The sequence below is a fragment of the Ovis canadensis genome, chromosome 5 (assembly GCF_042477335.2).
Source record: "Ovis canadensis isolate MfBH-ARS-UI-01 breed Bighorn chromosome 5, ARS-UI_OviCan_v2, whole genome shotgun sequence".
NCBI classification, from domain to species: Eukaryota; Metazoa; Chordata; class Mammalia; order Artiodactyla; family Bovidae; genus Ovis; species Ovis canadensis.
In genome coordinates, this window is record NC_091249.1 from 99,220,541 (window position 1) to 99,292,629 (window position 72,089).

A 72,089-nucleotide genomic window follows, 5' to 3' on the forward strand; every position below is an offset into this window, starting at 1 on the left:
GCTGTTTTGTAGATACATAGATTCATTGTGCCACATTTTAAATTCCATGTATAAGTGATATCATACAGTATTTGTCCTTCTCTTCCTGACCTACTTCATTTAGAATGATAATCTCAATGTCCATCCGTGGTGCTACAAATGGCACTATTTCATTCCTTCTGTGGCTGAGCAACATTCCATTGCGATATGTATCACATCTTCTTCATCCATTCATCCAGGGGACATTTAGGTTGTTTCCATGTCATGGCCATTGTGGATAGTGCTGTTATGAGCATAATGATGCATGTATCTTTTTGAATTGTAGTTTTGTCCAGACACATACCTAAGAGTAGGATTCCTAGATCACATAGTAATCAAAGGGTAATTACCTTTTTAGTTTTCTGAGGAAACTCCATACCGTTTTCCCTAGTGGCTGCACCAACTTATATTCTCACCAACCATGTACAAAGGTTCCTTTTTCTCCCATCCTGTCCAGCATTTGCTACTTGTGGACTTTTGAATAGTGGCCATTGTTAATGGTGTGAAGTGATACCTCACTATAGTTTTGATCTGAAACTTGCAAACTTTGGCACAGCAAATGAAGCCATTAAAAAACAAAAAGAAAAAGACAGCCTACAGAATGAGAGAAAATATTTGCTAATGATGTGACTGACAAGGGCTTAATCTCTAAAATATACAAACAGCTCATACAACTCAACAACGAAAAAACAAGCAACCCAACTGAAAAATGGGCAGAAGACCTTAACAGACACTTCTCCAAAGAAGACATACACATGGCCAGTAGGCATATGAGAAGATGTTTGACATTACTAATTATTAGAAAGATGAAAATCAAAATTATAACCTCACTTTTTACCTGAGAGAGATGAACTCAAACATAGCATCGTAAACCACAAGGCCTCACGGAGGAAGCTTCATCTTACAGAAACATCTTGAACTTTACTTCCGAAATGATTGACACCACCATTATACATTACCATATAAAGCTAACATTGCTAAGTCTTCATATTTCCAGTGGTACTTAAAAAATAATATACATTGTTAATTTGATAATGTTCATGTTTTTTAACTTCCTCTGCAAGAAGCTAAACTTTATAGAGTGATGTCTTGGTGGATAGATCATTTGTGTGAGATTTGGGGCACCTCATCTATAAGGCAGGACCAAGGGCAGGACCAAAGCCACTACCAAATAAGATAACTTTCCTGGTTAGTTGTTTGTCAGAAGTCATTATGCGCACTCTCCCACCCAGATTACTGAGAGCATGGGTCCTAAGGAATTTCTTCCTTGTTCTCGGTAACCTTAACCATAGTAATCAGTGTTAAATGTATAAAGCTGCACTGGAGCTTTATTACTGAATCCATCAGTTAAATTACAGTGATCATTAAAGCTTCTAGTTAGCAACAAAATATTTTGACTATCAAATTCAGAGATATTAATCATTGTTTTAAATATGCTCTGCCGGCAATCTGATCCTTTTTTCTGGTCCAGAATATCACTTGGTACAGCTTCTGCTGCTTCTACTTTGCAGGCTGGGAATTAAATGAAGGACAAGTGGATAGGATTAACCTTTTTGGGAAATTTTTAAAATAAGTTAATGAACCATGAGAAGCTGAAGATGGGTCATTAAAGCTAGTGATATTTATAATCAGTATTTGCAAAGAACACTAGATAATTGGTTAGAACAGAACAGAGGTAAAGGCATTTCAGACTGAGACACATTTCCAAGGGTAGCAAGTTCTGCCACCAAAGCATCTTTGACATCTTACTCAAAAAAAAAAAAAATAAAGGAATTTTCAAAATGTGATAAAGCGATGAAAGTTAGAAGATGTTTGATAAGTTGAATAAGTAAGAAAATATTGACTCAGAGTACAGGTTTTGTTATAAAATTGACAGGGCCCTCAAGATAGGTTTGACAGTGATTGAATTGGGTTACATAAATTGACACATCTTGCTGCCTTGCTTCTTTTGTCTGATCAAAATTGAGACTTACTAAATTATATCATTTTTACTTGCTTCTTCCCTATCTCTCACCACTGTCATAAAATCTGTGATGCTTGCTTTAATTTTCTGAAGCATTACCAAGATTTATTTTTAAAACATAAAGAATTATATCAAGTGACTACTCAAACACTTGCTAGAGTTATAAAAATACTATTTCTTTAAAAGAAAAAAAATATCTCTTCAATTTTCAGCAACAGAACCTGACCCCTATGGTGAACTAATTTGTATAAAGCAAGGACAAGTGTGTACATTAGTTTTACCCTTTCTGAAGTCAAAGCCTACCCTAAATAGTAACTGTCAAAATGACAAATTTTCTTTAATTGTCTCCTGCCTACCTCCAATAAGACAAGTGATATGTTTAATAAAAATGATGTCTTAGCTATTTATATGTCATTTCAAAGAAATTTTAATGAGGTCAGTAAACTTATACAAAGATGTGAAAGTGAAAGTGTTAGTCGCTCAGTCATGTCCGAACTCTTTGTGACCCCGTGGACTGTAGCCCGTCAGGTTCCTCTGTCCAAGGGATTTTCCAGGCAAGAATACTGGAGTGGGTTGCCCTGCTCTCCTCCAGGGGATCTTCCTAACTTGCAGGCAAACTTTTTACTATCTGAGCCACTAGGGAAGCCCATACAACGATAGAATTTAAAATCTGAATTCATTGCTGTAATTCACCTGCTTTGATTTTAGAAGTCAGAAGGTTAAAGATTTCCAACAAATGGTTGGAAATCTTAGATCTAGTGACATCAGACAGAAAGGCAAAATTGGAGTTCTGATTCACTACTTAGTAGGATTTCCCACATGTGAGATCGATGCAGGCTGTCCTTTTTGACACACTCCAGCTGTTTCCTGCAGGGTCTTTGTATTTTTTTTTTAAGACTTATTTATGTATTTATTTTTGGCTGCACTGGATCTTTGCTGTGCGGGCTCTCTCTAGTCGTAGCAAGTGGGGGCTACTCTTCATTGCTCCATGCAGGCTTCTCCTTGCAGTGGCTTCTCTTGTTGCAGAGCACAGGCCCTAGGTGCAAGGATTTCAGTAGTTGTGGCACGTGGGCTCTGGAGTACTGGCTCAGTAGCTATGGCACATAGGCCCAGCTGCTCTGCTGCTTGTAGGATCTTCCTGGACCAGGGATCAACCCTGTGTCCCTTGCATTGGCAGGCAGGCTCTCAAACACTAGACCACCAGGGAAGCCCCCCTGCAGTGTCTCGAGTGTTCTCTTTCCTATCTGTAGCTGTAACCAGTGTGGCTACATCTTCCCATTCTCATCCTTTAGTGTTTGCCTGGGTGCAACTCTATGTATGACCCTTAGGATATTTTGGAGGTACCGGGGCATCAATCATATAACATTCACCTACTTTTCTTTCTTTCCTTCTGCTTCCAACCCAGTTTTGTGCAACAAGCAAAGGAAAGAATTCCCATTTACTTTATGCCTCCTGTGAACTGGTACTGGACTTGATACTTACATATGTGACTTCATTTCATTTTTTCCACTCCAATGCTAGTGCTAGTATTCCTACAGATTTTTTGCAGATTTTACAGATGAGGAAATCCAGATTTATAGAGGGTAAGACATTTTCTCAAGGTCACAGAGTAAGAAAATGGGGAAGTTGAACTGTTCAGTTCTTTCCACTCCATACACCCATCTCACCTGTACCTAAGAATTATTTGAGGTTTCGTAGAAATAGGGGCTTAATGGTGAAATTAAAATGTATGAAGATTACTGACTCACCAAGCTGTAACTGTTCTGGTATACAAGAACAAACTTTCTATAATGGAAAGTTAGGAAGTCTAATATTTATTATAAGTATTTAGATCTATATTTGGCATGAAGACATTTTTATGGGTAGTAATTCTTTTACAGTGTGCAACCAATATACATTATAAATCACTTGAAGTTTTTGTAGGCCAATTATAAACTTTATATTCCATTTTCAGTATACTTGATGTGTATTTTAAAAGGCCTTTACAGAATATTTCTCTCCTTTAAAACATTCTGGTCAACTTTAAAGCTAGTTTTATCATCCTCATAAATATATTTTAAAACTTTCATATTAGCCCTTATTCTGTTGAGCATTTCACTGAAATTCTAACTTAAGCATTTCTTTGACTAGAAATTGTTATATGCTACACTTAGTAATGCATAATAACACCTCAAGTCAATATTTTATGTAATTACTCAGCATTTAGAAACTACAGCTATGCTGACTTAATTTTATTAGTTTTTCGCTAGTACACTCTGATGAGCTTTTGCATTCATTTGTTCACAAAACTCATCTACTAGAGAATTGTTCATTCAGTAATTTACTTAATCAGCAACACTTTTTGATATGAATACCTATTCTTTATAGAGGTATGCTCATCCTGCAAGACAATATTTCAATGTTGTTCTTGTCACTTATATTTAGGAATTTCTTTTTTATTTTTCAATTTATTATTTTTCACTGTTACCTTGAATCCATGGCAGAACAAGTAGTTTTTTGTTATTCCTGTGTATTCTATTTTGTTGGAGGTAACATTTGGGGGAAAGACTTCATAAAAGTTAAAATGATGAGTTAGAGTTCATCAAGAAAAATAGTTGGGAATCTAAACTATGAAAAATCCAGACAGCTGACACAAAGCTATCAATAAGACACAGCAAGAGCTAAGCCAATATCTTTCTTGTGTGTTGGGGAGATGGAGTGCATGCAGGTACAGGAGCTGAGGATATAGTGTCGAAGCCAACAGAAGCCCCAGTATTCCTCAGTTGCCTGAGACAGCCCTAGATCTAGAATACAAGCTCTGTGAGAGCAACCAGAACAATTCCTGACATAGAACAGTTTCTCTATAGAAAGTGATGCATAAATGTCCTAATGGTTTGGCGTAAGAACCGTCAAATGCTCAGACCCCTTCTGTTTTTCTGTTGGGGCACATCTATATTTTTTTCCTGTCCTCCTATTTCATGTCCGAAGAGGAAGGGGACTGAAATTGATGAGTGTGGGCTTAGGGACACTTTGGAGGCCAATATGATAAAGCTGCCCCTCTCAGTAGACATTCTTTCTATTTGACTCTTCTTTCCTTGTATTTTTCTTCTTCCTTGAGACTGATGTGGCGTAAGATAGACTTCAAAAGAGGCTCTACTTGGACAGGCAGTCTGAGAAGACCCTCAGCCTAAGGAAAAAACTTGTTATCATCCTGCTCTCTTTCTGTCTTTGTATTGTGTATCTTAAACCTCAGAGTATTTATGTAAGGGATGAGCATGGGGCAGGGTTCTAGCAACCCCAACATAGCCTCATGGTATAACCTTGCACTCTAGAGAATAAAATTTGGAACCAATTTTTTTTCCTCTGACCTTGATTCTCCACATGGATCTTATTACAGTAACTGGCTTCTTTTTTGTTTGTTTGTTTGGGTTTTTTGTTTTTTGTTTGTTTGTTTTTGTCTTTAATGAGAGTAACTGTTAACTGAAACCCTAGATTCAAACCAAATACCAGTTCCCAACCCCCATGATAGACTTGGTGAGAACAAACTATAGCAAAGTATTCTATGGCCTGAACTGAGAAGGGCATTTCCAATGATTGAGATGAGACAAACATGAACAAAGTTGAGATCAAATTCCAGAAGAAACTGGTTTAACTGTGTCAAACTAAAGAGGCAAGGAAAGAAAACAAATAATAAATAATGGTGGATAAGGGACCCATAGAACAGATGAAGGTTCAAATTAAGTCTTAAATCTCTAAGCATGCAAACATCTACTACATTTATGGGAAGTCTATACCTGCTGCCTAAATAAGGCTGGCTTCCAAAAGTTTGGGGCTTCCCTGGTGGCTCAGATGGTAAAGAATTTGCATGCAATGCAAGAGACCCGGGTTTGATCCCTGAGTTGAGAATATTCCCTAGAGCAGGGAGCAGCTACCCACTCCAGTATTCTGATCTGGAGAATTCTATGGACAGAGGAGCCTGGCAGGCTATAGTCCATGGGGTTTCAAAGAGTTGGACACAACTGAGCGAATTTCACTTTAATTCACTTTCAAAAATTTTAAGATTTTTAGATGAACATTCCTAGTTTACTTCCTCATTCTTTAGTGTTGAATATGTAAGTCAACACACCCTACCCTAGCCCCTCAGGAACACACACACAGAATAGAAAATTTATGAGTACTCTGTGCTAGTAATGGGGGAAAACAAACTTTTCAGGCTCTGAGCTATCTTTTAGCATAATAACATAATATTTTCTCTCTGCTTGTATATTTTACATGTATATTAATGCCTTCATATTAAGTACTAATAAATATGTGCTTTTTCATGCCTATGTTTTATTTAAATTTCCTCACAGTGAAATTTATAGTCCAGAAACATCAAATTACTTATAATCACTCCCAACACACATACACAGAACTGTAAACTCCTCAAGGTCAAAGACTGCATGACTTACTCATTTATGCATTCCCAGAGCCCATCATAGTATTCAGTACATGTTCAATAAAATAAATTTAATACTGTGAATTATTTAGGAAGTATAGACCATCAAGGATGCCAAATTCAGTTCCTTTGTCCCTACAAACCTGATAGAAAATGGCCCCAGTGACAGGTATGAGAGAGCTTTCCCCTGAGATTTTACAGTAAAAAAGTAAAGCTATTTGGGCGTCATCTCCATTTTTTTTTTATAATATTTTTTGAGGGTAAATAAACCTCATTGCAGCCTCTCCTGCTATCTACAGCATCATTATTTCTTTATCCTTCCCTCATGTGAGTTTTTCATCCCATTTATATTTTTGACTTGCTATTAAATATCCTCCCCCTGTTTCCTTAACATAAAATTTTCAGCACTTAAACCCACCCTGACTTCTACCAGAGCTGATTAGGATAGGAGGATTTCTGTTCAGCCATGGTTTGCGCTTGCTTTTGCACACCTCTCATTTGCTCCTTAAATAAATTCACGTTGCTGGTCACAATAGGTCTAGCCTCAGGTCCTCTCTAGGTATCTCTGCCTACACATTCTTATGCATATATTTAGAAATTATTTTTTCTTCTAATATAATTAGCTCACCTCCTCTATTTTCAACTGTGCTCTATTTATATGTACTTTCATTTTCAACTTGCCACTGTAATCTGAATTCTCATACTGCTGTTGCTATCATTCTCCTGACCACTCACTCAAATGGGTAGCCAAAGTACATTTAATGAATATGATTTCCATTTAACTACCCAGAACACTCATGTCATTATCAAGGGCTCTCACATGACCAGACTGTGCATATTTCTTTTCAATATATTTTGCACATATCTTATCAGAGGGCCAGCTGCTAAAAATAGTCAATATATTATTCCCAGTCAGAACCCACTATAATGAATTCTAAAGGAGTGTTCACACTTTTTCATTGTATTTGAATTTCATTACACTGTGTTCAGTGTGGCTAATATGAAGGAGTCACAAGTCCTATTTTCTCACGTTAATCAGCTGATTATTGTAATTTTCTATACATTGGGGTAAATGTGCTAAATCATAACTAGCCTCCTTTCTAAAGTTTAAAGACTCAGTTGACAGGTAGATTTGGGTTAAGGGTATCAGATTTAGCAGATTAAAAATAAATTTGAACAACTATCTTTTGTAGTATAAAAGTACCCCATGTAATATTGAAGAAATATATACTAAAATATTTATCTGCAATTCAAATTTAAGTTGCACTGACATTTTTAGTCTGCTTTAGGTTTTTAGTTTATTATATAGTTTAATTTAAATTTTCATAGATAAAGTAAAAATTATTTATTGTTTATGTGAAACAAGTTGAATCAGGAGTCATATTTTATCTGGCAGCTCTAACTTGGGTGCATTCTCAGATTTAACTTAGACATAAAATGATTTCTACTGTCTGGAAGGCATAATGAGAACCACAAAGAAACTTGTGAGAAAGAAACAAAACCTGAATTTTTTGAGAGTTTAAAAATAAGGATGGACATTCACTGATTTGGGATGTTAGATGCAATCTTGCTTCAGGAAAATAGAAGACTTCAAGTTTCTAAAACTTGACTTTACCACTTGCTTAGGTTGCGCATATGTATATATCCACCCCTCTTTAAATAATTGCTTATTTGCCTGAGCAACTTGTTATAAATATAGATCAGTTTCAGTTGGCATATGCTAAATAGCTACAATTACATTTTTCTTTTTCTATAAAGGGAATTTTCTAGGTTGTATACTTAAGTTCTGAAGGCAAAAAAAATGTTGTGAACTGTCTTTCTAGGGTCAAGCTGTTTGATGTGGCGTGACACCCTGTGACGTTTTTGGGTCGAACAGAAAAATCTGTATATGCTCCCTGAAAGACATTACTATATCCACTGTTCCAGGAGAAACTTATCATTTAGAACTTTAGCTTAGCTTCTAAAAAAGAGATAGAAATTTAATCCAGCCCCAAACAGGGGACATGGGAGCAGTTTATTTTTTCAAACTCACATAACGCATTGAAATCAACTCTCTACACTAATTTGGCCCAGAAATTTAAGAGCCACCTACCAGTTATTGGCCACAGAATCTTCTCTCTGGTTAGGTTTAGATAACATCTTCCAGTACATTCTTATTATAGAAAAGAAAATGTACTTAGATGAGGTATAGATGAGATGGAGTTAGATTATTCCTAGAAAATTAGAAGGGAGAGTGAAAGGAGAGAGAAATTCACTTGCTCAACAGACACAGATTTAATTCTTGGAACTTGTTTAGCAGAATTGGCTCTGGGTGAGAGATGCCAGAGGTTCCATTGATGTAGCAAATAATGTCATGAATCTTGATTAAAAAAACTACTCTGGAGCTCAAGGAGGTCAAGTCTGGTTGACCGGCATTTGCATCACTTCACTGGTGGAGTCACTGCTGAGAAGCTTAGCTCAGTTCAGATACTAATAGCAATAAAAGGATTTCATGGGGTCAGATTAGCAGGCAGTCCACAATAAATCATAGCTACAAAAACTCCAAATTTCATGTCTAGAGGAAAAAAAGAAGAAGATTTTTATGTGTAATCGGTTGATACTTATTGAATTATGTATTGTGTGCTTTCACAAAGTTATACTAACTCATTTAATGGTGACCATATAATTTATTGTCCAAACCATAAAACTTTTGTCCAGGACAAATGGTACAGCAGAGAGAATTTGTGGACAATAGGCATAAAATGGGACTGTTCTAGGCAAACCTTAAGGTATATGTACTGAGATCTGTATATATAATAATAACAAAAATTTTAAATCCATATAATAGATAAAAACACAAAGCAATTTGAATAGTCATAATGAATGTTTATTTGGTGGTTACTATGTCCCAACACTTATTTTATCCTGGCATCAACTTTAAGAGGTAAGAGGCCAGTTTAATAATTGGTAAATTATTACTCAGAGAGGCTAATAAATTTCATTAAATCACAAAGTTATATATTACAGAATAAGGATTTAAATCCATGCAGTTTATACACATAACTCATACACTAAATAACATATGCTAACCTAGAATTAGCTAAGGACATATTAAGTATACTACTATATTCAACCATATAATATAAGAAACTAGATAATAAGTATTCAAAATTTAAATACAGACTCCTTTTTAAAGATAATGATAATGCTGCCATCACAATACAAAGGTGGCAAGTCTGATTCCTGAGAACAAAATACTGAAGCTTTAATGCACTCACTGCCACACCCGAGTCACATGGGTACTTACTAAGACTCAAGATTCTTGAGCCCCACCTCAGACTTTATGAAGAATTCTACCTGGTTCTTACGCATAATGGTGTTTGAGAATATGTTTCCTAAAATACAGACCCAAGAGTAAATTTGTGACATTGGATTTATGTTGTTTCATTTTTGTCTTTGTAACCTGTTAACATACAATTTATCATAACTAAGGGAAAGCACTGATTAGAGTGACTATTTAAGAACACAAAAATCACTATGTTGACTTAATCTCGGTTAATTTAAAATATTAACTTCTACCCACTGGCTTCCTAGATAAAGTTTTCTTATAAAATATTTTTAAATTTAACATGAATAATGTATAATTTGGTATGAAAATTAGACACTTAGATAAGTCATTGTTATAAAAAAAACAATTACTGACAACAGAAGAAATTGTTCCGATTGTATCATCTGCATTAAAACAGCTAAAGTTATAGATAATGATTTTTAAATGCATCTAGAAAGGTCAAAATATCTTAGTTTTATTAATACTCAGAATTATTTATGAGATTTTTTAAGTGTTTATTGAGTGTTTTATTCTTTCAGTTAATTTGAGATTCTCACAAGTTAGGATACTGAAACATAATGTCTTCCTTCTTTTAAACAATATTAGCTTACTACTGTTCAGGCACTATTTTAGGTATTAACAACAAGTCAATGAACAAAACAAGTGCACAAGAAATTACTGCCCTCTTAGAATTTACTCACAATAGTAAGTCTTGTGCTTCCTTTGCCTTAAAATGAATGGTCATTTATTAACAAACTTTTAGGTACGTGAAGAAATGGTATACTAATCAAAGAAAGTGACTTCCGTCATCACTATAGTTTGCAGGGATGCTGTAAGAGAAAGTTAGGATAGGAAAAGTATAAATCAAAGGACTGAAATAAGTTTCTCTAGTATTAAGACCAAGCGTGAAACTTCCTGTGTGAGACAGGGGTCAGGAGGACTTATATATTTCAAGTGTGAAGGTCTAGAGAGACATGAATCAGCCCCTTAATTGGAAGGGATAGCTAAGGTGACGGTACTTGGATCAGCTTTGTACTATTCCGATAGATCTTCCTAGCCTCTTTGCTTAGAAAGGGAACTCTAAGGAGAAGGATGTAAGCAAGCCCTTTAGTTGGAGTTAGAAGGAGGGAGAGCAGTGAGTTTACTTTATGGAATAAAAGTCAAAGCAGAAAAGCAATGGGACACCCAGCTGCCTCAGAAACAGTATGCCAGGACACACTAAATTAATATTGGAAGATCTGCTTAAACTTGGTAAATTCCCTGTGTATTATTTCCATTCTGCTCTATTTTCCAGTCTTGATCATACAGTAGTAAAACCCATCTAATGAAAGTGTCTGTTTGCTTTTCTTTGTGGGAAACTAGGGAAGCCCAAGAAAATCAAGTAGTGGCAAGGCAGCTTTAGAGGAGAGAAGAAAACCAGTTTAATCCTGCAAGCCCTGGTCATGCTGGAAAAAAAGGAAGAAAAGGAAAAAGGAAACAGAGTATGAATTGCTGGCTGAGTCTGCAATGTGTGCCCATGTCTGACTGAAGAGAGATCCACTTGGTGGACACAAAAATTATGCTGGGTATTGGAAAGGAAATAGTATTTCTTTCATTCATGGAGGCAATGGGCTGGACAGTTGCATTATAATAATGCTTATCTCTGTCCTTATCACCTAATTCACTGTGAGTCCCTGAAGAACAAAAGTTAAGTCTGATTCATTTTTGCCTTCCCATGACCCACCATGGTAGTTAACACAAATTACTCATAGAAGTTGATTTTAAAGTAAATCAATTATTTAATTAATGACTTGGAATCCTCTTACAGTTTTTTAAAAATAAAACATTTACAGAATTCTTATTAGGGAAGAGGTGCTAGAAAATAATATGAATCACTCTCCTAGAGAAATTGATGTTTGATCTGAGTCTTGATCAATATGATGTGGAAAATGGGGAAAGGGACCTTTTAGACACAGAGACTAGAATTTGCAGATGGGTAGCAGTGATGACTGGAGAAGGCAATGGCACCCCACTCCAGTACTCTTGCCTGGAAAATCTCATGGATGGAGGAGCCTGGTGGGCTACAGTCCATGGGGTCGCAAAGAGTTGGACACGACTGAGAGACTTCACTTTCATTTTTCACTTTCATGCATTGGAGAAGGAAATGGCAACCCACTCCAGTGTTCTTGCCTGGAGAATCCTAGGGGCAGGGGAGCCTGGTGGGCTGCCATTTATGGGGTCGCACAGAATTGGACACGATTGAAGCAAATTAGCAGCAGCAGCAGCAGTGATGACATGTCTTTTGGAGTGACTCAAGTGTAAGAGGGAAGAGGTAAGTCTGGAAAAGCATGCCAGGACCACATAATAAATAATTCTGAATGTCATGTTAGTTAAGTTTTCAGTTTTAATCAGTGGACCATGGGAAGACTGAAGAAGTTTGTAAGATCAGAAATGTGATGTGGGATCTGATTTGTCTTTTGGAAAGTTAGAACTGACACATATTTGCATGAAGGACTAACCAAAACCTATGGAAAAAACAGGTTATGGGGCTATTGGAACAATGAGGGAAACAATAAAATAAAATCTGAACAAATGTATGGTTAATGTGCACAAATATATAATGTACTTAAACATATAAAGCAAAAAATACATATAGCACATGATGTGTTAAAACATATTAAACACATTCCAAAGACTCACTGATGAATACTGAAGTACATCATGTAGGAGAGAAAAGATTCCAAAGTTTCCAGCTGGGAAACGGATAATACTCCTTTATTTAAAAAAAAAAAAAAAAAAAGAAAGAAGAAGAAGAAGGCAAGGGAATATTCAGCAGAAAATGCCAGTTATCATTCTGGGAACCTGCCGAATTCAAGGTGCCCATAAACATTTTATGGAGTTGTTCCTCAGATAACAGTATATTAAGTTTTATAGCTCTAGGAGTGCCTAGGATTGAGCATGGATTTGAGATTTATCAGCAAAGAATTAGAAGACTGTCCAAGGAGGGGAAAGCTCATGCCAATGAAGTGATTAGAGATGGAGGAAAAAAGTGAACCCCAGGGATGTCAACATCCAAGAAGCAAGAGTTGAAGAGGAGATGGAGAAAGCCATTCAGGGGGCCACTGGAAAGACATGGGAGGGCTTCTAACAGAAGACAAAGGAAGCCAAACTTCCATGAGGGATCCAGTCAGGTGTCACACAAGATGACGGGGCGGGGAGATGACAATCTACTGGAAAAGAATCTGGTGACATCTTGCAGTGTTTTAAATTGGGAAACCACATTACAGAGTGTGGAAAAACCAATGGTAAATGGAAATTGGGGCATCCCTGGCACTTACTTAGTGATGAAAAGAAAGGGCAAGATGGGTTTGCAGCTGGAGCAGATGCCCGAATCAAAAAAATGATCTCTCTCTGGGTAATTTGGCCTTCTGATTACTAGTTAGGGACCAGAGAGGTTCTAAATCTGTCCTTGAGGCTGACTCCCTATCTCTTTCAGTTTTCTTCTTTCTTCATAGATGTATCAGTTGCTAAGGAAAGTATGCTATTACCATTATACCCAAATAACAGCAGTTCAGTTCAGTTCAGTTGCTCAGTCGTGTCTAACTCTTTGCAACCCCATGAATCGCAGCACGCCAGGCCTCACTGTCCATCACCATCTCCCAGAGTTCACTCAGACTCACGTCCATCAAGTCCGTGATGCCATCCAGCATCACTCTCAAATTTGAAAATGCTACTAAAATTCACAGAATACTTCTCTCGAATATGCAGTAATCTTTACTTTCATTTCATTTCTTTTGACTTATTTTTGCCTCTGGACATCTTTATTTCCAACTGCCTTCCTTCACCTCTCTCCTTTTATTAGGTATTTCCTAAATGTTTTGAAAATCCTAACTGACATTATAAACTTTTTTATTGAGATGAGAAATTTTTTATGGTTCTTTCTTCATCTGCCCACATTACCAAATGTGTTTCCTTTTAAATGGCCAGGTGGTTTAACTCTAGAGGCCACATGTATTTTGAAGAAGTCATAACAATTATCCAGAGGATAGAATGTAAACACTAGTTTAGCCCATACTTAGTCTTAGAAATCACATGAAAGATAGAATCATTTTATTTACAGCTATAGTTTGTGGGGGGGAAAGTTTTAATATATATAGCTTATTTGATGGAAACTTTTTTTATTTGGTGATTCCAAATATGAGTTAAAATAACTGAAACTATTATAATTTACCAGGACAAATTTGTTCTTTTTTCCCCAGTGTCACTGGCCCCCTTTACACTTTTCACACTTTTTTTATTATAGTAAATCAGCCAGTGTTGGTTTCACAACAGATTCCATATTGCTCAGCCCCAAACCATTCTCTGCCAAACGCGTAGAGATAACGTGCCCTCTGGAGAAACTGACAAACGTAAAACTGGAAGAAACAGGAGCACTTCTGTTTTCTTGTTCCCAAAGCTCTAGCCCTTCATCCTGCTCACACTTAGTCCCACAGCAGGCGCTAATCCAAGGGAGGAAGCTTTCTCTCTGAAGGTCTTTAAGTCGCTGTTGTTCCGAATTCTAGAAAACCACAGCTTAATTTATTTCCAATATGTTTCCAAAGTAAAATGGCCTAACAAAATGAGGTAGATGGAGCAGTTAGTATTTTGTCTCTTTAAATTCCCAGTGTTTGTTTCCTACTGATTTATCAGTTTTAAGGTAGTTTTTCAAAGAATTAGATGCCCAAAGAAAACAGTTTCCTGCTCAATGCCTTCAGATTTCTTGTTATATAGCACCACCTCGTGGTTACTCTGTTTCCTTAATTATTACAAGGAATGAGTGACTGATTTCCTACCCTGTGTATTTTACTTTATGTTGCTATTATTTAGTGGCTCAGCCATGTCCTACTCTTTGCAACCGCATGAACTGTAGCCCACAGGCTCCTCTGTCCATGGGATTTTCCAGGCAAGAATACTGGTATGAGTTGCAATTTCCTTCTGCAGGGAATCTTCCCAAGCCAGCGATCTAACCAGTGTCTCCTGCAAGTCTCCTGCATTGCAGGCAGATTTGTTATCCCTTAGCCACTAGGGAAGCCCATTTTACTTTGTAACCATGACTAAAACTGATATATATCAAAGTATAGGTTAAATATAATCACTACTCTGGTAAAGATGTTTACATACACCCATTATCTCATTACTGCATCTGAGGCTCATAGTATTTGTTCTAGGGTCAAAGATGTAAGGAGTTGTATCTTCATTGGAGTAGAGGAAGAGGAACACTGAAGAATTTTAGGAGAAAATGGGAACTTTCTCCTTTTCCCCTGATCAACCAATTCCCAACTTTTTCATGTGCCTCTGATTAACCTCCCCCAGGAAGCCGGTTTACCTTGCCTGCTATCCATTGTTTTCAGTCTAGAAACCCCATCCTTCCTACCACTGCTGAGTCCTTGTTCCCTTGACCAAGTGAATGGTGGCTAATGGTGGCTCCATTGAGCCCTTGGGGGTAGATGCTTTCTGGGATCCAAAATGTGAATATATTTTATTAGGATTTTAAATGCAATACTTTTTGTATACATCAGGGGTATAGTTGCAAAACAGTCTCTGTATCTTTTTGACCAAGAAGCATAACCAGAGTGAAAGCACTAATGACGCTGCATATATCACTAAATGATTGGTTTACGTTACAGTTTGAATCCAACGCTGTGTCTTAGAGCCACTCTAATCTATTTCTTAAACTTGAAGAAGTTTCCATATGGTCATTTTCAAATGGAAAGAGAGAGGACAAATGATTGTTTATGAAATAAAATCTATAAACTATTCTACAAAACCAGTCTATCATACATGTTTACAATTAAAAGCCAAGGAAGGCTATAAATCAGCCACAATATTAGCATGTGCTGTCGCCCAGATAAACAAACCTCAAAAAAATTCAACTCACACCTACATTTAACTCTATAAATTTGGGAGAATTATAACAAAGATCTCAATAATTCTCATAAATAGCAGCCTTAGTGCATCCTTTAATACCTTATAGCAAGATTTATTTTGATAACAAAATAAATTACGTTGCAAAACAAATAAAAGTGCTTTGGCATTTTGACTTTTTGAGAAATTTAACAGTGAAATAAAGTTACACTCTTATTATGTTCTCACATTCTTATTTAGAAATCTTAAAGAGATTAAAATCAAGTTAGATACACATTTATTTTCCGCCATTATACTGCAATTTGAAGAGAAAAAAAATAATTATTTATGGTTGTATAACTTTAAGCAAGTAAAAACAGTAATATATTCATTGTATATGTTCAAATAGCTTGTGCAGTACTTATTTTTCTAATGCAAAGACTACTATAATGAAAATCTATCATAAATCAGAAGAATTTATGTGTAAAGAATTCTATCTTCTAAAAGTTTTTAAAATTTTTTCATATGTAATATTATCTTCATGTTACAAGTAGAGATGTTGTATTCATGAAAAATATTTATGTAAAGTAATTGGCAGTATTGGGCTTCCCAAGTGGCGCTACTGGTAAATAACCTACCAGACAACACAGGAGACATAAGAAACGTGGGTTTGATCCCTAACTTGGGGAGATCCCCTGGAGAAGGGCACAGCAACCCACTCCAGTATTCTTGCCTGGAGAATCCCACGAACAGAGGAGCCTGGCGGGCTACAGTCCACAGAGTTGCAAAGAGTTGGATGCAACTGAAGCAACAGCATGCACGCAAATGTCAATTGATGATGTTAGCGAGTTTGTAAACATGGACAGAAAATAACTACTTAACTGTTTAAGCAAGAACCTCTATCCCACCTTCAATGTGGAATATTGACAACCAGTTGGCATGATTCTAAGAGTGCTCAGACATCTTGTTAGTAGGGGAGGAAAGAGGAATTTGAATAGGATCACAAAACTGAGTGTTGAATTAATCCAAGTCATGGATTTTATAGAACAAGGATTAGAAGAAAATTGGGAGTTAAAAGAAATACTGATCCTTTAGCAAGTAAACTTTAGGCTCAATAACTGATTAGGCATATAGACACAAGAGTCACACAATATATATAAAGTCAGTAACTACAGACCTGATATTGAGCATATACAGAGTTCTTTCATGCAGTTACATATATAATCCTCAAAGTCTTATGGGTTAGATAGTACAATTTTTTCCCTTTTACAGGTGGTAATTTTCAACTCAGAGACATTAACTTACTCAAGCTCATAATCTGAAGCTAAACCCACTTCCATATAAAGTCTGTCCCTTCTTGATTCATTTCTGGTTTGAGGTGACTTTGAAGAGGACATATCTGTGCAGAATATTAGCTATAGCTATTATTCTAAAAGGTAATGAAGGCAAACCTTAACTGGTAGAGGCAGAAATGGGGAACTTATGTAGAAACTACCCAGTTAAGAAATCTAGTTTTGTAATTGCTTTAATATTCAAAATTAATACCATTGTTCATGTTTGAATATTTGTCAGATGTGAAATTCCATATGCATACTTAATATATGCAGATTCATAGGCATCCTTAATATGCATTTTTTCACCTTGTTTTTCATTTCAAACTTGTCTCATTGAAGATTATTTTTACCTTTATTAGCAAAATGCAGACAAAGAACTCTAAGACCTAAAACCTAAAGCAATCATAGGAAATGAATCAATAAACATAGGAAGTGGCAATGGACAAGGACAGTAGGGACTTTTCTGTGTCCCATTAATGACAAGGGCTCAGTAATGAGACACAGATAAGAAACTGTAGTCATTTATTCATGCTTTCGACATACAGCCAATGAATGCCTCTTATGTGGCAGGGACTGTGCTAAGAACTGTGATGCAAATATGAAAAATCCAAGGTCCCTGCCCTTATGGAACTCCTGTCTAGAGAAGGAAAGCAGGCTTGCTGTAACTGAAGACTGCTCTGAAGCTCTAGGATGGGGGACCCCAAATCAGTGCTAGGGAGGTTTGGGTAGGAGTGGAGCAGTCAAGAACAGCTGTTCAGAAAAGCCTATCCTAAACCTCATTCTTTAAAGACAAGTAGGAATGTTTTGTATCAGGTGATAATGGTAAAGGCATTGAAGGCCATGAGTGAAACTATGCAAAAACAGAAAGTACAATTGGCTCAAAAATAGCAAGTCATTTCCAAACTGTGAGAGGCTAAGGTACATTTGGGAAATTAAAGAAAAAGCAAAAAACTAGAGAGTGAGAAAGACGAAATCATGCAAGCCTAATATGTTCCACTAAGGAGTTTGGGACCTTATATTGAAGGTGGTTCAGAGCTAGCAAAGAATTCAGACAGTAAAGTTCATGAATATGTAATATTTTAGAAGTGTTAAGCTAAAATTATATTTTGATGAGCTTATAAAACAAGAGGAATGCTTTGCTATCATGTTGACTAAAATGATAAGGTAAAACTATGTGCAGACATAAATCAAAAATATTATGTTTCTGCTGTTGTCAAAAAGAAAAATCAAAACAAAATGATTAAGCAAAAGGAACTATGCCTAAATGTCAATGATGGCTGACTTTGGGTGCTAGGATTATAACAGAACTAATTTAATGAACTCATATTGTGTATATTTCAATTTTATCTCTAAAAGATTCCAAACTTCTTGGTGCTCTTCATAAAGAGCTAAAAAGTAGAAAGTTATATCTTTATTTTATTGTCAATATATGTTACAATTTCATATTGTTACATGAGACTAAAATGTCTTTAAAGTAGTCTTTATTCACTACACATTCACAGTGAATTTAGTGTTTCATCTGAAATTTGGAGTTCATATTGTCAATATTGTTTTCCTTTGAAGGATACAGGAGTTGGTCTGGAATCATAATTTCTAGAGAGAGGAAGTATGGTTTATAAAACAAAAAGACATGCTCAAGCTAGCAGAGGTTTATTTCCAGATGTTTGTCCTCTGACAAATTGCTTAATATTCCTGGAAAAGGATGATGATAATGACGACCTACAGATGTATGGGGGTTGCAGTGGGTGTGGTAATGGCAACCGGCTGTGTAGCCAAATTTCATCTGAATTTGTTTTTGTTATTTATATATGGCTAATACTCACATTGTGAGAAGTAGTTAAAAACATAGTTCTTACAGATATGGTGGATTTTTACCCCCCAGGCTTATTAGCCTACAGCATGGTTTATTTCTCCCCAAGGGTGCTTCCTGACATCAGGATTCAAATATCTCTGCTTTTTTATTGTCCATTTTTGTGGACATTTAAGATCTTCCTTCAGTGATCATTCCACCATCTTTCCATTTCCTTGCTTATAAATTGGTGACTCATCTGAAATTTTGGAAATGGTATCCCAACCTTACCTCTCTCAGCTGATTTATGGATGAATATAAGAAAGTTAGGAAATTCTAACGGCCTCTTTTTGACTTGAATGTTCCTGTGTCTCCCCAGACATGCGTACAGCACTGGAGCAGGTATTGACAAATTTGTAGAGTAGCCACTAATTTCTAAATATGCATCACAAAGAAGGAAGAGAAACTCCTTCAGTGGTGTGGATTGTTCTTCTGCCCCAAACCTATCAATGGTGTCTCATCTCAGAGTAAAAGCCAAAGTACACATATCTGCAAGACACTGCAGTTTCATGCTTCTCCCCCACCCTCTCTTTCTCTCTGATGTCAGCTACTATAGCTCCACTTCCTAGCTTGACTCCAGCTGCACTGACCATCTTGCTATTTCCTGTACATTTCAAGACTTTGTACCTGCAATTCCCATCTTTCTGCAACACTTTTCCCCGCATTTCTACCTGGTTTACTCTATCAGCTCCCTAAGTCTCTGTTCAAAGATTTATTTACTAATGAGTTCTTCCCTGCCCATCTCACCTAAAGTATTAACTACCCCACCAACACTTTCCAGCGCTTCCCTTCCATTCTCACAGTTGCCCTTTCAGGAAAGTTCTTTACAGAACTTATAATCATCTCTTTATTTTCTATTTACATCATCTATAATATAAACTCTTTGAGAGTGGAGGTTTGTGTGAATTATGCTCACTGCTATATCCCTAGCATCTAGAACTATATCTTCATATACTGTGTGCTCAATCAACTTTTACAGTATAAATGCATATATTCATCATATCAAGTTAGAAAAACTTTGTCAAAGAGAATTTAATTGGAAAAAAGCAGCACTGGATCTATTTATAGTAAAATTGTATAATAATATCTCAAAATAAATAGGACATTTCTTTCAGTTAATAAAGGCAATTCATCAGGAGGAAGAAAGACAGGTGGCACCGGAAGCCAACAGAAAACACTTCATCCCAACACAGGATCCACCAACTTAGACACAGGCATAAGTTGTTAGCCAAAATCTGGTCTCAGAATTTCATTACTTAAGACTCCATAGATCTAGAAGAATGGTACCAACGATCCTACGTACAGGGCAGCAAAGGAGACATAGACGTAAAGAACAGACTTCTGGACTCGGTGGGAGAAGAAGAGGGTGGGATGATTTGAGAGAATAGCATGGCAACATGTACATTACCATATGCAGAATGGATGAGCAGTGCGAGTAATGCATGAAGCAGGGCACCCAGGGCTGGTGCTCTGTGACAACCTGGAGGGGTGGGAGGGAGATGGAAGGTGGGTTCAGGATGGGGGGACACATGTATATCTATGGCCAATTCATGCTGATGTATGGCAAAAGCCATCACAATATTGTAAAGTAATTATCTTCCAATTAAATAAATTTCTAAAAAAAGACTCCATAGAATAGGGGCAGATGGTGTTCTCCCTTCTAGTTAGAAGATTTGGGGCCAGTGACAATAAACACCACTATTCTGCTACCAGCTTGGAACAGAATAGCTTAAATAGAATATATTTGACCTGGCCTGATAAAAACTTACAGTCTACATGAAGCAAATCAAGGAAAAGCATAGGACTGTAGAGGTGAATGTCGCTTGTGAGTCAGAATTCTAATCATTGTTTTACAATTTACTAGGATAGCCACCAGCCATCAGTGAAGCCCTGCAAAGCTCAGAGTTCTAGCTGTTCTTGAGGTTGAGACTTAAGACTACATGAAGTGAAAATGTCACCCACTTACTATGATTGTGAAAATGGTGGGTACTTAAAGCACTAAGCGCGCCAAGTTGTCAACGTTAATGATGTGGAAGTTAAGGCTTATCTGGGGAGGTTCTAACATCAAGTATAGTGGCAGAAAAGGGGGAAGAGGGAATTTCCAGAGGAATGGAAGCCTTTCGACTCTGTGAGCGCATATTCTTAGTTTACTCTGGGACTCTCTCCCCTTTTATAAAAGTAGGAACTTGAGAAATAGGCCAGTCCCTAGGAAGAAAAGCTTCATGTCAAGTACACACAGAATATGGCCCTAAAAGCAAGTTGAGAAAAGCAGATTATTTTCATAACAGGAGTCCACTGTTGTCAAAGGGACAGAATCTTGGAATGGGCCCTGAGTTTCAAGGCCACAAGCCCCAGGATAGAAACTAACTTGACATTCTGGCCACACCCATTCCCTCTTGCTCAATAGACAGCTGCTTATTCTCCCATTTAAATTACACACACATTTTAAGAGATTTCTTCTGGTTTGGGAGAAGTCTGCCTATAAATTTTCTCATTCAAGGACTTTAAGTCATAGACATTGGGTAGCCTATGGAGTTTTCATAGGACAGTGGATAATACGTTTTCATCTTTTCTAGACTATTACCTATGAAAAGGATTTATAGGCAACCTTCCTTTCTGAGTACGGCAAATATTTTACTGAAGAAAAATTGTAATCAAAAGAAAATATTAACTTTTAAAACAAAATATTATGTGCAACTACTTAAGATTTCCTAGGTATAGACATGTACCAAAGTAATTTGTTCTTTGGTTCTAGGAAAACAATTTAATAGGCCACATTGGGCAATTTTTATTGTATATAGTGGGGACCCCAGGGTAATCTACATAGACAAGACCTGGAGAAAAAATTAAATGAAATCTCTTTCTTTGAAATAAAGTAGCAAAGATTTTGTAATTATCTTCTAATACATGATAAATAAGAGTGAAAATCTTAGGGGAAAAAAAGGAATTAAGTTCTAGACCTGTGGTATCCAATGATAGCCACTACTCACATAAATTTAATCAAATTAAAAATTCAGTTCTTCAGTTATACTAGCCACATTTCAAGTGCTCAAGCCATATGATGCTAGTGGCTACTGGATTGGACAATACTAGTCTGGACAGATGGGATTCTCAGGGACTTGGTTTGTGGGAGGGTATTCAACAGCAGGTCAAGAAGAAACAGTTAGAACCAGACAGGGAACAACAGACTAGTTCCAAATTGGGAAAGGAGTGTATCAGGGCTGTATATTGTCACCCTGTTTATTTAACTTATATGCAGAGTACATCATGCAAAATGCCAGACTGGAAGAAGCACAAACTGGAATCAAGATTGCCAGGAGAAATATCAATAACCTCAGATATGCAGATGACACCACCCTTATGGTAGGAAGCAAAGAACCTCTAGATGAAAGTGAAAGAGGAGAGTGAAAAAGTTGGCTTAAAACTCAACTTTCAAAGAATTAAGATCATGGCATCCAGTCCCATCACTTCATGACAAATAGATGGGGAAACAATGGAAACAGTGACAGACTTTATGTTTTGGGGCTCCAAAATCACTGCAGATGGTGATTGCAACCATGAAATTAAAAGCACTTGCTCTTTGGAAGAAAAGCTATGACCAACCTAGACAGCATATTAAAAAGCAGAGACATTACCTTGCCAACAAAGGTCCATCTAGTCAAAGCTATGATCTTTCCAGTAGTCATATATGGATATGAAGGTTGGACTATAAAGAAAGCTGAGCACCAAAGAATGGATGTTTTTGAACTGTGGTGTTGGAGAAGATTCTCGAGAGTCCCTTGGACTGCAAGGAGATCCAACCAGTCCATCCTAAAGGAAATCAGTCCTGAATATTTATTGGAAAAACTGATGCTGAAGCTCAAATTTCAATACTTTGGCCTCATGATCCAAAGAACTGAGTCATTTGAAAAGACCCTGATGCTGGGAAAGATTGAAGGTGGGAGGAGAAGGAAACGACAGAGGATAAGATGGTTGGATGGCATCACTGACTCAACGGACATGAGTTTGTGTAAACTCTGGGAGCTGAGTGATGGACAGGGAGGCCTGGTGTGCTGCATTTCAGGGGATTTCAAAGAGTCAGACACGACTGAGAGACTGAACTGAACTGAACTGATTCAACAGCAGAATTGTTTTCTGATCATGCGAGGATTCTTATCTTCCTCAAGTCTTCAGCACAAATCTGTTTAACATAGAATCCCATTCTTTTGACATTAGTGGTACCTCTTTGGGGAATGAAGGAAGAGAGGCAAAGTTCCAAAGCTGTAGGTGGAAACCAACCACAAAGTAATGAAAGCCTGAAGTTAAGTGATTGTGAGTCCTGGATATGACAAGAGAAAAGCAAATCTGAAATAACCTCCGTTTCTTTCAATATTTTCTAGAAAGCTGGCCCCTAAAGAAGGGAGAAGTAGATGGAAGCTAGATAGTATTATCTTATAAAAGGGATTTGAGCCATTTTCTTTAAATGTTAGAATGAAAGATGGTCCCAGGAAGTGGGAGACCACCATGAATTCCAAGAGGCAAATGTTTTGATTCCCTTAATATAAATGATTAAATACTTTGTGAAGTACGATCTTAGAGTTTTTGACTTCCTGGGTGTACCCCCAGAGAGTTAAGTTCTTTACTTGGAAGAAATAAACCAAGGGCACTATTTAACAACTTCAGTTCATTATAGATGAGGAGTATTTTTTGCAAGAGTTAACTAGCATTTTAATCTTTCCTAAGTTAGTTTCATACCAAAGACATAAACAGCCATTCTCAGGCTTATCAGACCCTTTTTCTGCAACAGAAGGAAGATGATAGTTATAAGACCAGGCTGTACTTTTCCTTGAATGTATTTTTCCAAACAGGGAAAGAAAAAAAAACACCTACCTTGAATCTCCATTTAAAGAAAAAAGAAAATATAAGGAGATTAAATTATTTCCAACAATAATGACTCAACTTTGTGTTTTCTAAAATCTTACTGTTTGAGAAACATTACTATCCGTACTTCACCATTGTGGAATGAATGTGAGGAAAGAAATAGAACTTGCCTTTCATCATATTGGTTACCAGACCACACTGAGTCTAACTCAGTGGAAATGATTGAACATCACCCATAGACCTTGCATTTGAATGCAAGAGCTAGATAGGTCTATTTGAAGTTCTCTATTAAAAATGCAGATATTTTTGGTGTGGAAAGAAGTATTTGATGTACAGAAGTAAGTGGAATTTGGATGGTTAAAGACAGATACATGCCTAATGTGTTCAGAGACTGGGGCAAGAATACAAAGCTATTAAATAAATATGTTTGTGGTAGATTATTTCTCAGATGGCCATGACACTTCTTCCCATCGCATATGCCTTTTGTCCCTCCTCCAGTTAAGTGATTGGACCTATTTGCCTTCTCTTTATATGGACTGGTCCTATGGCTTGTTTTGGGCACTAGTATATGGGGGAACATGATTTCTGGGCCTGGTTTTAAAAGGCCTTGCATCTTCCCATTTAAGGAAGCTGCCATATAAAGAAGCTTATGATAGACTCTTTGGATCAGACAAAAATGGAAAGAGAGGTCGAATGGAGAGAAACAAGATGTCCCAGCTGACAAAGGCTCCAAATACATGAGGGAAGCATCCTGGATCCTCTAGCAACAGCCTACACCATGTGGAATATCCTCACCAGAACAATGAAATGATTGTTGTTTCAAACCACCACATTTTGGCAGAGTCTGTTACTTAGCGTTAGACAAATGAAACCATCTTCCTACTTTGACAATATACCTCCATAATGAGTTCAAAGATTCAATTTTCAATTTTTAGATTCAATTCTCAATTTTTAGATTCAATTTTCAATTTTTTAAGGCTAGATTCAATTTTCAATTTTTATGCCATCTCTGAGTTCTTCATTGGGATTATCTAGTCCTAGGCGAGCTGACTCATACTCTCCCATTCTCTTCCTACCTCCAGCTCTGACTGTACAGGGACTTTCACACACATGGCACATTTCCAGCCTGTTTGTCCAAGCTGTTTTCATACTCCTGCAGTAGTTCCTTCTTCAGAGGCCCACTGGAAGCTCTGGAGGCAGGTCCAGGGCTATTCAGACAGGGAATTTTGAAGTCCTGGGTAGCCAAGTTCAAAAGGAGTGCATGATTCTGGTTGGGCTTCCCAGGTAACACTAGTAGAAAAGAATTGGCCTGCCAATGCAGGAAACATAAGAGACACAGGTTTGATCCCTGGGTTGGGAAGATCCCCTGGAGGAGGAAATGGCACCCCACTCCAGTATTCTTGCTGAGAGAATCCCAGGGACAGGGGAGCCTGGTGGGCTACAGTCCACGGGGACGCAGAGTCAGAGATGACTGAATATCTGAGCACACACATGATTCTTGTTAGGCAAGTCCTCTTGGCCCTATGAGCTCCTCACCCTGTGTGGAGTGGCATAACCAGAGGACAGTCAGAGCAAAACCTGCTAAAACATTTGCCTGGTTTCAAAAGAATCACTGGAAATAGATCTAAATATTTTATGGATTACTTTGTTTCTCTCAATGTCTGTTCTTTCCATCTTTCATTCTTACATAACAATAGAATTTTTAGTCAACATGTGGTCACTCAGTTAAAAGACTACATTTAATCCTTTGCAACTAGGTATGACAAGGAGATGACTAAATGTGCTTAGGCAATATGTGCAAATTATCAGTCTTATCATTAAAGTGAAGGAGTACATACTTCCCTTCTTTCCCTTTTGCTACTGCCTGGAATGTGAATGTAATGGCAGGAATGGCAGCAATCATTCTGTACTGCTAGTTGGAGCACTTGAGCGAGTAGTTAGGAGAAGGTGCTGTTCCTAATGACTGTTAAGGCACCCTGTCAGCCTTAAAATACCTAATCAGATTTGCCTGTTGGAGAGAGATAAGACTTTTCTTTTCTGGGCCAACATTAATTTAGCTTCAATGTGTATCCTACTGTGGAATCATCTTTATAATTATATAATTTAATTATATTCTGCCTTAATTGAAAAATATGAGTGTGAAAAGAAAATCACTGTTACATGCAAATTAAGTTAAATGCTTTGGAAAGACTTCATAGAGTCTAGGACAAAAAAATAAATAAAGCCATTGAATTACTTGAGTGAAAAAAGAGAAGGGAGGTGAGAGAATCATAGAAAGATAGGATGATTCTGCACTCAGCTTCACAAGACTATATAAAACATTTTCTATATATGAAAGATACTAAGACACCAAAACTGGAAATTTTTTAAAGATGCATTATATGTATTGTTTATTCAAGGAAGATGAGGCAGAAGTCTGAACAGTACAATACTCTCACAGAAAAAGACTTCAATCTGTATCTAAAGGCTAAAAAATGCACATTTATATGTTTTGAGTTAAACAAATGTTTAAGGTACACCTGGATTTAAACAGTTTGATTAGCCATCTCTTTACAGAGCCCAAACACAGAAGAGGGTTTTTACTGTTATAGGAGAGGGCAATTGCACTTATGGAAACTGCATAGTAAATAATATATACATTGTTATTTCAGATTGTGGATTTTCTAACTCTGAATCAACTGTTTTAACATCTTCATACAATCACAAACACCCCTAATTATAGGTTAATGTTTGGAGTGAAGCAGACTACAATGTCAGTCAACTTTATCAAGGAGTTGGTGGTCGGCCTTCTTGTGAAATGCTTCATTAATACGGTTTATTTCTACTTGTTCAATACTCAGATGATAATCCTATTATTTTATTCACCTGTTTTATCAAATAACTGTAATCTGATGTATTTATTGCTATTTAATATAACTTGAACTTTCTCTTTCTTTAAAATGTTGAGGAAATCTTTCATTTTCTACAATTAAGAACAGAACTAATGTATTCTCTTTCCTATTTTTTTTTTTCTTTTTCTCTCTGAGCAGACATTTTTCTTATTTTACCTTTAAATGTCATTCAGGTTTGTAGTCCTCCCTAAATCTGACATATATAGGCAACAATCGCTAATTGTTGCCTTTAGAATATTAGGTTGTAGTCCCTAAATTCCTCCTTGGCTCTTCTAATTTCAGTGTGGTATTTAACCCATGATATTTTATAGACGCTATTCTCCGTAGTATACCAGGGAATTGCAACTTTTAAAATCTTGGTTCTTCTTCAAGATGCCCAATACACTCAAGGGTGTGACAGAGAAATTCCTGAGCAGACACCAGAAATAAGAATATTCTAGAGAGAAGATAAAAGCATTCTGAGTTAGAAAATTATTTCTTTCAAAAATGAAAGCTGTCTTTTTCTTAAAGCCAAAGAACTTCCAAAACGTGTTTTGAGATGATTTTCAAGTTTTCTCTATAGGTAATTTTTGCTATTTGAAAAGTCCTTCTTATAGTCATGCCTAATCCCACAGTTGTCACCAGTTTGTTTTTGTAATTTGGCAAACCATGTGGTAGATTTATTCACCTGGATTAACTTAACTGTGATTTGATTTTATGGAAATTCTCCTACCTACAACTATTCTCTGTTTCTGCCCCTGATCCCTGGTCTTATGTAGTATAAGTCTGACTTACTCCATTTCTGGTATGTTCTAAACCCAAGGGATAAGAATATACATATATTTAAAAACTCAGAAATACTAAATTACATCCTCAAAGCTATTTCCTAGGTTTGAGTGAGGAGGAGGGAAAACCACAGCAAGTAACCAGGTATAGGAATTAAGAATTTATTAATCTAAATAACTAACATGAACTTTAATGTGGCTATATTTCTTCAACCCTTTGTATTATCCAGTTATTAAATCTTTGGCATACATCTTTTTAGTTGTAAGAAGCAATATTGCATGTTGATTAAGGGCATAAGTTCTAAGGACAGACCATCTGGTTGATTCATCACTTGCTACATGTGCGATGTTGAGTGAACTGCTTAATTGTTCCAGCCCTCAATCAACAGCATAAACACAACCACCTCTCACCTATTTTATACAAACAAGAAAATATGTATACTGAGTTTAGCTTAATACCTAGAATGCAATAAGTGCTTCAGAATGCCAACTTTTTATATTTTAAGAAGACCATTCATAAACGCTTCAGTAATTCTGAATGTTATTCAGGAAAAAAATGATTAAACAATATAGCATGTGTGCTTAGTCAGTTGTGTCTGACTCTTTGTCACCCCATGGACTATAGTCCGCCAGGCTCCTCTGTCCATGGGGATACTCCAGGCAAGAGGACTGGAGTGTGTTGCCTTGCCCTCCTCAAAGGGATCTTCCCAACCTAGGGATCAAACCAAGGTGTCCCGCACAGCAGGCGGATTGTTTACCATCTGAGCCACCAAGGAAGCCCATGGCATTTAAAGGATAAAAATAATGCCAATTCAGTGGCATATATGATTGGAAGAATTGAGAAAAAAATAATAAATACTAGGATGAGGCTATCAGTAAATTTATTTTTTAATAATAATGTTTAATGTTAATTTTATCATATAAAAGACATGTTTGGGATCCAATTCTCCATTGTATGACTCAATGACATGTTTACTTGTTAAATTATCTGACTCATTCTGTTAACAGCACAAATATGTGAAAGAAGAGCTAAGCAGGGAAAATCTAATAAATTCAACTCCAGGGGGTTATTTAGACACTACTATTTGCGCTTGGTGTCCATTTGCAAAAAATACCATCTTATTACTTGCAGAAAAATATGACATTAGGTAATAAATGTATAAAAAAGAAAAAAAGTACAGATAAAGAGGTGTGGTGGTCTCCCACATTGTAGACAGATGCTTTACCTTCTGAGCCACCAGGGAAGTCCAAAAAGCAAAATAGAGGAGAGCAAAGAAAGCTCTTTGTCCCAGTGTGTTTAACATTCCTCTAAGGGGAGAGCAGTGATTCAATCCTGAAAACACGGATTGAGAGCTTTTCAGATGCAGGGACTGTCAAGCTCGCTTTCAGCCCTTCTTCTCATCTCACAGAAACCTACTTGGATTTTCCGTCATGGAATCTCGCTTCCAGAACAATGCTGAGGAATATTTCCTCCCACATGAGAAGTAGTAAGACTGTATTTTAAAGGACAGCATGTTAACTTTTCTTCCATAAACATTCAAAAAATGGAATATTGCATAGACATCTGGTATACAAATAAATTAATAACAACAGTAGAATAGTAAAAACTTATAACACTAAACTTCAGAAATTGTAATAATTTCAACAGAAACTCACCATTACTAGGCCTATTAGTTGGTTTTCCAAAATACATTATTTTAAAGTTTTAAAAAGTTGGTTTCACATTTTTTAAATGAGTCCACTTGATAAGTTAATAGTTCAAATGGGGTTGCAGAAAGTTTACATTATCAAAGCACCATAATACTTGCAAAACAATTGATAGCATCCTTGTAAATCACTTTTGTTTATAACCGAAAGTGTCTATAAGGCTTAATTTATGATTTTGACTCCAATTATAGTGAGCTTGTAACTCTGAGAATGGAAAAGCAAAGCCAAACAAAATAAGCTCATATTTTAGGATTGCAAATAAATGGAAATGAATGGGCTATATCTAGGTAGTATACATTTACTCTAAATATCTCCTACTACTTCTAAACATGTAGTGCTTAGCGCTTACTAAAATGAGTTAATGTGTCTTCCTTTTAGTGACAGTAAGAACAAAGAAAGATTTGGAAACTAGACCTTTGTTCCTCAGAAAAATGCAATTACTCAGAATACCTCAGTTGCCAGTATTCTTCTAATGGCTTAATTTATCCATTATTACAGGATTATCATAGAAATCAGTGGAACACATTCTCACATTTTTGCCTTGCTAATTTGGAAATATCTTAAAACATTTAAGTCATTTAGAGAGATGTAGGTTTCTCTAAGTTGATGAATACTGACGTGCTTGTTATAAATTTTATTTCTATTTTATTGAAATAAAGTTGATTTGCAAGGTTGTGTTTATTGTTGTACAGCAAAGTGTCTAAGTTACACATATATATAACACATACATCTATGTATTTTTCATATTCTTTTCCATTATGGTTTATCACAGGACTCTGAATATAGTTCCCTGTGCTCTACAGTAGGGCCTTTTTGTTGATCCATTCTATATATACACCAGTTTGCATCTGCTAATCCCAAACTCCCAATACTTCCCTTTCCCACCCCCAGTCCCTTGGCAACCACGAGCCTATTCTCTGTGTCCCTGATTCTGTTTCTGTTTCATAGATAGGTTCATTTATGTCATTTTTTAGATTTCACATATAAGTGATATCATATGGTATTTGTTTTTTCCTTCCTGACTTACTTCGATTAGCGTGTTAATCTCTAGTTGCATCCATGTTGCTGCAAATGGCATTATGAAATACTTTCTTGGAAAAAGTGAAAAACCTTTGAGGGACTACTAACCAATGGAACTTAAAACGATGTCGCAGAAACATTTAATTATGTATAGAGTTAGTGTAGTTTTCATTGTTTTTCTTCCAAAATACCCATTCAACACAGTTAAAGCAATGAAACAAACGGCTAATCAATAAAACAGTAAGAAGAGTAAGTTCAGTGACTTCACTTTTGTCTTTAAAAGTTACTCCTTTGATTCCTCAGGTTCAGTCAAACTGTTATTATTCTATTCACTATAGTTATTCGTTGAGGAGCAAGGTTTAGCAAATAATTCCTGAGCATACACTTAAAATGCAGGGGTTTTCTTTGGCTTCCTCCTACAGAAACATGACTTCAGACATGCCCTCTGTCTTCAAATGTCTTTAATTAATGTGCTTGCCCCTTCCTATGTTCATCAAAACTTATTGACAAATATACCACCTTTGACATATTCCCATTAATTGTTACTGTGCCTGGAAGATTAGAATCTAAATCCACAAAACAAAGTCTCAACTATATATGTTTCCCTACACATTGATAAGGTTCATTCATCTAAACAAATTATTTTTTGTTTTCTACTTCTACTCATGAATTTCATGTAGACATATCTTTGACTTCAGGGGTTACTTTTGCATTTGAGCATTGAAAATTTCAAGAAATGGTGCTTAGGAAAAAATTAATTCTCCTTTTAAAACTCTTAAGCTTAGTGGAACTCATCATTAAAATGAAACAATTTATGATTTAAACATTAAAATGATTTGCTACTCACTATTAAAAATTAAATTTTAACTTTTTACAGACATTATAGGAGTTCAATAAAATACTAAAAGCATAGATATTGTGTGCCCAGAATACAAACTGGCAAAAGGAAGAACAATGTCTACCTGATGGTTTTTACCCAACTAGACTAATGCTAGTTGTGGCTTAGATTTAACTATTTAGTAACTCCTGATTGATTGGAGTTTATACTGATTAGCTTAAATAAAACAGATAAAATAAAACAGAAAAACAAAATAGATTTAAAAATTATCATAGAATGAAATCGTTGTGGGTGTACTTCACCTTAAGGATCTATAGATGGTGCCAATATGACATTCAAATCCCCTGGAAGAAATCTAAAAGTCTAATGAACATACTTAAACTTATCTTCACTAATCTGAAAAACAGGCTATAACCAACTAAATATGATTTTTTATTTATCACTGAGTCACAACTTTTCTATCAGATTTCATGAGCTTCCATCACCTTCTGTGTTCAGGACATAGAAATGAATTCTTGCAGGCTTGGCCAAGGAATTAGAAAAACTAGCAAACCACAAAAAGTCAACTAATCATACTTCAATAAATTTTTATGTATTTGCCCATGTACAGACCAAAGTAAAAAATCTTAACATTCTATTTATATAGACTCTAAGTGGAATGTTATTGCTGAGAAATTATATAGACTCTAACTGTTAAGGAAACTTTGAAGATTAACTGTCTATTTTTCTTGATAAGGACACTGAATCCCAAGATGACTATAATATTTCCATTTTTTCTTCAGCTGGTTTTCAACAGAAACAGAATTAGAACTCCCGTTCCTTAGTTGCAACCCACTGTCCATGCAGCATCCTGAGTAGTCTTATTGGAGTCTCTCTGTCTTTGTCTCTATTACAAATATTCTCTGAAAGTGTCTTTAATTCTTTTTCAGAAACATCAAAGTTGTAACTTCCTGACTTGGCTGATTCTAGCCAGTACCTGAAGTATTCCTCAAATTGGTCTATTAAAAAGTAGAAAGTTAATCTGTTCCCAAATGGCTTATCTAAGTATATTCTTAAAAGAAGAGATTTTTTTTTTAGTCACACAGTGGGACTATAAAGAATCCTACCCTGTTTTGTATTAACCTAGATAATAAAACTAAAGAGAAAGTGACCATGCAGCAGCAAAATATTTATTAAAATCTTGTTTTAAATGTGTTAATGTTTCCAGCAAGCATACAAAGTAGCTCAAATGTTATCAAATTGTCTGTATTAAACCATCTATCAAATGACACCTCAGTTCAGTTCATTTCAGTCACTAAGTCATGTCTGACTCTTTGTGACCCCATGAATCACAGCACACCAGGCCTCCCAGTCCATCGCCAACTCCCAGAGTCCACCCAAACCCATGTCCATTGTGTTGGTGATGCCATCCAACCATCTCATCCTCTGTTGTCCCCTTCTCCTCCTGCCCTCAATCTTTCCCAGCATCAGGGTCTTTTCCAATGAGTCAGCTCTCTGCATCAGGTGACCAAAGTATTGGAGTTTCAGCTTCAACATCAGTTCCTCCAATGAACTCCTGAGACTGATCTCCTGTGTCTATAATTAGAGCCCATGGTTAAAAAAATAAAAGAGACAGCATCATGTATTCTGCACACAAATTTCCAATCTTTCATCTGCTGAGTCAAACATCATTTCACAAAGGGAAAACACCCAAGTATTGATTCTTATAGCAATAAAACTTCATGCTGTTATTTCTTGATCTCTGCTGAGTGCAATTTAGAATTAGCTTTCCCCCTCATAAATTCAATGACTTTTAGCTATGGCCTGCTTCTTTGAGAACACTATACTACATTGCTTCATTCCTGAAAATTTCCCTCCACTTTTCCCCAGAAACATATACATATAAACCAACCTTATTCCTTCACACATGAAGAGAAGGGGTGGGGGCAAAAGAGAAAGAACCTCCTTCCATCATAGGAATGAAATAAAATAAAATGTCATCTAGTATTAATACCATATTAAAGGAAAATGATGTTCATGGTTTTCAAAACGTTCTCTGATAGTTCTTGATCAATCTGATTAAATCTTAGATATTTTCCAAGATACACACTAGTGATCCAAACAGCCCTTATACAACCCTTGCTATTGTTACTTACCTAAGTGGAGATTATTATGATAAAAATAAAGTACAGTTATCTTCGAACAGCAGATCAAAACTAAAAAAAGAAAAACTTCATGAGCTTAAACTTTAATTGCTTTGAAGGTGATTTGTTTTATGAACTTAATAACTGGCATTGTATCAAAGACATTAAAACAGTTTTCAGCCTAAATATTTTTTGTCCAAAGAAACTGAACAGTTTCACTTGAAAAAAAGTGAAGATGAGTCTTCGTTTTCACTCATCTTCTCATTAGAGTAGATAGTTGCACTGGCTGTCTTTTTAAGCTTTCATCAATTTTCTTTTTACTATATAGTAAACAAACAGGAAAATAGAAAACCTCCATAGCAAATATAATGGCTTGTCATAGCCCCAGAAATCAGGCAACAGATCAAAGCTCATAATCTGTCTTACAACCACCACCCCCCTTGAAGTAATACAGTCCCTTATTAGTGATAATGTTTGAGTCCAATAGAATGAAAATGAAATTCTTTCCTGCTTTCTTTAGAAGTGATTATTTGATATTTTGTTAATGAAGGCTGTATGTCATCCATTTTGGAAGCATCTAGTATATACTGCAAAGAGTCCTTAACAATAAAAGCATTACTTATATGGGAGTTAAATTGTTTTATTTTACTTTGACTATGAATAATAAAGAAGTGTTTTAATGAAAATATCATTGACAGTGAAGAAGCATTTTTCTTTGCTTCTGGTCCATGTAAAAATCTAGGAAAGTGACTTGTCATTCGGACAGAAATAGAAATTAGCCCTCACTGTCAATAGATCATCAGTGGCTATGTGCTGCACTTTTTCTTTCTTTGTTTTATTTATTATTATTTTTTTAATCTTTTTTTTCTTTTTTCTTAATTTTTATTTTTACTTTATTTTACTTTACAATGCTGTATTGATTTTGCCATACATTGACATGAATCCACCACGGGTGTAAAACTTTGGTTACATTTTCTGGTGGCAAGAGATACAAGTACTTTTTTCTCACTTTCCTGGAAAGAACTGTTCATAAGTAAATTGTGTAAACTGTAAACTGCTAAGAGATGACTAAGTGATTATTTTATGTAAATCTCCCATAGTCTCAGATTTATACTTGCTAAATTTTGGGAGTTTGATATTTAGCTTGGAAAAATGAGAGGCTAGAAAGTTAGGAGAAAGTATCTGGAGGTAGATAGATGGCACTACTATGTGCTATAATAATTTATTTTTCCTCTTTAGAAAGTAAGAAATGTATGGATTTTACAACGTTTCTGAAACTTTAATTAATATAGGAATCATCTGAAATGCTTGTTAAAATTTTTTGTCAACTTCTTGTTAAAAATTTTTTTTTGTCAACTCAAAAGCAGTAAATCAAAGTCTTGGGTGCCAGGAAGTAATTTTGATGCAGATGGCCAAATATGACTTTTAAAATTCTAACCGTTTACCCCTCTGCTGTCAAGATGGCTACAGAAATATGCTAAGGCTGCCTTTAGCAGTCTGGTCCAATGGTTCCATGACTCTGGTTTCCTACTAGATGTACCAGGGAGAGTTGATGACCACAGAACAGATCAACTGAATCAGACTATTTGGAGATGAGTCTGATGCACACACAGCTCTACGTATTCCTGACCTAGAACAGACTGGCTGGAGTAACACAGTTTTGGAACCACGTTCTCCTGAAATACTGGGTGTGAAATCCCATAAATACCTGCCAACACCAGAAGAGTAACTAAAGATAGGCAAAAAATATTGGATTGGCCAAGAAATCCATTCTGGTTTTCCGTACCATCGTATGGGAAAAAAACCCAAATGAACTTTTTGGCCAACCCAATAGTTGATATCATCTTAAGTCAGAGGGATATGGAAATATATCTAGAGGTTTCTTTTTCAAGAGATGAGACTCATCATTTCCTATTTATATTTGTATAAACACATGTAGAGAAGAGTGAACTTAAGCATACTGCTCAGTTTATTAGCATAAAGTGTACAGACTTGTACAACCAGCTCCAGACCAAAAAAAAGACGATTACCAAAGGTTCTCATTATTCTCCCTTCCAATCACTGTATCAATAAGGAAAACCATTATCCTGAATTTTAAAAGAATAAATTAATTTTGCTATTTCCTATGCTTTGTGTAGGTGGAACTACACTTTATATAATGGAACTTTCTCTTACTAGTTTCTTTCCCTTAACAATGTGTTTGCAAACTTCATCAATATTGTTGCTAAAACTGTATATTGCTCATTCACATTCCTATTTATTCTGTGTATCTGTTCATCAGTTCTATTATGTATTAATATTTTGGTAATTATGCATTTTGGAAAACATATATATGATTTTTACTAAATAAACCTATGAGTTGAACTACTTGTTGCTAGAATATCCGTATATTCCAAAGTTGTACCAATTCACAGTTCCACCAGCACTGTACAAGAATCCAGTTTCTCTCTGTCTTCAACATATTTTTTTAACTATAATCATATTGGTGGTTATGAAGTGTTATTATGTTATATCCTGGATTAATTCACATTTCTCTTATAACTAATGAATTTAAGCGTCTGCTTATAAGTTTACTGGCCATTGGAATATCCTTATTCATAAAGTTTCTTCACATCTGGAAATCTGGCCCATTTTTGTTGGGTCACCAATCTTTTTCTTATAGATTTGTAAGGGTTCTTTTTATACTCTTGACAGAAGCCTTTTGTCATGCAAATGGATTGTGAGTATTTTCTCCCAGTTCATAGCTCACCTATTCACTTCCTTTAGGGTAACGTTTAAGGACAGAAATTATCTTTAACATAATACAGTTTTTCAACTCTTTTCGTTCATGCTTACTACTTCTTCTGTCCTATTTAATATTTCTTGGCCTACTCCAAGGTCATGAAAATGCCCTCAATATGTTTTGCTCTAACATCTTCTTTTATTAATGAATTGCATTTCAGCCATCCACCTAGAATTGACTTTTGTTTATGTGGTTAGGTAGAAGTCAAAGTACTTTTTCTCTGTATAGCTATATTAAACTCAGCGCCATTTACTGAAGAGATAAAGCATTCTTTCCTATACATGCAGTATCTTTTCTTTCTTTGATAAATCAAGTGAAAATACGTATAATGGTCTATTTCTAAACTCTTTATTCTGTTCTGTTTGTAGCTTATCTCTGTATCAAATCACATTATATTAGTTATATAAGTATACTAATGAGCATATTTTGTGATCGTGATGTTAGTGTGTTGAAATAAGAAATTCTGTGGTTGATGTGACATATGGATAGTGTGTGGTCTCCGTGTGCACAGGCACTCACGTTTGTGTGCGTTTCACAGAACTACTTGGTCTTTATTATTTTTTTATTATATACAACTAATTTAATTATATACTACTCAAGCTGCCAGATCACACAGAGTTTGAGCATAGCTAATATTTTTGGACATATTTAAAAAGGAGAAAGTAATTTTTGCATACTGGCTTTCCATGTGCAAGCAAATGATGTAATGGGTTAATAAAAAGAAGGCCAGATTTGATAAGGGTTTCCCAACACAATGCTAATATTCCTTGCAAGGCAACTTCTTATCCAGTTAGTTGATGAAAGTTCAATAATTTGTCCTTCACAACAAATCAAGCTATAACTCTACCAAATAAAAGCACGTGGTCATATAATTGATCATGTTGTTAAGTTTGAGGGAAGAGATTTTAATTTGCAGCAGAATATAAAATATTGCAATCTATTAATGATTCCATGTTCTGCCTAGTAGTCTGTCAATTCTTATAATAAAATTAGATAAAATTCATGAGTTTATTATGTTAAAAGGCATCCAGTCTGAAAGAGGAGTCTTTCATAGGTTGGAATTTTGAAAATTGAATCAAAATTGCAAAAAAATCAAGAAAGGAGCCTTACTCAAGCCACACACACACTCACACACACACACACACACACACACACACAGAAATGGGGGGAGATAAAGGAGTGATAAACTCCTTTGACTGCTTCTGTAATTACATTTAGAAAGTAAATTATCAGTTGCTGACTTCAGTTTTTTGCATAGACTCAAATATGATATTAGAATGTTTGACATGGATGGGTTCTGTGAAAAATAGACTGAATCAGAGAACTGTGTGCAAGGGCTTTGGGGGGAGGGTCCTTGGGAATGATACTCCAAGGCCTTGAAGGAAGCAGGTTCAGGCAAAGAGGACACTTACCATGTCTCAGTCATTCCCATGCTGCTGCTGCTACTGCTAAATCACGTCAGTCATGTCCGACTCTGTGCGACCCCATAGACGGAAGCCCACCAGGCTTCTCTGTCCCTGAGATTCTCCAGGCAAGAGTACTGGAGTGGGGTGCCATTGCCTTCTCCAATGCATGAAAGTGAAAAGTGAAAGTGAAGTCACTCAGTCATGTCTGACTCTTAGTGACCCCATGGACTGCAGCCTACCAGGCTCCTCTGTCCATGGGATTTCCCAGGCAAGAGTACTGGAGTGGGGTGCCATTGCCTTCTCCGCAGTCATTCCCATAAGGAGCTCTAAAGTTGAGACAGTACTTCAGAAATGTAGGATTTATAGAAAGACCTGGGCCTTTGTGGGCTTCCCTATGGCTCAGATGGTAAAGAATCCTCCTGCATTGCAGAAGACCCTATTTCAATCCCTGGGTCGGGAAGATCACCTAGAGAAGGGAATGCCTACCACTCCAGTATTATTGCCTGGAGAATTCCATTGACAGAGGAGCCTGGTGGGCTGCAGTCCATGGAATCGCAAACAGTCGGACACAATTGAGTGACTAACACATTTTCTGGGCCTTTTTGTACCTATGCATAGACCAGAGAATGGATGTGAAATGCCCCTTGAAAGAGGGTGGGACCATGGCCAAGGCAGTTCTCCTGGCTGATGGAACTTGCAGGGGAGGCATTCAACTCAGCCATTAGCAGACAACGTTCCCAGCAGGTAGGGAGATGAACACCTCATCCCAGGTAGGCTCTCGTTAGGGAAATATGTATCATTACATTTCAACATTACATCTAGAGATCTCTTCAAGGAAACTAGAGATACCAAGAGAACATTTCATACAAAAATGGGCACAATAAAGGACAGGAATGGTGTGGACCTCAGAAAAGAGAAAAATATTAAGAGGTAGCATGACTATACAGAAGGATAATACGAAAAAGATCTTAATGACCCATATAACCATGATCATGTGATCACTCACCTAGAGCCAGACATCCTGGAGTGTCAAGCCAAGTGGGCCTTGGGAAGCATCACTACAAACATAGCCAGTGGAGGCTATAGAATTCCAGCTTAGCTACTTCAAATCTTAAAAGATGATGCTGTTAAAGTGCTACACTCAATATGTCAGCAAATTTGGAAAACTCAGCAGTGGCCACAGGACTGGGAAAAGTTAGTTTTCATTCCAATCCCAAAGAAGGGCAATGCCAAGGAATGTTCAAACTACTGCACAATTGTACCCATTTTACATGCTAGCAAGGTAATGCTCAAAATCTTCCAAGCTAGGCTTCAACAGTATGTGAACCCAGAACTTCCAGATGTACAAGCTGAACTCAGAAAAGGCAGAGGAACCAGAGACCAAATCGCTAACTTCTGTTGGATCACAGAAAAAGCAAGAAAATTCCAGAAAAACATTTACCTCTGCTTCACTGAGTACACTAAATTCTTTGACTGTGTGGATCACAACAAACTGTGGAAAATTCTGAAAGAGATGGGAATATTAGACTACATTACCCGCATCCTGAGAAATCTATATGCAGGTCAGGAAGCAACAGTTAGAACTGGACGTGAACAATGGACTGGCTCCAAATTGGGAAAGGAGTATGTCAAGGCTGTATATTGTCACCCTGCTTATTTAACTTATATGCAGAGTACATCATGAGAAACTCTGGGCTGGATGAAGTGTAAGCTGGAATCAAGACTGCTGGAAGAAATATCAATAGCCTCAGATATGCATATGACACCACCCTTATGACAGAAAGTGAAGAGGAACTAAAAAGCCTCTTGATGAAGGTGAAAGAGGAGAGTGAAAAAGATAGCTTAAAACTCAACTTTCAATAAACTAAGATCATGGGATCTTGTCCCACCACTACATGACAAATAGATGGGGAACAATGGAAACAGTGACAGATTTCATTTTCTTAGGCTCCAAAATCACTGCAGATGGTGACCACAGCCATGAAATTAAAAGACGCTTGCTGCTTGGAAGAAAAGCTATGACCAACCTAGATAGCGTATTAAAAAGCAGACACATTACTTTGCCAACAAAGGCCCATCTAGTCAAAGCTATGGGTTTTCCAATAGTCATGTATGGATATGAGAGTTGAATCACAAAGATGGCTGAGTGCCAAAGAATTGATAATTTGAACTGTGGTGTTAGAGAAGACTTTTGAGAGTCCTTTGGACTGCAAGGAAATAAAACCAGTCAATCCTAAAGGAGATCAACCCTGAATACTCATTGGAAGAACTGATATTGAAGCACCAATACTTTGGCCACCTGATGCGAAGAGACAACTAATTGGAAAAGACCCTGATGCTGGGAAAGATTGAAGGCAGGGGAAGAAGTGGATGACAGAGGATGAGATGGTTGGATGGCATCACCAACTCAATGGGCATGAGTTTGAGCAAGGTCTGGGAGATGATGAAGGACAGGGAAGTCTGGTGAGTTACAGCCCATGACATGAGGTCACAAAGAGTCGTACATGGCTGAGTGAATGAACCGAACTGAATTGCACCTTTGGAATCCACTTGCTTTACGCAATAAGTTTACTTCAGATACAGTTCCTCCAGGATTCTGATTGTTCTCATTTCCTGGGAAAAGTTAAATGAAAAAGAGTAGTGGGACAAATTACAGTCCCCATGACTGCAGCTAGTTATAGGGCTGATTAATAATCATTAGCATCCTATACTATCAACTCCAGATAAATCACAACTTCAGTAAGTACCTCTGCTTTTCTTGGTGGCTTACCTAGTGATGTGATTGAGACATCCAGCCCTGAGAGAGGTAAATTCTGGAAACCATGCCCTTCTCAAGTCATGGCTGCTGATCATGTCCACTCACTGTCATAATTTGACAGAGGACCACCAATAGGAACCCCACTGAATCACTTGGGTCTCAGTCAGATTCTTCCCTGACTCCATTGTATAACAGCAGTCATATCACTTCCTGATTATCAAGTCAATTTTCCCTGCTAATCCATTGAAAAAAAAGGCACCCAGAGTGCCTGGGTGACAGCCATACCTTAAGGCTTAGTGAAACTCTTGCTGTGTCACTTGATAAAAGCATTCCCCTTTTAGGAACCAAAATCTCTAGAACCATGTAATTTAGAGCTTCAGTGACAGATCTACTTCCCAAGTGAATCACTGAGATGATGATAAGAGGGTTGACTCCTACTTTCATCAACTTGCTTCCAAGATTCTTGTTTTCTGCTCATTGAAGGCACATGGGCTTTCATTTAGGATGTATCCTGCATCTCAGAGGATGGCACCTTATCCTTGCAAGGTACCATCTATAAGCTAATGCATCAGCTGGGCCTTCAAAGATCTTATCTAGGGGCAGGGAGGGTAATGACTATAAGTGGGCCTAAGGTTTCTTTGAGGGCAAGATAAAAATGGTCTAAATTAGATTGTTATCATGGTTGTATCAACTGTGAACATTCTAAAATTCATGGAGCTGTACACTTAAAGTGAGTGAATTCATTAGCAGGTCATTTATATCTCAATACAATCTTTTTTTTATCTTCTCTTCACTTTTATTTGTTTTTTTAATTTATTCTTTTACTGGATCCTATTCAAGTTTGGCCTGGAAAGTCAAGCAACCTCCTCTAGAACAATCTTATAGGATGGTGTAGAATGAAATCGAAGGGAGCTAGCCCTTCATCTCCTTTTGTAAACTAAAGACTGGGAAGCAGCAAGACATGGTGGCAAAGTGAGGAAGTGCTGGAGCAGATAAATGTGAGTGAAGCCTCTCTTTACTTCTAATAATTTTCAGTTGATATTCTTGGATTTCATGTATTACCATTATGTCAGAGACTTAAATTTTATATTTTCTTTCCTTCTGATTTACATTTAAGCATTTAAAACTATAAACTTCCTTCATTAAAGCATTAACAGAATTCCAGAGATTGTTCTTACACTGTATTTTAAATAGCCACCATTTTGATTTTATCCTGGACACACTGATTATTTAGGAAAGCTTTTTTTTTTTTAATTTGAGGATAATTGCTTTACAATGTTGTGTTGGTTTCTGCCATACAACAACGTAAATCAGCTATACATATACATGTGTTCCCTCCCTCTTGAACCTCCCTGCCTCCTCCATCCCATCCCACCCCTCTAGGTTGTCCCAGAGCACCAGGTTGAGCTCCCTGTGTTATTCAGTAACTTTCCACTTCTGTCTTAAATATGGTAATATACATGTTTCAATGCTACTCTCTCAATTCATCCCACCCTCCACATCCCTCACTGTGCCCACAAGTCTGTTCTCTATGTCTGTGTCTCTATTCCTGCTCTGAAAATAGTTTCAACAGTACCATTTTCCTAGATTCCATATATATGCATTAATATATGATATTTGATTTTCTGACTGACTTCACTCATATAACAGGCTCTAGGTTCAACTATCTCACTAGAACTAACTCAACTTTGTTCTTTTTTGTGGCTGAGTAATATTCCACTTTATATATGTACCATAACATCTTTATTCATTCATTTCTCCAAGGACATTTAGGTTAATTCCTTATCATAGCTCTTGTAAGTAGTGCTGCAATGAACATTGGAGTACTTGTGTCTTTTTGAATTATGGTTTTCTCACAATATATGCCCGGTAGTGAGATTTGGGGGTTATATGGTAATTTTATTCCTAGTATTGTAAGAAATCTCCATACTGCTCTCCATAGTGGTTATCAATACAACCTTTTTTAATTTTTGTTTATTATTTTGTAATTTTATTCATTTCTTTATTTTGTTTGCACTGGGTCTTCGTTGCTGCACACGGGCTTTCTCCACCTGCAGTGAGCAGGGCTACTCTCTAATTGTGGTTAGTGGCCTTCTTGTTGCAGTGGCTTCTCTTGTTGCAGAGTACAGGCTCTAGAGTGCATTGGCTCATAAGTTGTGGTACACAGGCTTAGTTGTCCAGCAGCCTGTGGAATGTTCTGGGACCAGGGATAGATCCTGTGTCCTCTGTATTAGAAGGTGGATTCTTAACCACTAGACTACCAGGGAAGTCCTCAATACAACCTTTTTTAAAAACAGTTCTATCACCATCAGCTTCTCTGTGGCATAGTGTGTGATAGAGCCAGTGACTCCTGTGTTCATGTTCCCACTGTAACACTTCCTTGGCTATAAAGTGCATCCCTTAGACATTATGATGGATTCTATATTATGGATTGAACACTCCCTCTACTCTCTCCATCCTGACTGGAGTTTTGCAGGTGGAAAACGCAATCTAGAATATGTGTATTTCTGTCAAGATGATTTTTCCCCTTCCAGAATAGAAGGGCTTAAGTGTTTTAAGTTGCTGCAAAGTAGCTGGTAGGTCTTCCAGAAAGATAGTACCATATCAGGGACTTGCCATTGGTCTCTGTTGCTAGCAACTTGAACATTCAGCAATAGTAGGGTGCTAGATCTGTTTGGGTAAGTGAGCAGCCATGCTATTAACTCATTCATAGCCTCCACCCCAGCTCCCATTGTTAGGCTAGTAATCCATTACTCTGTACTAGCACTTGGCAGGTCAACAAAAGAAGATGATTGTTTCTTCATTGTTTAGTGCTCCTTTCATGGTGGACAATGGTTGCTACCATTGGATACATAGATCTTTATAATTTATGTTCAATTATGAATACACAGAAGAACTGTACAAAAAAGATCTTCACGACCAAGATAATCACAGTGGTGTGATCACTCATCTAGAGCCAGACATCCTGGAATGTGAAGTCAAGTGGGCCTTAGAAAGCATCACTATGAACAAAGCTAGTGGAGGTGATGGAATCCCAGTGGAGCTATTTCAAATCTGAAAGATGATGCTGTGAAAGTGCTGCACTCAATATACCAACAAATTTGGGAAACTCAGCAGTAGACACAGGACTGGAAAAGGTCGGTTTTCCTTCCAATCCCAAAGAAAGGCAATGCCAAAGAATGCTCAAACTACCACACAGTTGCACTCATCTCACATGCTAGTAAAGTAATGCTCAAAATTCCCCAAGCCACGCTTCAGCAATACATGAACCATGAACTTCCAGATGTTCTAGCTGGTTTTAGAAAAGGCAGAGGAACCAGAAATCAAATTGCCAACATCCGCTGGATCATCAAAAAAGCAAGAGAGTTCCAGAAAAACATCTATTTCTGCTTGATTGACTATGCCAAAGCCTTTGACTGTGTGGATCAAAATCAACTGTGGAAAATTCTTCAAGAGATGGGAATACCAGACCACCTGACTTGCCTCTTGAGAAACCTGTATGCAGGTCAGGAAGCAACAGTTAGAACTGGACATGGAACAACAGACTGGTTACAAATAGGAAAAGGAGTATGTCAAGGCTGTATATTGTCACCCTGCTTATTTAACTTATATGCAGAGTACATCATGAGAAACGCTGGGTTGGAAGAAGCACAAGCTGGAATCAAGATTACCGGGAGAAATATCAGTAACCTCAGATATGCAGATGACACCACCCTTATGGCAGAAAGTGAAGAGCTAAAAAGCCTCTTGATGAAAGTGAAAGAGGAGAGTGAAAAAGTTGGCTTAAAGCTCAATATTCAGAAAATGAAGATCATGGAATCTGGTCCCATCCTGTCATGGAAAATAGATGGGGAAACAGTGCAAACAGTGTCAGACTTTATTTTGGGGGGCTCCAAAATCACTGCAGATGGTGATTGTAGCCATGAAATTAAAAGACGCTTACTCCTTGGAAGAAAAGTTATGACCAACCTGGATAGCATATTCAAAAGCACAGACATTACTTTGCTGACTAAGGTCCATCTAGTCAAGGCTATTGTTTTTCCAGTGGTCATGGATGGATGTGAGAGTTGGATTGTGAAGAAAGCTGAGTGCCAAAGAATTGATGCTTTTGAACTGTGTTGTTGGAGAAGACTCTTGAGAGTCCCTTGGACTGCAAGGAGATCCAACAAGTCCATTCTAAAGGGGATCAGTCCTGGGTGTTCTTTGGCAGGACTGATGCTAAAGCTGAAACTCCAGTACTTTGGCCACCTCATGTGAAGAGTTGACTCATTGGAAAAGACTGTGATGCTGGGAGGGATTGGGGGCAGGAGGAGAAGGGGACGACAGAGGATGAGATGGCTGGATGGCATCACCTACTCAATGGACATGAGTTTGCATGACCTCCGGGAGTTGGTGATGGACAGGGAGGCCTGGCATGCTTCGATTCATGGGATCTCAAAGAGTCAGACACAACTGAGTGACTGAACTGAACTGAACTGATAAACCTGATTGTTATGGGGAGGGAGGTGGGAGGGGGGTTCAGAATGGGCAAAACGTGTACCAGTGGAGGATTCATGTCCATGTTTGGCAAAACCAATACAATGTTGTAAAGTAATTAGCTTCCAATTAAGATAAATAAATTTATATTAAAAAAATATATATATATATAAACCTGATTGTATCCCTGGGAAGTTAGGGTAAATGAAGCTTGTAGGCTCTGAGAAAGTCCCTAAGGAGAAAATTGGAGTATGTCCCCCACTCTCTTCACTTCCTGATGACTCACTGAACACCTGAAAAAGAGTTTTGAAGCCTCATGGCAAGGATCACAAAGAAACAGACCCTTTAAATAGTTTACTTCACAGAAATCTGTGTGGGGGCTTATTCAGCAATAGGTGGGCTGAGTCTCCTTCTCGTATCTTCTCCAGAAAAAATTTGACATCAGGGAATCAAAGACCCCATGCCCTGGCTCACAGAAGAAGGTCACTTCACCTCTCATTGCTTGTAGGACCCCTGCCACTTACAGTTTGACAACCAAAGAGCAAACAAAATAAAAATAACAGTCCAACAAATGAGCTGGCACTCAGAGTGTGCTAGAGTCAGAATAAACAGAACACATGGCCAGCCTTTAGAACTGCTGAAGGAGACTGGCATCTCTGCCAGAAAAAAAAGAAATGATAAGAGCACTTATAAGGAGCTCAAGGACTCCCCTGGTGGCTCAGACAGTAAAGAATACACCCACAATGTAGGAGACCTGAGTTCGATCCTTGGGGTGGGGAGATCTCCTGGAGAAGGGAATGGCTACCCACTCCAGTATTCTGGCCTTGAGAAGTCTATAGACAGAGGAACATGGAGGGCTAAGTCCATGGGGTCACAAAGAGTCAGACACGACTGAGCAACTTTCACGTCACAAGGAGCTCAAGTACAATATCCCTAGAGAAGCCATCAGTCACCAGTTGAATCTGCCCCAAGTGACCCAGGACTTCACTAAAAGAGCAACAGTCACTTTGACACATTTTCAGGCCTTGAACACTTTTTCCCTAAAAGCAAAAATGATCTAAATTAAGATGAAGGAATAAAGTATATCAGTAATTACACTGAAATTTAATAAATTGAATTGACTGTTAAAATCAAGCTATCAGAGAATATAAAGAGACCTAATGCTAGCTATAAATTGTATACCCAACCAAGTCACTTAATACAAAGTTCTTGTTTAAAGACTGAGTTCAGTAACCCTTTTCAGAACTGAACAAATCTAGCAGAAAATAAAAACAAGTAATATCATGAGGAATATAATAGTTCAATCAATAAACTTGATTTAAGGCAGAGAAATTTTCATCCTTTGAATACAGAATTTACATTTTTCATATATCCATGGAATATTTATAGAACAATCATGTCCATCCATAAAGATAAAAGACTTTAAATGAAGTATGACACAGAATGATTGAAAGGGATATTTATGTTATAGAACTGTTTTATTCTGCTTTCTGCAACATTTCCCACTTTAAAGAGATTAAGATCTCAGGAACTAGAGAGAAAGACAAACCTTAGAGAAGAAACAGAGCCTTAAGCATTTTATTTCTTTCTGTACTCTGCAAACTGCCACCAGCTAAACTGGAGGTGAGATCAGGCAGAGGTGCTAATCAGTAACGGATGTGACATATCCACGAGAGAAAGTGGTTCGTGGCTCATCATTTCACCTGGAAAATCAGAGTTGACAACTTTCCACATGGCATGAAAGTCAGACAAATGAGATGGGTGCAAAGGGTGTCAGTAAGAGAATGAATAGCCCCTGAACAGCTCGGGGAGCCTGTAATGATAGAGATTTGCAGGAGAGGATGTGTAACTATTGGACAGAGTTCAAAAACTGGCCAAGAAGAAAAAAATCAGGCACGTCTGCAGGAATCTCTATGATGGGGGGGAAAGCTGTGTATATTTCCGAAGCAAAGGATGAGGAGTGGACCACATAGATGAGAATTATTCCATGGCATGAAGGAGAAAACTTTTGAGGGAACAGTGAACAGAGTTAATTCTCAAAAAACACCAGCACAAAATGAAAACTTCTGCTGAAAATAAGGGGGTATACCCTCCTAGCTGATGACTTTTAATTTTTGTGTAAGATTACCTCTAAGCACAAATACTTGCTTACTCCTTGGAAGGAAAGTTATGACCAACCTAGATAGCAAAAGCAGAGACATTACTTTGTCAACAAAGGTCCATCTAGTCAAGGCTATGATTTTTCCAGTGGTCATGGATGGATGTGAGAGTTGGACTGTGAAGAAAGCTGAGTTCCAAAGAATTGATGCTTTTGAACTGTGGTGTTGGAGAAGACTCTTGAGAGTCCCTTGGACTGCAAGGAGATCCAACCAGTGCATTTTAAAGGAGATCAGTCCTGGGTGTGCTTTGGAAGGGATGATGCTAAAGCTGAAACTCCAACACTTTGGCCACCTCATGCGAAGAGTTGACTCATTGGAAAAGACTGTGATGCTGGGAGGGATTGGGGGCAGGAGAAGGGGACAACCAAGGATGAGATGGCTGGATGGCATCACTGACTCGATGGATGTGAGTTCGAGTGAACTCTAGGAGTTAGTGATGGACAGGGAGGCCTGGCGTGCTGCAATTCATGGGGTCGCAAAGAGTCGGACATGACAGTGACTGAACTGAACTGGATGAAGTACAAATACTGTCAACAGAGATAATATCAACCTTCATGGAGACGGGATGGATGAAAGATAAACAATCCTAAGTCTCACTTTTTTAACATACTGTAATGGAGAAATCAAAGGAATTTGCCTACATTTAGAAATGTATATCTAGATTATTTTTCTGAATCAGGCAAAATGGGGTTTCAGAATGAGAATTAAAACAGGAAAAATATTAAGATGAATTTTACATATTCATACCTGTACTTATGACTTATGAAACTCTATCTGCTCTATCATATTTTTACAAGATTTTCCACCCTTGATCATGGACTTTATTAATATCCTGTAGCTTTGCCTGCATTCTAAATGAGATATTTCAATCTAATCATATGCAGATGGAAAGTTACAAAAAGCAGAAATGTTCTATAATGAGAAAAAATCCACTTGATTTATGAATTAGGAAATCATTTGTGGCCCTGTTAAAAATAGCATTTATTGAGCATTTACTGGTGATAAGTGAGTGTTAAACAATTTACATGGATTATTTTATTGCTTGATCCCCAAATTCTATGAGAATGGTTATAATTAACCCCATTTTCCAGTTTAAGAAACTTTTGTTGTTATTGTTCAGTCATTCAGTCATGTATAACTTTTTGCAACCCTGACCCCATGGACCCCAGCAAGCCAGGCTTCCTTGTCCTTCACCAGCTCCTGGAGCCCACTTAAACTCATGTTGGTGATGCCATCCAACCATCTTGACCTCTGTCATCCCCTGCTCCTCCTGCCTTCAATCTTTACCAGCATCAGAGTCTTTTCTAATGAGTCAGCTATTTGCATCAGGTGGCCAAAGTTTGGAGTTTCAGCATCAGTTCTTTCGGTGAATATTCAGGGTTGATTTCCTTTAGAATTGACTGGTTTTATTTCCTTACAGTCCAAAGGATTCTCAAGAGTTATCGCTAACACCACAGTTCAAAAGCATCAGTTCTTTGGTGCCAGCTTTCATTATGGCCCAACTCTCACATCCATATCTGACTATAAAAACTGTAACTTCAACTATATGGACCTTTGTTAGCAAAGTAATGTCTCTACTTTTTAATACACTATCTAGTGTTTGTCATAGCTTTTATTTCAAGGAGCAAGAGTCTAATTTTGTGGCTGCAGTCATCCTGTGCAGTGATTTTGGAGCCCAAGAAAATAGTCTGTCACTGTTTCCATTGTTTCCCCATCTATTTCCCATGCAGTGATGGGACTGGATGCCATGATCTTTGCTTTTGGAATGTTGAGTTTTAAGCCAACTTTTTCACTCTCCTCTTTCACTTTCCTCAAGAGGCTCTTCAGTTCCTCTTCTCTTTCTGCCATAAAGGTGGTGTCATCTGCATATCTGAGATTATTGATAATTCTCCAGTCAATCTTGATTCCAGCTTGTGCTTCATCCAGCCCAGCATTTTGCGTGATATACTCTGCATATATGTTAAATAACCAGGGTGACAATATATAGCCTTGATGTTCTCCTTTCACAATTTGGAACCAGTCTGTTGTTCCATGTCCAGTTCTAACTGTTGCTTCCTGACCTGCATACTGGTTTCTCAAGAGGCAAGACAGGTGGTCTGGTATTCCCATCTCTTTCAGAATCCCACAGTTTGTTGTGATCCACACAGTTAAATGCTTTGGTGTACTCGGTGAAGCAGAGGTAAAATTTTTTCTGGAATTTTCTTGCTTTTTCTATGATCCAACAGAAGTTGGCAATTTGATCTCTGGTTCCTCTGCCTTTTCTAAATCCAGCTTTTATATCTGGGTGTTCTTGATTCACGTACTGTTGAAGCCTCACTTGGAGAATTTAAAGCATTACTTTGTTAACATGTGAAATGAGTGAAATTGTGCAGTAGTTTGAGCATTCTTTGGCTCTGCCCTTGTTTGAGATTGGAATGAAAAGAACTTTTCCAGTCCTGTGGCCACTGCTGAGTTTTCCAGATTTGCTGGCATATTGAGTGCAGCACTTTCACAACATCATCTTTTAGGATTTGATGTAGCTCAGCTGGAATTCTATCACCTCCATTAGCTTTGGTCACCGTGATGCTTCATAAAGGCCCACTTGACTTCATACTCCAAGATATCTGGCTCTAGGTGAGTGATCACACCATCTAGATCATTAAGATCTTTTTTGTATACTTCTTCTGTGTATTCTTGCCACCTCTTCTTAATATCTTCTGCTTCTGTAAGGTCCATACCATTTCTGTCCTTTATTGTACCCATCTTTCCATGAAGAAACTGAGGTTCAGGGAATTAAGGAAGTTCTCTGGTGACACAGAACATGACTGACCCAAGGTCCAGCCCAGCACTCTTGACTCAAGAACCCACACACTTCACCAGCACATCAGCTGTATGAGTCGGTCATTAGGTAAGAATCATCTTGTGCTGCTAAAAATGAAACAAAGAGCAGTAAGAAGTTTGAAGATTTTTTTCTGTCTAATGAAGAGGAAGCCTGAAAGCAGGCTAACTAGGCTTGCAGTAAACTAGAGTAAACCCCTTGTCATCACAAACTATGTTCTTTTTAACTTTCTGCTCCAGCGGCTTAAGAAATAACCCTCATCATCATACTCCCAAGATTTCTGCCACAACTCCAAGCATGAGTCATTCTGGGCCAGTTAAAGGGAAGAACAAGGGATGAAAACAGCTATGGGTATTGAAGTCAAGCTCTTTTAATTAGCTAGTATATATCTCATTGAAGAAAACTCTTTTTCATGACCCCTCCAATGGCACAAGACACTGGAATTGTAATAGGGAACATTGCTTACCTTGAGTAAAATTAGGATTCTGTCAGTAGGAGGAGAAAGAATGTATATCAGATGGGCAACTGGCAGTCTCTACTATAAGTGGTTTCAGTGGGATAGAACTCAAAGTACAGTGAATGAAAAGTGAGTTCAAATAAAGTAAATTATATGTTTTCTTTTACTTTTATTTAAAATCTGATTTAAAAAAAAGCTAAAACATAGAAATGTACATTCTTTTGCCAATCTTTAGGTCTAGGGCCACACCTTTCCTTAGAGTACATGCCCACTGATTATAATTCTGCAATAACTTTCTTATATTTTTCATACGTATAACATCTCTCTTTTTCCATTTCTTTAAAAAAAAAAAACAACCCTCCCAGTTAAAATCAAAGTGCGAAACCCTAGATTTCTAGATTTTTCTGTCTTTTACAGTTTTTTTTTAATTTAAATAACAAATTTTCAGTAAATTTTTATTGCTTGTTTTCCAAAGTGTTTAAGTTGCTTTTGTAGAAATAATAGTGAGTTTTTCTGGTGTGTGCATTCATGAATTATTTAGCCAAATTATATAATAGCAAGTGCAGCTAACATACGATTTGGCACGCACATCAGCTCAGGCTAGCAGAAAATAAGGACATAAAAGGAGTAACTTACTACTCTCATTTTGCTTCCCTTGAGTATTCTGATGTTTTATAAAGGAGATAGAGAGTGTAATTGATCTAGAATGTGTTAATTGGCAGTTGGAGAAAAAAACTTTTATGTAGTTGCATTACTTACTCCTGTGCTAGTTTTTAAGTCTTTGTGGGTTTTTGTGTTGTTTTTTTTTTCAACTGAGATATGATTGGCATACAAAGAGTCCTGTTTTTAGTGTATATATTTTGATGAGTTTGAAGATAAGTATATTTCTGTAGAACTGTCACCATAAACAATGTCATAAACTTAACTGTCACTTCTAAAGATTTCCTCCCTCCTCTTTTTATGTTTTTGTAATAAGAACATTTAACATAAAATCTGCCCTCTTAACAAAATGTTTAGGTATATAATATACTAGTATCTATACATACTGAGCTGCACAATAGATCTCCAGGACTTACCTTGTAAAATAAAATTTGCACCTTTTGACCAACATCTTCCTGATTCTCCCTCCCTTGAACCACTCTGCCTCTGTGAGGTTGACTAATTTAGATTTCTGATATAAATGGGACCAGGCAGCGTTTGTTCTTCTAGGTCTGGCTTATTTCACTTGGTGTAATGCCCTCCAGGTCCATGCATGTTATTCCCAATGACAAGATTTTCTACTTTTTTTTAAAGCTGGATAATTGTATGTACATACCATACTTTTTTAACCAATTCATCCGGTGATGGATATTTCAGTTGTTTCCATATCTTTATTATTCTAAGTTATTCTGCACTTCACATGGAGTGTGGGCATCTCTTTTGAGGTCTTGATTTCAATCTTTTGGATATATACCCAGAAGTGAGACTGCTTGATCATATGGTGGTGCTATTTTTAATTTTTTGAGGAACATCCATACTGTTTTCCACAGTGACTATACCAATTTAAATTCACACTAACAGTATACAAGGATTCCCTTTTCTCCACATCTTAGCAGACACTTAGCTTTTTGTTTCTATAATAACCATCTTAACAGATATGAGGTGACATCTCCTTATGGTTTTGATTTGTGTTTCCCTGACAATTAGTGATGTTGAGTTCCTTTTCATATACCTACTGGCCACTTGTATATTTTATTTGGAGATATGTCTATTCAGGTCTTGTATCCATTTTTTAATTGTGTTGTTTTGTTGCCATTGAGTTATAGGAGTTTTTAACACATTTTAGAAATTACTCATTCTCTCCTATAAATAAATGTCAGTTGATCTCTGAAAAGTGCTAAATACCCAAAGATATGAATTGTTAGCTTCTAGAAAAAAGTAGAAATGGTGAAATAAATCAGCTGAGGTGTTTATTTCAGGTAAAAACAAAAAAATAATAATAAGTATCTGGAAACAAATGATAGATCAAAAATTTTTACTCATTTTCAAATGCTTGCTTTTCATGTTTTCATTTTTAATAAGTTGAGAAATTCACCTTATTATGCTCATTTAAGAAAACGATGTGAACAGTGAATAATATGTTTTGATTAGGGTCACAGTAACCTTTCTATCTGCTTGAGCTCCTACAGGGCTTGACTTCTCAGGTCACTCTGCCAACTAATGATAAGAATAGAAATTCAATTATATTTTAACCCTTACAATGGATATAGTCAAAATTTATATGCCAAATAATTAAATTTAGAATTTGCTAAATTAAGAGCAGAAAAGGGGAAATCACAGCAGATGTGGGAATGGATATACAGCAAGGAAAAGGAATGATTTGCTGATTAATTTCTAAAATGTGAACCAAAGCATCAGAAATTCCCTTTTATCAGATTCAGCAAATAGTATTGTGGTTATTGTGAACCAGATATAATGTGGTGTTACATTCAGATTTCAACTCTATTTCTTGTGCCTTAGTCTGAAGTATATACTAATACGTTTCTCAAACTAGTATTTATTACAAACTGCTTTGCTACATATTAGCTTAATAACTATAGTTCAGTTTAATTTGTCTTACACATACTTCATTCTCCTTTATTTCTATTAAACACAAATCCAAATAACACTTTACATGTATTCCCAATTAAAAATTGCAGATTTTACTTTAATTTTCCAATTTCTAATGATTACATAGATGGTAATAGATAATTTAACTAATAGAATCTGTTGTGTAGGTTACTAAAATTACTGTTGGTTCTATGTTAGATCATAAAGCAAAAATATGCTAACCATTCAGAATGTAAGACTAAGTTTCAATATGCTTCAGTTCAGTTCAGTTCACTTCAGTTGCTCAGTTGTGTCCTACTCTTTGCGACCCCATGAATTGTAGTACACCAGGCCTCCCTGTCCATCACCAACTCCTGTAGTTCACTCAGACTCACGTCCATCGAGTCAGTGATGCCATCCAGCCATCTCATCCTCTGTTGTCCCCTTCTCTTGCCCCCAATCCCTCCTAGCATCAGAGTCTTTTCCAATGAGTCAATTCTTCGCATGAGGTGGCCAAAGTACTGGAGTTTCAGCTTCAGCATCATTCCCTCCAAAGAAATCCCAGGGCTGATCTCCTTCAGAATGGACTGGTTGGATCTCCTTGCAGCCTAAGGGACTCTCAACAGTCTTTTCCAACACCACAGTTCAAAAGCATCAACTTTTCAGCTCTCAGCCTTCTTCACCGTCCAACTCTCACATCCATACGTGGCCACTGGAAAAACCATAGCCTTGACTAGACGGACCTTTGTTGGCAAAGTAATGTCTCTGCTTTTGAACATGCTATCTAGGTTGGTCATAGCTTTTCTTCCAAGGAGCAAGCGTCTTTTAATTTCATGGCTACAATCACCATCTGCAGTGATTTTGGAGCCCAGAAAAATAAACTCTGATACTGTTTTCACTGTTTCCCCATCTATTTCCTATGAAGGAGCACGTCAAGGCTGTATATTGTCACCCTGCTTATTTAACTTATATGCAGAGTACATCATGAAAAACACTGGGCTGGAAGAAGCACAAGCTGGATTCAAGATTGCCGGGAGAAATATCATTAACCTCAGATATGCAGATGACACCACCCTTATGGCAGAATGTGAAGAGGAACTAAAAAGCCTCTTGATGAAAGTGAAAGAGGAGAGTGAAAATGTTAGCTTAAAGCTCAACATTCAGAAAATGAAGATCATGGCATCTGGTCCCATCACTTCATGGGAAATAGATGGGGAAACAGTGGAAACAGTATCAATATGCTTATACACACCCAAATATGCTTTATTTTCTAATCATTCTCTAAACTGTCTGAAAAAAACTAAATTCAAATTTCTAGTGATTTATATTTATTAGACTCTAATTTTCAGACTTTTATCCCATTCCTATATGATTTAGTGGTTCACATAAACTGAGGATTAAGTGTATGCTAGCTATCTAGGGTCCTTAATGCACATCCACAGGAGCCCAGCTGGACATGACTTGGGTATTGACACAGGATCAACCCAGCCAGTGTATCTAGAGCACAGGTTACCAAGTGGGAGTTCTTTATCAACTGAGCTACCTAAGTGGGATATCTAACCTCTGCCTGAGATCATTATTTAAACCAAAATTATGATGTGTACATTTAAATTCAAAACCTCCAATTCACGGGGAGCTTACTATTAAGTGACAAATGTAACTTTTATACACGTTTCCCAGGTGGTGCAGTGGTAAAGAATCTGCCTTCTAATGCAGGAGACTGCAAGAGATGCGGATTTGATCCCTGAGTGGGGAATATCTCCTGGAATAGGAAATGGCAACCCACTCTAGTACTTTTGCCTGGAAAACTCCATGGACAGAGGTGGCTGGTGGGCTATAGTCCATGGAGTCACACAGAGTCAAACATGACTCAGCACGCAGTGCACATTCGTAACTTTTATACAACATTAAAAGGACTACATGTTGCTACTTTGCATATGAAGTTACCCAAACAAGATGAGAAAATATTAAGATGAGAAGATATAAAACCAAGGCTTTCACTGATGTCTGTAATTTGAAAATGTAATACGGTATTGCTGTCTTGGGCTTCCTTGGTGGCTTAGTGGTAAAGAACCTACCACCAATGCAGGAAATATGGGTTTAATCCCTGGGTCAGGAAGATCCTCTGGAGAAGGAAATGACAACCCCGTTCAGTATTCTTGCCTGGGAAATCACATGGACAAAGGAGCCTGGTGGGCTACCATGCATGGAATTGCAAAAGAGTTAGATGTGATTTAGTGACTAAAATGACAGCAATGTGTGGCTGAGCCTGGTCTATGACATGAAGAATATAAACCAAACAAACATGAGCTGTCAAAGCTGTTATCAATGAGGAAAGGTCACCTTGTTGATCAAGAGTTTTAGCCATAGTGCTTATGTTTTGCATGAAAGGTCTGGAAGTCTACACCATTTTACTGATTAAACCATACAAGTGATTTAGTTAAGGAAATAATAAATGAGTGGTTTTCCAAAGTTCTTCTGAATAGTAGATAGTTTATTTGGGGTTATTTTTATACTTTGCCAAAATATAAATAAATACCATTCATTTGATACTAAAAAGATTGTCTAAAACCACAAAGGAAGTAACCACAGACTATACTCAGTATCTACAAAGAACTTGGCAAATGGATGTCATCTAATAGATATTCAGTTCACAAAGATTCCCATTTATTTTGAAGATTATTTTTTTCTCCTTTGAAAGGAAGGTGCAAGGAACAGCAATTCCAAGCCTATGTCTCTCCCTGGGAACAATACAAAGACAAGGGCCAACTTCTGGATGTTTGACCTGTGCTTGACTTAATGCTCGGATGTTGCCTCTTGATATTCTTAATAGTTTTTTAACAAGAGGCCCCACATTTTTATTTTGTCCTGGGTCCCACAAATTTTGTAAGCGGTCCTAGTAAGGAGATTGGCTATGGATTGAGGAACAGACTCTGCTTTAGTTTGTCACCAGGATATAAATGAACAGAACCCTTTTCTATAGCTCTGTTTTTTCACGTTCTCCATTAATGTTTTGGCTCTAATTTCACTCACATCCTGCTTCCTAGTTCTCTTCCTGTTGAAAAAGCCATCAAAAAGGTCACCAATTTACTAACCCTAAGTGATATATAGTGATATAGTGAAGTCGCTTAGTCATGTCCGACTCTTTGCTACCCCACGGACTGTAGGAAGTCAACCCTAAGTGATAAGTAAATTGATATAAAATTGCCTTAACAATGCACGTTGTAGGAAGACCAGGTTAATGTCAATTGAGGACACTTTCATTTTTAAAAGCAAGATACAAATAAATATAATAAGATATAGCATCAATTTTTTCCCATAAAGGAAAAATTTACATTTTATCAATATTTATATTAGAGGAATTATAGCATTGTTTCAACGTCAGAAACACAGCTGAGTATACACTTATCTGTAGCAAACTTTGTCCTTTCTTATTTAAAAATATTTTTAAGAGTAATATATAATTAATTTCTTCATATTAGAAAATGCCCCAGTATAATAAAGTTTCAGACACTTTTAGAACATCTATTTCTATGTTTTGAGAGAAGTTTTCTGGTCAGAAATTTGTTGCCTTTTAAACTTCTTCAAATACAGAAAGTGCAGATGATAATCTACCCAACCCAAGTCATAGTTGCAGGAGGCCTTATTCTCAGACAAGAGAAGTAACTTGTTAGTGGTGAGATGAAAGTGTTAGTTGTTCAGTCTTACTGGACTCTGCAACCCCATGGACTGTAACCCGTCAGGCCCCTCTGTCCATGGGATTCTCCAGGCAAGAATCTGGAGTGGATAGCCTATTCCTTTGCCAGAGGATCTTCTGACCCAGGAATCGAATCCCAGTCTCTTGCATTGCAGGCGAATTCTTTACCATCTAAGCCACCAAGATGTTAGGTCCCCTCCCCTACTACAAGTCCTTACAATGCTTTCCTCTCACACACTGATGCCTAAAATCCTGTGCCTCAGACAGCTGGTAGTCACATATCAATAGCGATGGTGCCAGGCACTCTGCTAAAAGCTTTACCTATGCAATTCATTCAGTCCTTTCAACAGATGGATACTATTTTACACCTGAGGAAACTGAAGACCAAAGAGATTCAGCCATTTGCCTAAAATCACACAGTTGGTAGTGGCAGAGTTGACTGTTCAAATCTAGAAAGTTTGCTTCAGAGTCATTCTTGGGCAGCAGGTGTCACTGCCTCACACAAGAATTGTATTCCTTTTGTTTTTGGAGCTCTCACCCATTAAGGTGTAAATGCTTTTCAAAGAGACTGCGCTGAGGTCAGTCATTTATAACTGAGAAGGAAGAATGTGAGAGCCTGTTTGAGATGGTGGAAGAGATCCGGGCAACAATAGAGGCCAACGTGGGGAGGAAGGAGATGTGACTGGAAAAGAATCCTGCCCACCGCTCTCAGGCCAGGGACTGGAGATCTATGATTCGTTATCTCCACTTGCATGCTGTTACTATTGTTTTCTTTGACTGATGACAGATTCTCCCAGTAATGAGTCACATCCCTCTGGGTGGGATATATGGAAGCTTTTTGCAAGCTAACCCCAGGGCAGACTTATGGAAAGCATTTATACCTTCATGGGTAAGAGTTCCAAAAACAAAAGGAATGAAACAATTTAAACAGGTTAGAAAATATTTAATGATGGATTTTGGGCCAGCAAATGGGGTGTGACAGTAGGAAAAGAAGAAGAAGGTTGTGTATCAGCTGCTGCTGCTGCTAAGTCGCTTCAGTCGTGTCTGACTCTGTGCGACCCCAGAGACGGCAGCCCACCAGGCTCCCCCGTCCCTGGGATTCTCCAGGCAAGGACACTGGAGTGGGTTACCATTTCCTTCTCCAATGCGTGAAAGTGAAAAGTGAAAGTGAAGTCGCTCAGTCGTGTATATTCTCTTTCAGTTTTAAGTGATCTGCAGCTTTAAACCCATTGTATTCATGCTTAAGTGCTTTGGGTTCTCATTTTGAAACACTCCCATCATTATTTAACCATCCACTGTTACGGTTATTGAAAATACACATTGCTGGAATATTCTAGCATATATATAGTTTGTATTTATTATTCACTTTCTTCTGTTGCTTTTCATCTCTAAACAAAAGCACAATGTATGAATCTGCAAACCAAATTCAACGTTTTCTAATTCTTTTCAGTATTTGTGAAAGATACTGTCATAGGCTCTGTATACATAAAACAATTTATAAAATAAAAAGCACTTACCATTTCCACACTTAAGAATCTAGTATACATTCTTAACAGTTGAAATACAGGGCGAGTTTGACAGATAAAAGGATGCAGCTGCTTATAAAGCAAGCTGACCGCTGTGAGGCCTCTGTACCGCAACAGTTTCTTAGTAAACAGTGCCACCATGTGGGGTTTCACTCTAAAATAAATTTCAGGATTCATTACCCTGAATTCATTATCCTGACTGACTGAGTTCAGTCGCTCAGTTGTGTCCGACTCTTTGCGACCCTATGGACTGCAGCACGCTGGGCTTCCCTGTCCACACCAACTCCCAGAGCTTACTCAAATTCATGTCCATGGAGTTGGTGATGCTATCCAACCATCTCATCCTCTGCCATCCCTTTCTCCTCCCACCTTCAATCTTTCCCAGCATCAGGGTCTTTTACAATGAGTCAGTTCTTCGCACCAGGTGGCCAAATATTGGAGTTTCAGCTTCAGCATCAGTCCTTCCAATGAATAATCAGGACTTATTTGCTTTAGGATGGACTGGTTGGATCTCTTTGCTGTCCAAGGGACTCTCATTTCATTATATTATACATTTCACAATATTATATAATTTAATATTATTTTAATAATATAGGTAACAAAAATATTTTTATAACAGCATTATTTTAAAAACTTTATGGCTAATATTTACTAGTGTGCATAAATATTCATCATAAAGGTTTTATATAAATAAATACTTTTGTTCACTAAATATTTTTATGTATCGAATATTTTTCAACAGTCTTACTTATTTTCATGTAAAGGAATCACACTCTAAACCTAAACACTTATCACTGAAGAGCAAATTGACAACCATAGTTAAAAGCATGAACTAATGTTCTTTAGTATTGAGTTCAACTTGGCTTGTAAAGACTATGAAAATGCTTTTATTTTTATTTCTTAATTTTTTTTCCTGCAAACACATCCCACACTAATATAGTTCAAAATACAAAACTCCAAAAGTAAGGTGTGATTGCCTCATTATGAAAATGCTTTTAAATGTGCCTTAAAATATATTTATGCTCAACTATTGTATTTTAGAAAAATATGTTCAATGTAATTAGATTTATCTATTTCCTTTATATTTACAGGTTTACTAAGTAGTTTAAACTGCAATGAAACTAGTAGACTAGAAGGAGACTTACAAAGATATATAATATACAATGTTTGTTGTTATATTTGGAAAAGAAAAAAGAAACCTCCAGAAGAGATAAAGCACAATTTACAATTTTTATTTTGAAAACTCTTATTAGCAGACATTTTTATACCCCACCTAACCGTGTCATTTTTGGGGGTGTTGGGGGGCGTTAGTTCTAAAAGGTCTTGTAGGTCTTCACAAAACCATTCAACTTCAGCTTCTTCAGCATTACTGGTTGGGGCATAGGCTTGGATTACCGTGATATTGAATAGTTTGCCTTGGAAATGAACGGAGATCATTCTGTTGTTTTTGAGATTGCATCCAAGTACTGCATTTCGGACTCTTTTGTTGACCATGATGGTTACTCCATTTCTTCTAAGGGATTCCTGCCCACAGTAGTAGATATAATGGTCATCTGAGTTAAATTCACCCATTCCAGTCCATTTTAGTTCGCTGATTCCTAGAATGTCGATGTTCACTCTCGCCATCTCCTGTTTGACCACTTCCAATTTGCCTTGATTTATGGACCTGACATTCCAGGTTCCTATGCAGTATTGCTCTTTACAGCATCGAACCTTGCTTCTATCACCAGTCACATCCACAACTGGGTATTGTTTTTACTTTGGCTCTATCTCTTCATTCTTTCTGGAGTTATTTCTCCACTGATCTCCAGTAGCATATTGGGCACTTACCGACCTGGGGAGTTCCTCTTTCAGTATGCTATCATTTTGCCTTTTCTAGAAAAATTCTAGAAAAAGACATAATTAGTTAAGAAAAACAGAAACCATATCAGTAATTTCACAGGGTTGTTGCTGTTGTTTAGTTGCTAATTCATGCCCAGTTCTTTTTGAGACCCCATGGATTGGGCCTTCCAGATTCCTTCTGACCGTGGGATTACCACGGCAAGACTACTGGAGTGGGTTGCCATTTCCTTCTCCAGGGGATGTTCCCAACCCAGGGACTGAACTCATGTCTCCTGCATCAGCAGGTGGATGCTTTACTACTGGACCCACCAGGGAAGCCCAGTTTCATAGGGTTAGGGATAGGATAGGATCAATGACTACAAGGAGTTGAGGGAATTTTTTTGAACACTAGGAACTCTTTATATATTGAATGTATGATACTTTTTATTGTATGTAACTAATACTGTATATATAGATATAACATGTATATAACATTTATAATATGTATATTTATACATATATATTAATTATACATATGAATACACACAAATGCATAATATATGCATACATATATATACATATATATGTATATGTAGACACACACAAGCAAATGCATACACACACACGCATACACACACACACATATACACACACACATATATATATATACCAAATCTTCCATCAGCTCTATTTGAGCAGATACATGTATTTTAGGGTCTTTTGGTCTCTCTTAAAAAATAAATCTACTTATAATATAGACTGCTTCAAGCACAACTAATAATAATCTTCATGGCGTCTGTGCACGCTGGCAAGACAGATGTACAGCCACTTGATGAACAAATACTAATGAGGAATACTTTATGTACAACACACTCTCATAGGCAATTTGTAATTCTAAAAAATTTTATGGTCTTTTCTCTTAAGCAGTCTTCCAACTCAGTTAAAAAGACCAGAATAACAAGAAATAACACCAAAGATACATTTTGCACACAAAACACATGTGATGTACATATGACAATATAGTTGTAGAAATTAAAAAGAGAGAGGACCCAATCACTTGTTGTCAGAGTGGGGAGCAATGTTTCCTGGTTGTTCACTGGGTGAATTGATTGTTACACAAATGATCTTCTAATCAAAGAGTTCATACCTTTATGTAATTCTCTTCTAACCCCTTGGCAATTATATCAAGGGGAAAGTCTAAATTTGGTGCTATCACATCCTAAATGCCTCCCTAACATTTACTAACCTCTCTCTTACAACCAGAAAGCAGAAACAGGAAGAGTGCCTTTGGCAAAAAAAGAGAATATAGCAAAACAAATAAAATTATTTAGTTTCCCTGTTATTCCTTTTATACTTTTATTTATGGTCAATAATTATTTTCCATTTGATTCATGTCATCTGTGTAAAACTAATATTTTCTACTTCCCCTTTCTTTTTATTATTCTGAAAATCTATGAGGACACATACCAAAGCAGAATTATATAAATACAACAAGCCAAAACAAAAAAACTGCTTTCAGCAACTTTTTAAAAATGACAGACATTATTTGCAAGATTTAAAATTAAAAATATAGCATTCTCTAAGCTCCTGCATACTATTTTTATAAAAATGAAGCAAAGTGGAATATACTTGTTCACACATAACAGTCTTTCAACAAAGCAAATTTTGCAACTTCTGCTTTAAAAATACTGACTCTACTGATTTGTGTCTGACTCATTGCTGATACTTTGAATTTAGGAAGTTGCATTCCTTTTGAAATACTAGCAAAAGGTCAACCTTAATCCTTGGGGGATTCTGTTGTCAGGGCTAAATGTCCTAAAATTTGGGTTGAAAATATGAAATATTAAGTTTATCTAACATGTAAGAAAAAGATCGGAATCCAACAAAGTAATATTAAAAAGCCACAATACTAACCCTTTAGCTAGTTATTAGGTTACTTTTTAAAAGTTTTAAGTTTTAATATGATAGAAGCTTGTTATAATTGTGATATTTCTCTCACTTTTTTTTTCTGAAAAACTAGATTCTAAACCTAGTGTATCATATACTTCAGTTCAGTCAGTTCAGTTCAGTTGTTCAGTCGCATCTGACTATTTGCAGCCCCGTGGATTGCAGCATGCCAGGCTTCCCTGTCCATCACCAACTCCCAGAGCTTACTCAAACTCATGTCTATTGAGTCAGTGATGCCATTCAAACATCTCATTCTCTCTTGTCCCCTTCTCCTCCTATCCTCAATCGTTCCCAGCATCAGGGTTTTTTACAAGGAGTCAGTTCTTCTCATTCAGTTCAGTCGCTCAGTCGTGTCTGACTCTTTGCGACCCCATGAATTGCAGCGCGCCAGGCCTCCCCGTCCATCACCAACTCCTGGAGTTCACTCAGACTCACGTCCATCAAGTCAGTGATGCCATCCAGCCATCTCATCCTCGGTCATCCCCTTCTCCTCCTGCCTCCAATCCCTCCCAGCATCACAGTCTTTTCCAATGAGTCAACTCTTCGCATGAGGTGGCAAAAGTACTGGAGTTTCAGCTTCAGCATCATTCCTTCCAAAGAAATCCCAGGGCTGATCTCCTTCAGAATGGACTGGTTGGATCTCCTTGCAGTCCAAGGGACTCTCAAGAGTCTTCTCCAACACCACAGTTCAAAAGTATCAATTCTTCGGGGCTCAGCCTTCTTCACCGTCCAACTCTCACATCCATACATGACCACTGGAAAAACCATAGCCTTGACTAGATGGACCTTTGTTGGCCAAGTAATGTCTCTGCTTTTCAATATGCTCTCTAGGTTGGTCATAACTTTTCTTCCAAGGAGTAAGCATCTTTTAATTTCATGGCTGCAGTCACCATCTGCAGTGATTTTGGAGCCCCCCAAAAGAAAGTATGTCACTGTTTCCATTGTTTCCCCATCTATTTGCCATGAAGTGATGAGACCAGAAGCCATGATCTTAGTTTTCTGAATGTTGAAATTTTTTTTTTGAATGTTGAACTTTAAGCTAATTGTTCACTCTCCTCTTTCACTTTCATGAAGAGGCTTTTTAGTTCCTCTTCACTTTCTGCCATAAGGGTGGTGTCATCTGCATATCTGAGGTTATTGATACCGGCAATCTTGATTCCAGCTTGTTTCTTCCAGTCCAGCGTTTCTCATTATGTACTCTGCATATAAGTTAAATAAGCAGGGTGACAGTATACAGCCTTGATGTATTCCTTTCCTGACTTTTGATACCTAATCAATATCTTTGGTGAGGAAGTAAATTCTTTTTCAAAAAATTGATGAAATTTTTAGGAAACTCAGCTTTAACCCAAAGTTAGCTTTATGTTTGTTGCCAGATTTATCTTCATAACATTCCTTAAGCTAATCATCCATTTAACGTTGATTAATATCATGATCTTTGATATATATGCTCAAGCAGAAATTTTGGGAAATTTTCTCTTCTAAATAGTTTTACCTTCAGTTACTATATAAAATCAAGAAAACAACTTCTGATTTAGTAATAGAAGTTTTAATTTTAATTAAAACTGTTAATTCCTTGAAATAATCTTTCCCCTTCTTATCTATTCTTATGATGAGTTTAGGGAGTTGGGGAAGATTTCTACCTCTGCTCTGCTTAATGCAGTCTTACTAACTTTTCTAGTTTTTTCTAATGCTTCATTCACTCACTGTCTAAGAGAGATGCTCCTCTTTGTCCCATTTACTCTTTACAGTGACATTTTCCTATAGAATTTTGTTCATTGATTTATCTGCATCAATTGACATAGAGATTTTGATTTATACATTTCAAGAAAAAAAATAAAGCTCCTTTCCTCTGAAATAAAAGCATTTTAGTGCACAAGCCAAAAAAACATATATATATATATATATATCTCATTTTAGACCCATCATTAATATGTTGCCATGTGTAATATTGTGCTTAAAATTAATCAATGGATAAGATAATTGACTACATAAGAGAAAATAATGCTATGTATAGTGGCAAAGCCATTTCTAATGATTAAGACTTAACAGTATTCATTAGGACAGCTTTTCCTATAGGATTTAAGTAACAACAATTACCCTGGGTTTCTCTGGTGGCTCAGTGGTAAAGAAGCCCCTTGCAATGCAGGAGGCTAAGGTTTGATCCCTGGGTTGGGAAGATCCCTTGGAGAAGGAAATAGCAACCCACTCCATTATTCTTGCCTGGGAAATCCCATATATAGAGGAGCCTGGCAGGCTACTGTCCATGAGGTCGCAAGAGAGTTTAACACGACTGAGCGACTTCCCTTTCACTTTTCATGTATTGGAGAAGGAAATGGCAACCCACTCCAGTGTTCTTGCCTGGAGAATCCCAGGGACGGGGGAGTCTGGTGGGCTGCCGTCTATGGGGTCACACAGAGTCGGACACGACTGAAGTGACTTAGCAGCAGCAGCAGCAGCAGCAACTAAACAACAAAGAACAACTGAATTAATTTATGACATAAGAACTAAACTTATGTTTAGTTTGTGACAGAAGAACTGGCTGATACTACATGTAGTGCCTGAAGATGAGGTTAATAACAGGAACAAACCTTACAAAATCAAAATTCTATGCAGTAATTAATACAATTTCAGTATGTATACTCACTCTCTCTTGGGAAATTTTCTTATAGGAAAAAATTCTCTTTCAGTTAAAAAGCTATTTGAAATCAATTTTTGTTTATTTTTAATGAGATTAATTTTCTTTTTTTTTAAAGCCTTCTTTCTTGGTTTAGCTAAGCTTTCTGTTTCTCACTGATGGGTCTCAACTAAAAGAGTATGCATTTAATTAAGCACGTGTCCATTTAAGAAGCCTTTCTTTGGAGATGTAAGGGGCTTCATCACCACATTTTAGGGAAACAAAATTGCTATTTTAAATTGAAATAAAATTACTCATTGTATATTTAAACAGAATTCAAAATATAAATGCATTTATTTCGATTAAAATAAAATATTAGTTTTGTTGTTCAAACTTCTTTTTTTTTTAATTTTTTTTAATTTTTTTTTATTTTTTAAACTTTAAAATCTTTAATTCTTACATGTGTTTCCAAACATGACCCCCCCCTCCCACCTCCATCCCCACAACATCTCTCTGGGTCATCCCCATGCACCAGCCCCAAGCATGCTGCACCCTACGTCAGACATGGACTGGCGATTCAATTCTTACATGATAGTATACATGTTAGAATTCCCATTCTCCCAAATCATCCCACCCTCTCCCTCTTCCTCTGAGTCCAAAAGTCCGTTATACACATCTGTGTCTTTTTTCCTGTCTTGCATACAGGGTCGTCATTGCCATCTTCCTAAATTCCATATATATGTGTTAGTATACTGTATTGGTGTTTTTCTTTCTGGCTTACTTCACTCTGTATAATTGGCTCCAGTTTCATCCATCTCATCAGAACTGATTCAAATGAATTCTTTTTAACGGCTGAGTAATACTCCATTGTGTATATGTACCACAGCTTTCTTATCCATTCATCTGCTGATGGACATCTAGGTTGTTTCCATGTCCTGGCTATTATAAACAGTGCTGCGATGAACCTTGGGGTACATGTGTCTCTTTCAATTCTGGTTTCCTCGGTATGTATGCCCAGCAGTGGGATTGCTGGGTCATAAGGCAGTTCTATTTGCAATTTTTTAAGGAATCTCCACACTGTTCTCCATAGTGGCTGTACTAGTTTGCATTCCCACCAACAGTGTAGGAGGGTTCCCTTTTCTCCACACCCTCTCCAGCATTTATTGCTTGCAGATTTTTGGATCGCAGCCATTCTGACTGGTGTGAAGTGGTACCTCATTGTGGTTTTGATTTGCATTTCTCTAATAATGAGTGATGTTGAGCATCTTTTCATGTGTTTGGTAGCCATCCGTATGTCTTCTTTGGAGAAATGTCTATTTAGTTCTTTGGCCCATTTTTTGATTGGGTCGTTTATTTTTCTGGAATTGAGCTGCATAAGTTGCTTGTATATTTTTGAGATTAGTTGTTTGTCAGTTGCTTCATTTGCTATTATTTTCTCCCATTCCAATGGCTGTCTTTTCACCTTGCTTATATTTTCCTTTGTTGTGCAGAAGCTTTTAATTTTAATTAGATCCCATTTGTTTATTTTTGCTTTTATTTCCAGAATTCTGGGAGGTGGATCATAGAGGATCCTGCTGTGATTTATGTCTGAGAGTGTTTTGCCTATGTTCTCCTCTAGGAGTTTTATAGTTTCTGATCTTACATTTAGATCTTTAATCCATTTTGAGTTTATTTTTGTGTGCGGTGTTAGGAAGTGATCTAGTTTCATTCTTTTACAAGTGGTTGACCAGTTTTCCCAGCACCACTTGTTAAAGAGATTGTCTTTACTCCATTGTATATTCTTGCCTCCTTTGTCAAAGATAAGGTGTCCATATGTGTGTGGATTTATCTCTGGGCTTTCTATTTTGTTCCATTGATCTATGTGTCTGTCTTTGTGCCAGTACCATACTGTCTTGATGACTGTGGCTTTGTAGTAGAGCCTGAAGTCAGGCAAGTTGATTCCTCCAGTTCCATTCTTCTTTCTCAAGATTGCTTTGGCTATTTGAGGTTTTTTGTATTTCCATACAAATCTTTCTGTGAAAAATGTGGCTGGTAGCTTGATAGGGATTGCATTGAATTTGTAAATTGCTTTGGGTATTATACTCATTTTCACTATATTGATTCTTCCGATCCATGAACATGGTATATTTCTCCATCTATTAGTGTCCTCTTTGATTTCTTTCATCAGTGTTTTATAGTTTTCTATATATAGGTCTTTAGTTTCTTTAGGTAGATATATTCCTAAGTATTTTATTCTTTTCGTTGCACTGGTGAATGGAATTGTTTCCTTAATTTCTTTTTCTACTTTCTCATTATTCGTGTATAGGAATGCAAGGGATTTCTGTGTGTTGATTTTATATCCTGCAACTTTACTATATTCATTGATTAGCTCTAGTAATTTTCTGGTGGAGTCTTTAGGGTTTTCCATGTAGAGGATCATGTCATCTGCAGACAGTGAGAGTTTTACTTCTTCTTTTCCAATTTGGATTCCTTTTATTTCTTTTTCTGCTCTGATTGCTGTGGCCAAAACTTCCAGAACTATGTTGAATAGTAGCAGTGAAAGTGGACACCCTTGTCTTGTTCCTGACTTTAGGGGAAATGCTTTTAATTTTTCACCATTGAGGATAATGTTTGCTGTGGGTTTGTCATAGATAGCTTTTATTATGTTGAGGTATGTTCCTTCTATTCCTGATTTCTGGAGAGTTTTTATCATAAATGGATGTTGAATTTTGTCAAAGGCCTTCTCTGCATCTATTGAGATAATCATATGGTTTTTATTTTTCAATTTGTTAATGTGGTGAATTACATTGATTGATTTGCGGATATTGAAGAATCCTTGCATCCCTGGGATAAAGCCCACTTGGTCATGGTGTATGATCTTTTTAATGTGTTGTTGGATTCTGATTGCTAGAATTTTGTTGAGGATTTTTGCATCTATGTTCATCAGTGATATTGGCCTGTAGTTTTCTTTTTTTGTGACATCTTTGTCAGGTTTTGGTATTAGGGTGATGGTGGCCTCATAGAATGAGTTTGGAAGTTTACCTTCCTCTGCAATTTTCTGGAAGAGTTTGAGGAGGATAGGTGTTAGCTCTTCTCAAAAGTTTTGGTAGAATTCAGCTGTGAAGCCGTCTGGACCTGGGCTTTTGTTTGCTGGAAGATTTCTGATTACCGTTTCAATTTCCATGCTTGTGATGGGTCTGTTAAGATTTTCTATTTCTTCCTGGTTCAGTTTTGGAAAGTTGTACTTTTCTAAGAATTTGTCCATTTCTTCCACGTTGTCCATTTTATTGGCATACAACTGCTGATAGTAGTCTCTTATGATCCTTTGTATTTCTGTGTTGTCTGTTGTGATCTCTCCATTTTCATTTCTAATTTTATTGATTTGATTTTTCTCTCTTTGCTTCTTGATGAGTCTGGCTAATGGTTTGTCAATTTTATTTATCCTTTCAAAGAACCAGCTTTTGGCTTTGTTGATTTTTGCTATGGTCTCTTTTGTTTCTTTTGCATTTATTTCTGCCCTAATTTTTAAGATTTCTTTCCTTCTACTAACTCTGAGGTTCTCCAACTCTTCTTTTTCTAGTTGCTTTAGTTGTAGAGTTAGGTTATTTATTTGACTTTTTTCTTGTTTCTTGAGGTATGCCTGTATTGCTATGAACTTTCCTCTTAGCACTGCTTTAATAGTGTCCCACAGGTTTTGGGTTGTTGTGTTTTCATTTTCATTAGTTTCTATGCATATTTTGATTTCTTTTTTGATTTCTTCTGTGATTTGTTGGTTATTCAGAAGTGTGTTGATCAACCTCCATATGTTGGAATTTTTAATAGTTTTTCTCCTGTAATTGAGATCTAATCTTAATGCATTATGGTCAGAAAAGATGCTTGGAATGATTTCGATTTTTTTGAATTTATCAAGTTTAGATTTATGGCCCAGGATGTGATCTATCCTGGAGAAGGTTCCATGAGCACTTGAAAAAAAGGTGAAATTCATTGTTTTGGGGTGAAATGTCCTATAGATATCAATTAGGTCTAACTGATCTAATGTATCGTTTAAAGTTTGCGTCTCTTTGTTAATTTTCTGTTTAGTTGATCTGTCCATAGGTGTGAGTGGGGTATTAAAGTCTCCCACTATTATTGTGTTATTGTTGATTTCCCCTTTCATACTTGTTAGCATTTGTCTTACATATTGCGATGCTCCTATATTGGGTGCATATATATTTATAATTGTTATATCTTCTTCTTGGATTGTTCCTTTGATCATTATGTAGTGGCCTTCTTTGTCTCTTTTCACAGCCTTTGTTTTAAAGTCTATTTTATCGGATATGAGTATTGCCACTCCTGCTTTCTTTTGGTCTCTATTTGCGTGGTATATCTTTTTCCAGCCCTTCACTTTCAGTCTGTATGTGTCCCTTGTTTTGAGGTGGGTCTCTTGTAAGCAGCATATAGAGGGGTCTTGTTTTTGTATCCATTCGGCCAGTCTTTGTCTTTTGGTTGGGGCGTTCAACCCATTTACGTTTAAGGTAATTATTGATAAGTATGATCCCGTTACCATTTACTTTATTGTTTTGGGTTCGGGTTTATACACCCTTTTCGTGTTTCCTGTCTAGAGAATATCCTTTAGAATTTGTTGGAGAGCTGGTTTGGTGGTGCTGAATTCTCTCAGCTTTTGCTTGTCTGTAAAGCTTTTGATTTCTCCTTCGTATTTGAATGAGATCCTTGCTGGGTACAGTAATTTGGGCTGTAGGTTATTGTCTTTCATCACTTTAAGTATGTCTTGCCATTCCCTCCTGGCCTGAAGAGTTTCTATTGAAAGATCAGCTGTTATCCTTATGGGTTTTTCCCTTGCTGCTTTTAGTATTTGTTCTTTGTGTTTGATCTTTGTTAATTTGATTAATACGTGTCTTGGGGTGTTTCACCTTGGGTTTATCCTATTTGGAACTCTCTGTGTTTCTTGGACTTGGGTGATTATTTCCTTCCCCATTTTAGGGAAGTTTTCAACTATTATCTCCTCAAGGATTTTCTCATGATCTTTCTTTCTGTCTTCTTCTTCTGGGACTCCTATAATTCGAATGTTGGAGCGTTTCATATTGTCCTGGAAGTCTCTGAGATTGTCCTCATTTCTTTTAATTCGTTTTTCTTGCTTCCTCTCTGATTCATTTATTTCTACCATTCTATCTTCTATTTCACTAATCCTATCTTCTGCCTCCGTTATTCTACTAATTGTTGCCTCCAGAGTGTTTCTGATCTCATTTATTGCGTTATTCATTATATTTTGACTCTTTTTTATTTCTTCTAGGTCCTTGTTAAACCTTTCTTGCATCTTCTCAATCTTTGTCTCTAGCCTATTTATCTGTGATTCCATTTTGATTTCAAGATTTTGGATCATTTTCACTATCAATATTCGGAATTCCTTCTCCGGTAGATTCCCTACTTCTTCCTCTTTTGTTTGGTTTGGTGGGCAACTCTCCTGTTCCTTTACCTGCTGAGTATTCCTCTGTCTCTTCATCTTGGTTATATTGCTGCGTTTGGGGTGGCCTTTTTATATTCTGGTAATTTGTGGAATTCTCTTTATTATGGAGCTTCCTCACTTTGGGTGGGGTTCTATCAGTGGCTTGTCAAGGTTTCCTGGTTAGGGAGGCTTGTGTTGGAGTTTTGGTGGGTGGAGCTGGGTTTCTTCTCTCTGCAGTGCAGTGGAGTAACCCGTAATGGGTTATGAGACATCAAAGGTTTGGGGATAATTTTGAGCTGCCTGTATATTGAAGCTCAGGGGAGTGTTCCTGTGTTGCTGGAGAATTTGCGTGGTATGTCTTGTTTTGGAACTTGTTGGCCCTTGGGTGGAGCTTGGTTTTGATGTAGGTATGAAGGCATTAGATGGGCTCCTATTGCTTAATGTTCCCCGAATTCAAGAGTTCTCTAATGTTTTCAGGCTTTGGACTTAAGCCTCCTGCTTCTGGTTTTCAGTTTTATTTTTACAGTAGCCTCTAGACTTCTCCATCTATACAGGACCAATGATAAAACATCTAGGTTAAAGATGAAAAGTTTCTCCACATTGAGGGACACTCAGAGAGGTTCACTGAGTTACAAGGAGAAGAGAAGATGGAGGGGGTAGTTAGAGGTAACTGGAATGAGATGCGGTGAGATCAAAAGAGAAGAGAGCAAGCTAGCCAGTAGTCACTTCCTTATGTGTGCTCTATAGTCTGGACCGCTCAGAGGTATTTACAGAGTTATATGGGGAAGAGGAGAGGGAGGAAGTAGACAGAGGTGACCAGGAGGATCAGAGAGAGGAATGAGTAGGAGAGAGACAAATCCTGCCAGTAACCTGTTCCTTAGGTGTTCCCCACCGTCTGGAACACACAGAGATTCACAGAGTTGGATAGAGGAGAGATGGGGGAGAATAGAGACAGAGGCCACCTGGTGGAGAAAAAGGAGAGTCCAGAGGAGGAGAGAGTGGTCAAGCCAGTAATCTCACTCTCAGGTAAACTGGGGTAGTGAAGTTTGGGTTTTTAAATGTACAAAATTGGCAACAAACACCTAAGAGCAAAGATTAAAAATCTAGAGTAGAGGTTGGATTTTCAAAGATACAATATTAAAGAGAAGCAGAAGGAAAAAGGAAGAAAGAAAAAAAAAGAAAGAAAAAGAATTATTAAAAAACAAACAAACAAACAGACAAACAATCAAAAAAAAAAAAAAAAACCATCAACAACCATCCAAAGACTATATATGGTGTTTGCCTTAAAAAAAAAAAAAAGTCTTAAAAAAATAGTAATAATAGGTTATAGAAATAAAAATTAGAGGAGAAATAGAAGACTTAACAATTAAAAAAAAGTTAGAAAAAAAGGCAAAAAAAAAAAAGGAATGATTTTAAAAATATTAAAAATATATCTGGCCCTTTCTGGTGTTATGGGCCGTGTGGGATCACTTCCAAGGTGGTTCCCTCTGTTTAACTTCTTCTGTTTGCTGGTTTTTTAGGCTCACTAGTTCAGTCGTGCTGTGGGGAGGGGGGATGCTGCTAACAAATAGCACTGTCGTGTGCACACAGTATCTCTGCCCTGCTTGACCTGTCCTTTCTCGCGGCGCACAAACCGCTCCGTTTCTAGGATGCTCAGCCAGGAACCGTCTGGGGCCGGCCCTAGGCTGCGTGCACTTCCCCGGTCCAAGCCGCTCAGGTTCAGCGCTCAGGCAGCCCTCAGAGGCACAGATTCGGCTGGAACTGTGTTTTGTGCCCTTCCCAGGTCTGAGTGGCTCAGGAGTTTGGCGAGCGCGATCGCCGAGGCTTGTCACCTTTTCTGCCGCTGCTGCTCAGCTTTCTGGGTGGACCGCTGGCGCACCCCGTGAGGCAGATTGTGACTGTCCAGCACCCCCAGAAGTCTTAGCAAAGGAGCCTGCTTGCAGTTAGGTAAGTAAAGTCTCTCCGGGTCTGCAATTGCCCCTTTCCAGACCTTACGGCTCTGGCTGCCTGTCCCCGGCGGGGAATGGTCAGCAGCCGGCTGTTTCCGTTCCGTCCTTTGTTCTGTGCTCGGTCCTGGCGGTGTCTTATGTTTGAGATTTTCGCGTGGTAGTATCCCACAGTCTGATTTGCTAGCCCAAGTTAGATCGTTCTGGTTGCGCGTGGGGCGTTCCTGCCCAATTCTTGCAAAGCACTGCAGCCCGCGCCTCCCGCGCGTCCCTGCCCTGCCCCCACTTCCCAATGGCGGATGCAGGCGTCTGTGCTGCTTTTCCGCTGGGGGAGTTACTGTTGGGCTTGTAATCTGTTGGTTTTAATTATTTATCTATTTTTCCTTCCTGTTATGTTGCCCTCTGTGTTTCCAAGGCTCGCCACAGACTCGGCAGGGAGAGTGTTTCCTGGTGTTTGGAAACCTCTCTTCTTAAAATTCCCTTCCCGGGACGGGCTTCCCTTCCCGGGACGGAGCTCCCTCCCCACCTCCTTTGTCTCCTTTTTCGTCTTTTATATTTTATCCTACCTGTTTTTGAAGACAATGGTCTGCTTTTCTGGTTGCCTGATGTCCTCTGCCAGCCTACAGAAGTTGTTTTGTGAAGTTTGCTCAGCGTTGAAATGTTCTTTTGAGGAAGTTGTGAGGGAGAAAGTGGTCTTCCCGTCCTATTCCTCCGCCATCTTTCCCTCCCTACCTGTTGT